The sequence below is a fragment of the Lipophrys pholis genome (assembly GCF_963383615.2).
Source record: "Lipophrys pholis genome assembly, chromosome: 11".
Lineage (NCBI taxonomy): Eukaryota > Metazoa > Chordata > Actinopteri > Blenniiformes > Blenniidae > Lipophrys > Lipophrys pholis.
The window spans coordinates 19,722,595-19,784,084 of record NC_137631.1 but is presented as its reverse complement, the minus strand read 5'-3'; the positions used below and the strand labels follow the sequence as shown (position 1 = coordinate 19,784,084).

At 40.3% G+C, this 61,490-nt stretch overlaps 4 protein-coding genes across 7 annotated transcripts; 3 read left to right on the top strand and 1 right to left on the bottom strand.

Moving 5' to 3' along the window:
• Positions 1-3,077: 3,077 nt before the first annotated feature.
• LOC308117342 (uncharacterized protein) lies at positions 3,078-18,386 on the top strand. The gene is made up of 16 exons (XM_080476163.1): positions 3,078-3,404; positions 4,884-5,087; positions 5,166-5,234; positions 5,401-5,443; positions 8,357-8,502; positions 9,497-9,691; positions 10,728-10,814; positions 10,906-11,104; positions 11,193-11,413; positions 11,543-11,785; positions 12,860-13,105; positions 15,604-15,799; positions 15,984-16,189; positions 16,351-16,451; positions 17,178-17,349; positions 17,433-18,386. Exons 1-16 carry the CDS (start codon positions 3,221-3,223, stop codon positions 17,813-17,815), a joined length of 2,895 nt encoding a protein of 964 aa, XP_080332289.1. The 5' UTR covers positions 3,078-3,220; the 3' UTR covers positions 17,816-18,386.
• A 302-nt stretch (positions 18,387-18,688) lies between these two features.
• gcnt3 (glucosaminyl (N-acetyl) transferase 3, mucin type) lies at positions 18,689-19,891 on the top strand (the record flags this gene model as incomplete). Its single annotated transcript, XM_080474801.1, has 1 exon — positions 18,689-19,891. One exon carries the CDS (start codon positions 18,689-18,691, stop codon positions 19,889-19,891), a length of 1,203 nt encoding a protein of 400 aa, XP_080330927.1.
• Positions 19,892-24,219: 4,328 nt separating this feature from the next.
• LOC308117040 (beta-1,3-galactosyl-O-glycosyl-glycoprotein beta-1,6-N-acetylglucosaminyltransferase 3-like) lies at positions 24,220-26,567 on the top strand. Its single transcript, XM_080475643.1, has 2 exons — positions 24,220-24,306; positions 24,749-26,567. Exon 2 carries the CDS (start codon positions 24,972-24,974, stop codon positions 26,274-26,276), a length of 1,305 nt encoding a protein of 434 aa, XP_080331769.1. The 5' UTR covers positions 24,220-24,306; positions 24,749-24,971; the 3' UTR covers positions 26,277-26,567.
• A 1,568-nt stretch (positions 26,568-28,135) lies between these two features.
• bnip2 (BCL2 interacting protein 2) lies at positions 28,136-39,276 on the bottom strand (the record flags this gene model as incomplete). 4 transcript variants are annotated; one of them, XM_080476182.1, is made up of 11 exons in its annotated part: positions 38,252-39,276; positions 34,984-35,079; positions 34,805-34,872; positions 34,280-34,456; positions 32,022-32,204; positions 31,689-31,791; positions 31,480-31,611; positions 31,174-31,260; positions 30,982-31,080; positions 30,328-30,384; positions 28,136-28,884 (listed from the first exon to the last, which is right to left on the bottom strand). In XM_080476182.1, the coding sequence occupies exons 1-11, from the start codon at positions 38,623-38,625 to the stop codon at positions 28,827-28,829; spliced, it is 1,434 nt and encodes a 477-aa protein (XP_080332308.1). In that variant the 5' UTR covers positions 38,626-39,276. The 4 variants fall into 4 exon arrangements, with proteins under 4 accessions (XP_080332308.1, XP_080332309.1, XP_080332310.1 ...); XM_080476183.1 differs by having other exon boundaries at positions 30,349-30,384; XM_080476184.1 differs by lacking the exon at positions 30,328-30,384.
• Positions 39,277-61,490: the final 22,214 nt, after the last annotated feature.

Genomic DNA, 61,490 nt, shown 5'->3' with positions numbered 1-61,490 from the left:
TACAGCAGCAAAAACAGGAGAAAACAGAGAATTCTCTATATAGAAAAAGATAATCACCCTACTATCAAAAAAGAAACTAAACAATATAGAATAAACCTGAGTTTTGTACAAATGAGTGTAAAAATATTTGCATCAGCAGGTATGGAGGTCAAGGCACTGGAAGTATAGCACAGTTATAGTGATTATTTAACGGTAAATGAATATACAATTTAGCACATGATGCAGGTTGGTGTGAAAAGCAATATCGGTAAATATGCAAATAAATAGATATATGGTAATTGGAGGCTATGCATGAGATATCGGCTAGTAATTGCATATTATAAAACTGATTTTGTCTGTGACTTCTGAAAAAAAGCTCCATCCTTCCCAGTGGGAAACTCCCTAGTTTGTTAACATGCATGTTTTCAAAGTGGAAGAGGTCCCTTTCCCACCACATGAAGGCATCATTGCAGCACAACACATGGACATTGATGGAATTACACCATCATGTATGTTTTGTTATTTTTAAGTTTCATATTAGATAATATTGCTTTCTGCATTTTTAAATATAATGCCATTTTGGGAGGGAATCTATCTATCTATCTATCTATCTATCTATCTATCTATCTATCTATCTATCTATCTATCTATCTATCTATCTATCTATCTATCTATCTATCTATCTATCTATCTATCCATCTGTTGGTCTGTCTGTCACTAAGCAATTAGGTCCCACTGATGGCTACAGAAATATATAGTTTGAATTAAAGGTGGAAGCAATGAATCATAAAAACTCATCTTCCTGTAAGTAAGTGATATTGTTGAGGTACTAAAACTGCTGCCATGTTGACTGATGGCAAAGATATGAGTTTGTTTGGATGTATGTTTGTGAGACTTTTCAACACAACACAACACAACACAACACAACACAGCACAGCACAGCACAGCACAGCACAGCACAGCACAGCACAGCACAACACAACACAGCACAGCACAGCACAACACAACACAACACAACACAACACAACACAGCACAGCACAGCACAGCACAGCACAGCACAGCACAACACAACACAACACAACACAGCACAGCACAACACAACACAGCACAGCACAGCACAGCACACACAACACAACACAGCACAGCACAACACAACACAACACAGCACAGCACAGCACAACACAGCACAGCACAACACAACACAACACAACACAGCACAGCACAGCACAGCACAGCACAGCACAGCACAACACAACACAACACAACACAACACAACACAACACAACACAACACAACACAGCACAGCACAGCACAGCACAGCACAACACAACACAACACAACACATAGACATCTAAGAGATGACATCAACACTAATATTATTTGTTGTTGTCTTTTTCTGAAATATTCTTAATACTTCTGTCTATCTGGTATTGCAGTACTTCCAGGAACAAATAAATGTGTAAATTTGTAAATCACAAATAATAGTCCACAATATGTATTGAATGACTTACAAAAAAAAGATTATTATTGCAATTACATGTCAAATAACTATAAATGTGGGATTTGTAAAATGGTCACATCTTTAAACCAAACTAGTTTTCAACAATGTTAAGATGTGAAGGTTGATCACTAATTGGTTACTTTTGCTCAACAGGGGTATTTTTCTGTAACACAAACCACTGCTGCTGATATCAATATATCCACTGCACACTGCAACAACTTCACTGATGAAGAGCAGAAACAGTACTTTAAGTTAAAGTGGTTTATTTAATTCATGCGCAAATATGCAATATTGCAATGTTTACAATTACCAATGTGTCAATTAAAATAAATAAATAATATTTTTTTATAAATAATAATAATAATAATAATAATAATAATAATAATAATAATAATAATAATAATAATAATAATAATAATAATTGTATTTTTTCTGCAACTCAGGCTATACAGAAATTTTAAATTACAAGTGTATCCGTAACAACACACAGGCAAACTAAGTAAGACATTCAGACACAGTATTTTTAACTCACCATTTTGAAATGTCCTGCTGCAGCGATAGAATCTGAACTTCTTTAGGCGCCTCTCCTTCTGCGTCAGATTCTTGTTCAAGCTTGTATGGTTGAAAAACATTTCAGTGTTCTACGTTTCTATGAGGCATAGCCATAAATCCATCGTAAACATTAACACATGCTACCAGGAAGCCTCCTCTTCTTCTACCCAAGAGTGGCATGAACAGACACAGCTCATTGTACAGACACAGAAACTGTCTGTTCTCAGTAGAGCTCAGTAGAGCGGCTTTTAAACCGGCTGAAATTCAGGACCAAGGCTGAATTTGGGGCAAAACACTTTCAATACAATACAATACAATACAATACACATACTCTGTGTAATGGTTGAAAACTGGTGTGTCATGGGACCTTTAACTCCCACTAAAACCCATGCAAGTGATATTGAGTGAATTGAGCAGCTTGGCTGGTAGAGCGAGCTGGTCGTCTCTCAATCGGAAGGTTCTGTCCACATGTTGAAGTGTCCTTAAGCAAGACCTTGAACTCCAAACTGCTCCTTAAGGATGGACTGAGCATCTTGCATGGCAGGTGCCTCCAGTGGTGGGTGAATGGCTGTGTGAATGGCTGAATGTGATTAACAACGCAAAGCACTTTGGGGACTGCTCAGAAGGTGGCAAAGTGCTCTACATGAAATCCATTTACCTGGGAGGACTCAGAAAGCTCCAACTTTCCCAGTTGGAAGTGGGAACATTCCTCACCTTGTCAACACACCATGAGAACACAAAACAACACAACATGTAACACACATCATCACTGTTGGTGATCTATCTATCAATCCATCTATCTATCCATCCATCCATCCATCCATCCATCCATCCATCCATCCATCCATCCATCCATCCATCCATCCATCCATCCATCCATCTATCTATCTATCTATCTATGTGACATCCATCCTGGGTGTTCTCCTGGTGTGTTGGGATCATTTTCTAAATGCTCCCTGCGCTTCTGCTCTCATTGTCCAGTGTTCCACTTGAGCGAACTGGTCCGACAAGTTATTTCTGGGCTGCTTTGTGTCTCAGAGCCTCACATCGATCCACCGGTGTAGCGCGCCGCCGCACGGACACTGCGTCTTCGGAGACCCTGCTGGATGTCTGTCTGCTGGTATTGTGTTTTTGGTTGGGTTTTTTTCCCCCCTCCTCACTTTCGCTGAAAGTCCTCGGGCGCAGCCATGAGGTCCGTCGCCGCGTCTCTCACCCCTCTCCTCGTCCTCTGCGTCGCATCAATCGCAGGCAAACCGTCTTCGCTTTGTCCGAGCGGACAGTTTCTGCTCCAGAGTCAGTGCGTCCTGTGTCATCCCACCTGCTCGGAGTGCGACGGACATGAGCTGTTCGAATGCACTACCTGTGGAGTTTGTGAGTATATTATCCACTTTACACGCTCATACTGTCAAATTGGTTAAATACCTGACGTGCCTCAGTTGGCTTGTTTGAAATGATGTATCTTTTCTTTTTTTTTCAAAGGACACAAAGTTTATCGGATAGTTTAATGTTTCTCACATTTTATCAAATGTGCAAAGATTGCTTGTGACTTGTGAGTGAAGCCCCTATTTCCTTTGTGTTTTGGCCTTGCAGATGCTAAATAATAACAAAAACCATGTCCCAGATTCATTAATCCACCTCAGAGGGTGGCCTCTTCCCTCAAAACAACGCTATTTGATGGTTACCAAAGCAAAGCTGTTTAAAGGCTTTGGTATTGTCCAGAAGCATTCTGCTCTGGTTTACCATTTACTCTTGTTAAACAGTGTGAGACTGGCTGCAATACTTGTTGATTTTTCTGTTAAGAATACCTTTGAAATGGGCTTGAAATGAAAGCTTGATCATTGTGCTTTCCCTGTGTTCACCCTGTAATCTGATCATGTCAGAATGGGCTCTTTGTTAATCACAAGAGGCAAAAAAAAAAAAAAAGGTCCCCTTGGGCTAGAAGTGTTGCAGTTCACTGAGCTTAATGTAGGAGTCTCTCTATTTTCCTCACACACACCTTTATTTGCATTATTGCCACAGTCGTGACTCCGTATTAATGGACTCTTTTCTAGTGCACATCGCTATAGATTGCTTTGTGTTGTAGACTTGTGGTTTGTTGTCAGATGGTTCATTCTCTGTGTGATTTGTGATTGAGACTCTGGGAAGTCGAAGGGTAAAAAAACAAAACGAAAAAAAGGCAGCAGCAGCTTGCTGAACTCTCTCCTCCCCTGTCTCACACATCTTCTGTGCAATGTCGAGCAGATGAGACAATGCTGTAACTCGACTGCGCCCAGCGATGCCTTCGGTGCCACAGTTCGACGAAGCGCGTAGCAGGTGGCACAGCATTAATCATCATTGCCATCACAAGACTCTGTGGCTGCCGATAGTCCTGACCTCCCGCTTCCCTCTGGATGCCCTTGTTTACATTACCTGGAACATCATCAGTCAGGAAGTGACCTCCCTTGGCAATCTGTTATTTGCTGTTAATTTGCTGAGCTGCAGCCATCAGTTCACTGTGATTTTTATGGCTTTCATTTGCTGTCAATGTTTTCAGTTTTTTTTTTTTTTTGTACTTGTAATGAAAAGCATGAATCCCAAGCTCCAGAAATTGCCATTTGCCAGTGATTCACTCTGGAAACCACATGACACCTCCAGCCTTTCAATCTGTTTTAATAGGCTGTGAACTTTCATACAGTTGATAACGTGCCCTCTCATCTCTTCTTTATGCCCTGTGCTGGTTGTGTTTCTGTATTTATTATGAGGAATGTTCTTTTATAGAGAGGTGCTACCTTCATTATAAGGAAATAGAATTGGTTCTATAATAACAACTGTTCTCCTCCTCCTCCTCCTCCTCCTCCTCCTCCTCCTCAGATGAAGATGGACAGGAACGTTTCCTCCACCAAGGTCGTTGTCGGACACACTGCCCCCGGGGACTCTATCCTGACAGGGGTCACTATGCCTGCCTGCCCTGCATCGCCAATTGTGAACTCTGCACAGATGGCAACATATGTGCCAAATGTCGGGAACACTACAAACTCCAGAACGGGGTCTGCCAAACTGCATCGTGCGACATAGGTAAATGTCAAACTGAGCTTCCGTGTGGACTATAACTTGAGAGAAAGACACCCACTATCCTGGGCCTTTGTGTTTCAGGGCAGGTGCAGGACCTTGATACAGGAGAGTGCATTGACTGTGAAGTGGGCTGCAAAACATGTTCTACAGGTAAACCTGCCATCTGTGTCAGGTCCTCAGCGTCATGTCGTTGTCTCCCCACTGTACATCGATGAGAATCAGTGACGTATATTAAAACCCTGATGATTATGGTGCACAATGCAGTTTGCCTCTCCCTATGAATTCTAATTAATCACCTTTTCTCCTTTGTACCCAGACGACTCAGATATCTGCAGCAGCTGTGTTGAAGGTTACTTTCTGTGAGTTTCGTTCTTGCTGCATCATTATCTTTTAATACATTTTCCGGCTATTGTTGTTTGGCTCATTCCATGCGACTGGAAATATTCAAATGCATTACTTTAGATTCAGTCGTCCACTTCAAACATTCTAAATATTTCAAACTCGTGAATAAAAACAAAACATTTCCAATTTCACAAAGCCCAGGTTGACATATTTAAATATCCTAATTAAAATAATCCACATATTACATGTAGAAATCAAAGAATTTTAGGAATTTGTTTCAGCCAGATAATTAAGTTTCTAGCTCTGTTTAATGCAGAAAATTGTCTCCTTATTGTATTTTCTGGCATAAAGCAGACATGGTTTTGCATAATGTGATTTATTCATGCGATCTTTGTCTGTGGTTTTCAAAATTAAAATCATTAAACATGCAGTCAAGAAATAATTAACCTCAAAATGACCTTTGTAATTGTATTTTATTTTATTTTCATTGGCATAGCTCTGAAAAGATTGGACTAAATCAATATGCGGGATGCGGGACAATTTGCCACGTCGTTCCTTGCATTGTTCTGCAGAATTTGTTCAGTTATTCTTCACGCTACAAGAAATTTCACCTGAATTTCTGTTTACACCAGCTTATCACTTGGGCCCAGTGTGTAATGCAGGCTATGGAGCTAGAACAGACCACCAATTGTGCGTTTCTCCCCCGAGTTTAGGCCTCCAGGTATTGTATGAGTCAGGTTACCTTCCATTCTGAGTGGTACACTGTTACCTGAGCTTTGGTTCGAGCACAGAGGAGACTTATGTGTGTTTTTATGTTATGTGTGTGAGAGAGAGTGAAGTGGAGAAGAGAAGAGTGAAAATATAAGTGGAAAGCACGGCCAGTAGCAGTTGTGTCTATATAGGGTCCATCATCATCACTTCAGTGACTGCTTGTGTGAATCACTGCATAGAAGAGCTCAAGGAAAATCCAACATTTCACTGCAGTCTTTTATGCGAAGCTACTTATATAGTTTTAATGGTTTGAAATGACGGGCCATCACATTAATTCATGTTGCCGTACTTGTTTTAGCATCCACCATGTTGCATCAAACACCAGCGAAAGAAAAACCAGTAAAGAAAAGGAAAATCATAAAGTGGACGGCGACCAACACTGTGACCAAACATGCCCATGTCGAGCATTTAAAGAACTTTCACTGTTTTGGATTTGGCTTGTGATAATGGAAAATTAAAAAGGTACTCAGCTTTGGCGTAACAAAGAATCGGTAGGGCCAACAAAACACAGAAACAGAACATGATTGATGCCTGGAATGTTTTGCCATTTACTGCCCTGTTCAAAGACCCGGGGATGTGCAGCGAAACCGAAAATTTGCTGTGATTCATCTTCAATATAAATTCACCCAGTCATTTCTTCAGACTTTCATAACTTTAGCAACTCCATCCAGCATATATATATATCGTGTTGAAGTCACATTGTTAAACACACCTAAACCTAAGTTGCATTGGAAATTCCACAGTGGAATGGATAGTTTAATATTTACACAGAGGGATTCTTAAACATTGTGGAGATTCTTCAGTCGTATGCGGTTTCCCGGCAAGAATTCGGGCCCTGGGCTCCGCTGCTCCACTGCTATTGTGGGCGACTTGATGGATGCAGTGTGGCGCCTCCAGCTGTTTCTCTTCAAACAACCGGCACATCTCAGCACCAAATCCACGGCAACACAGTAGGAAGTGCAGCTCGGACTGTCAGTGGTTTGGATCCTCTCATGTAGGAATGTGGCAGAAAAGGCAGCAGAGGATGTTGTATTGTGTAATTCAGCGGGGCTATTGCCGTTTAGCCTATTCAACTAAGAGTGGAAAGTCTTTAAAGTGCTCGAATGTTTTATGTGTGACATGTTGGCAACTCAGGCATTTTTTTTTAGGCCAGTCATCTCATATTTGATGACTAAATTAAGCCCCAAGGGGATGGAATAGGTTAATGATAGAAATCCTCCCGTACCTCCAGGCTACAAATAAAAACCAATTAATTTTATGCCTTAAAAATAGAGTCGAATAATAACGTGACTAAAGAATGGCAGTCTGTGTTATAGTTTCATTTTATTTGCCGTCCTCGCTGTTGTTTGATTGAGTGAACATTTTGAGCATTGTATTGATGGCAACAATAAGGCTGCAGGTGTGCTGTGGACTGACAGGGCATGTTGGGATTACCTCTTACATGTGGTACGGTTTGTGTTTTCCTTGGTTTCAGTGCATCTCACCTCAGACTCATCCGTGTGGACAGAAGCTGCCTGCAGCAAAATCCACCTTCTTTCGCAGCAAAGCTTTGAACATAAAATGAAATAACAGTACTTTTAATCAACTTTCTGATATCTATGTAGTTTCTTCTACTGCATGCTGGTTTTGCTTTATAGAACAAAACTCACCTCATGTGTTTAACCTTTATAAGTCGTGATTATTGGGTTTGGCCAACATTATTCTCAAAACACAACTTCTTGACTGTTTTTGATATCCAGAACATATATAAACAGCCAGAAAGCAGAGCTATAGTAGTTTGCAGTAATGTATTAGTCATTATTATGTCCCCAAGGACTTCAGCAGTAAAACTGTCCAATCACAAACAGGATTCGGCTGTCACACATTTATAAACCAAACCTCTTGTTACCGTGAAAAAACATGTGGGGGGGGGGGGCAGAAGCACTTACCCATCGCACATTTTTGTAAATTTTATAGCCATGAAATTGAAATAAACCCAAGCGTCCCACTCATAGGAAGGTTAATTGCTGTGACAGTCCATTTAGGTCTTCAATCTTTCAGACATACTGAGCGAGGTTACATCTATACACACGACTTGCTGACTGCCATAAATTGTAGTGATAATTGGTTTAAATTGTAAATTACATTCAATGTTTGAATCCACTTTTTATTTTTTATAGTTTCAGACACCAGTGTCGCAGACATTGCCCTCAGGGCACCTACGAGGACTGGAGCAGGGGCGTCTGCCTGTATTGTTCAGCACCGTGTGAAGACTGCAGGAGTAACACACACTGCCTCACTTGTCAGCCTGGTTACTTTCTCAACGGTATCACAGTGGCAAACATACTGGCTATGCATTGCTTACGTAGATTGAGATTATTGAGAGGGCCATTTTGTATTGTACCACATGGATTTGTCATCGATACTCTCATGTCAGTGTGTCAATGTGAGCGAGAGTCAGTCCGTCTTGCAGTAGACAAGCGATGGCACTCACAAGTCTTCATTTGTATTGCAAATCGTGTTTGTGTCAGCAAATCTGTAGCATTGGGTTTGCAAATGGAGGGTTTATGCAAACAAGGAATTAGGCCTTTGTTGTTCTCTATTGGCAGCTGAAAGAGAGCTTTGAACAACTGTAAACAATGCTTGATCATAAAGATAGAGACAATCCTGCTACCACAATATCTAAAACGCTTATTTACACAAGTATTTAAACTTTCATATGTGAGTCAGATTGGATCTATCATTAGTGCTCCGTCGTTCCTTATCTGACAACAAGTTGCACTTCCAAAAGATTGAGGTTATTGTGTTACGCTGGGGCTGTCAGATGCTATTTGGAGGGAATTGGTCGTGCAAGGGGCAACTGAGGAAAAATGATTTCTTTTCAAGAAATATTTATTATTAAATGCAGGAAGAAACCAGGGTGAAGCTTCAAGGGGGCAGATCTGGTCACTTCTTTTAACATGTGCATTAATGACAGTTGCCAAAACTGCTCACATACTTTACTTAAACAGAAGCACAGATAATAATAATAATAATAAAAAGACTTTGGTAAAATAGTTCAACTTTACTTAACTTTCTTTATTAGTAAAAGAAAAAAAATACAGGTTTAGAAACTATATTCAAATTGTATTCAAATGTGAAGGAACAAAAACGAAAAATTAAAAAAGAAGTACTCAGTGAGAGTAGCGATACCTTAGAAATCTTGGGGGGGATTACTTGTAGGGTAGAAATACAGTTGAAACATGTACACATATACAGTACTGTAATGCAAATAACTGCATGATAATAATGTACATTTTTGCACTTTTTTTCCTTATCAGGAGGTGAATGTGTTAAACAGTGTCCACAGCAAACCTTTAGTGACACCAGTGGGTGGCGCTGTCAGCCTTGCCACAGCTCGTGCCAGACCTGCCGTGGACCTCGTTCTGCAGACTGTGACCTTTGTCTGGGTGGAAATCCCTCTCTACACGGACAGTGTCCTCAGATTAACTGCCCACTGGGGCAGTACTTTGATGGTACGTGGAACAAGTTTGATCAACAATATAATGTCATTTATGTTGTGTGACTCACTGTGGGATGATCGGTGTTTGCTCTGTGATGCACCTGTTCAGGCCACACACCGCATCAAACAATGACCTTGAACTGAATAAAACAGGTATAATTTAGTCGAAGGAAGCAACACAAAGTAAACAGTGAAGCATAGCACGTTACAGTGTGCTCAGATCAGAATGGTTGTTCGATTCACCAATGGAAATATTTGCCTTCCTCCTTGGATGTAAGCAAAGGTCGGTACACTTTCCCAGGAAGGGTTCAGTAATTTTCCCAAGGACACTGTCGCAAAGGAGATGCTTGCTGCTGAGACTGTGGATTGAGCCCTACTGAGAGACCTCTAGGTTGAAGGACAGTCGCTTCAAGAGCCCTTTTGATGGTGCTTAAACTTTTCTGCCTCAATTCGCTGGCTCTGTTGCTCGTTTCCCTCCAGTTCCTGTGTGAACAGCGCTGAGATAATGGCTATCAGGCTCATTATTCCCATTTTAACTCACTGCTTTTGTTATCTACATCTTTACAAGGATGTATTGGTCTCATACTCCTTGTCATTAAATCTTGTCTTTTTTTTCCTGCTGATAGTTGTGAGGAAAGTTATGTGTCTCTGTAATGATTGAACATGAATGCTTAACTTGACATGTTAGCCATTATATGTCATCCCTGATTTGTCATGCTTCAGTAACCCCTTCTAAAATAGCAGTTTGGTTGAAGTGGCATCAGAAAGTTTACATCTTTTACATAGATGAACTTGTCACAATGGTTTAACACATGTCAGGCTCACCAAGATTCAGACAACAACTGGCAATCTGTTGCTGGTTGCATACACACTTGTACAGGGGTATACTAACTTTTAACAATGAGAGCCACACACAGAAATATAGACAAAGCTCCAGGCCACTCATTATTATCATATTTACCCCCTGTATATTAGGGCTAGCATTATCAATCAAATCATGCTTCCCTCTCCTGGTAAGAGGAAATAAACACAAACTCTTTCAATTTCAGGGAAATACAGCCAGTGCCACTCATGTGATGCATCGTGCAAGACGTGCTTTGGCCCACAGGCACTGGATTGTTCTTCATGTTTCAAAGGTATTAACCTGGGTTCTTGTCATTCAATTTACTGTTTAAACATAATTCCAGTCATAAATATGCAATTCTTATCTGCATTTCTGTTTCACAGGATATTTTCTGGACCAGGATGGTTCTTGTGTAGTGAGGTGTCCTTCCGGCTCCTACGCAAACCTTGCCACTCAGCTGTGTGAGGACTGCTCGCCAAACTGTGACCACTGTGTGGACACGAGTGATAACTGCATCAGCTGCTCCAAAGGCAGCTACACACTTTTCCTCCATCAGGGTCGATGTTGGTCCAACTGCCCAGAGTGAGAATGCACATATATGTTGCATACAAAGCTTTGAGATAATTAGATATACTCTGTCTTAACTCTCATCTGCTGATGTCTCTTCTAGAGGTTCCTTTGAAACGGCAGAAGGATCATGTGAAGCCTGCGACAGTTCCTGTCTGACATGTGAGATCAAGTCTCAGTGTCTGTCCTGTGCTGATGGCTACTACTTGGAGAGCGGTATGTGCAGACTCAACTGTTCACTGCGGACATACCCTGCTGATGATGGTACCTGCAGACGCTGCCCTCCTCACTGTGACATTTGCTCGGATGACAGGACCTGTTTCAGTGAGTTATTAGTTCGGCGCACGGCTCTCGAGAGGAAAATGGACCAACACTAATGACAATGAATGAACTGAAAAGCGCTGGGCCAACCTCTGGTGTCTCCATGTTTGAACTTTTCCACCTCTCTTTCAGGATGCAGTTTCCTCTACTTGATGCTGAATGGTGTATGCAAGGCCAGTTGTCCTTCGGGTTATTATGAAGACATGGATGAGGGCCGTTGTGGTCAGTGCCACCCTACCTGTGCTAGCTGTTCAGGGCCCTTATCAAATGACTGTGAGACCTGCTCAACCTTCAGCCCGAAGCTCTACAAAGGTTCCTGCTCCAAGGACTGCCCAACAGGAACTTATTACCAGACTGCAGCTATGGAGTGTCAAGGTGAGCGTCTGGTTTCATATAGTTGTCTTGGTAAGGTATTTAAATAGGACTTCTGACCCCATCTCACTGGGTTGCGAAAAAATGTGTACAGAATTCAAATTTCTGAAATATCTTGCAAACATGTTTAGAGCATTTTGCTCCTACTAGAGTGAGGTAGTGAAAGCAATAAACAGTTAAAGTTCATATCCCAAGTTTCAATAACTTTATAGATGTAATAACAGTTAAGTAAGTAATCATTAACTGTCCCAAAAAGGCCTTTCACAAGTTTGTTTGTTTTTTAAAATTTGTTTTGGTAGTTCCTTAACACAGGTCACTTGAACTTTGCATGTTCACATTTTTTAAGGGGAGGGGGGTCAAAATAGTCTCATGGTCGTCGCAGTCATCTCAAACCCATGGTGTACAATTCTTAAATTAGTTTTGGGTGAATTAGAAAGCGTGACAAATACGAAATGAGCGTTCGGCATATCAGTCTTGTCTTCGTTCCTTTTTGGGTCCTCAGTCACCCCAAACATGTACCTATTGAATGTGGCCACAAATGCACATTTCTGCAGCCCAGTGAGATAAAGAGTTACATCACTTAATGACCATGTTGTTGCTGTTGTCACATATAAAATGTGTTTCAGAACTGTATTAGAAATGGGACACAATTGTCATGGTAAGAAAAACCATAGAAAGAGAAACCAAAATGCCTTGGTCTTGCCTGATATGTCTTCCTCTATGGGTTAGTGATGATTGTCTAATATCATAAAATGAAAAATTACAAACTATCTATAGTTTGTGAAGACTAAAGTTTAGTATTATAAATCTGATGAGAATTTTAAATTTTTTCTTCTTTTTCTGCTTTTGTATGTTGCCCATTCATACTTTAATTCTTCTTCATTTAATTGTCTCATGTTCTAAAAACTCTCTCTGCACTCAGGATGGAAGGTAACTCTTCTAGGTCTCTATTGCTAAACTTCAAACCCCCCCCAAACTTCAGATGTCAGATTTTTGTGTACGCCAAATAAAGACAGTGTTTTCAAGATTCTTGCTTTGAATGTGGTGATTTTCTATGTGATGTTTGATTATGTGCAGAGTGTCACCAAACTTGTATGAGCTGCAGCGGCCCAGAAGCAAACCAGTGCACCCAGTGTGAGAGAGGACTCGTGTTGGATCCAAACACATTACTGTGTGGCGTGACAGGGGATACGGACTGCCCGCCGAGGACCTACCTGCACGACGACCAGTTTACCTGCATGGGCTGCCACCGCCACTGCTACTCCTGCCAGGGGCCTGGCAGTGATGAATGCCAGACCTGTGCAGTCCCCAAACACCTTCACAGTAAGACATTTTCCAGTAATGTTTACTGGAACAAAATAGAGTGCTCAAATGTGATTCTATATGAATAGAACGATTAAGCTCTTTCCTGCAGATTTCATAACTGTCCTATTCAACCCAGTGTTTTTCATAAAGCACTTTGGAACAACCAGAGAGGGGCAAAGTACACAAAATACATAAAAAAACAATATACTAAAATACCCCAAATTATAACGTGTTTTAAACATGAAGTACATAGGAACTGGAAATGAAGATATTCTCACTGTGACACAAGATGACCGACCACTAGAAAGCACCATGAGGCCCTGTGAGGGTTTTTGTATTGCTTGATAAAACCATCCATCCATCCATTTTCTCCCGCTTATCCGTCTCAGCGTCACGGGGGTGGCAGTCTGAACACTGTCACCCAGAACAAACTGCACCGTTGATAAAACCAGTACAATAAAAAAATATAAATAAATTGGACAGTCTGATGAATGTAAAGTATGTGTGAGGTTATGATCTCCTTTGTACACAGATCAATCAATCAAACTTTGGGCAATAAAAAGCAGCACCAAGTTCTTTACTGGGTAAAAACTAAATCGCAACAGAGTGATACCTGTCCATCTGCCCACCCACTTCCATTGTATATATACACGCATTAAAATCTAAAAAGCTAACTGGAACGCACTAAGAATCGAAAAACCAGCCTAAATATCATATCAAAACAAAAAAATTTCTATAACAGGCAAAAGGGGACATTAATTATCTTTGTAGCGATAGTCTTTATACTTGTTTTAAACTGTACAGATAATGTAACAACATAATAATTGAAAGTCACCTCAATAGTTTCTGATACGAGGAGAAAGAAAATAATAAACGCAGCAACTTGGATGAAGTTAATGATGATGTGCCAGTTTCAAACTGGTGGCAGTTTCAAACTGGCACATCATCAACTTCCTCCAAGTTGCTGCTATCGTGAATCACACACAAACAGGGCATGTTTCCATGTGATTCATGATAGTTGATTGATTATTGTCTTTGTATTTTCTTATCATAAGCACTAAAAACCTCTGATAGTGACTGTATGACATTATAAAAAAAATAAGCACATCTCTCAACAGGTTTTATATAAATGTTCAGTGTGTCACATGTTCTTTTTTGACCTAAGTCAGTGTCAATGATTGATCATTAAAGTGGTAAAAAAAAAAAAAACATGTTTTAAAATCTTTTTTTCTTTTTAAAATCCCCTTTTTCTTGGGGTTAAAAATATGAATGAGTTAAATCATCTCTTCCACTTTAAACCAAGAATTTTTTTTAAGTAAAGCGATCATATAGAGAACATGAGTGTAAGCAGCATCTCACAACTAATAGGGCAAATAGCAACAGTGCAGAAGATGGTAATTTTTTCATTTAAAGATGGCTGGCATTACAGTTTAAGTAAGACAATATTGTTGTTGCTGTATTTTTTTGAATTTGATGACATTTTATTCTTACATTTTAATGTGCAGTTTGTCTGCTCTTCTGAATGACACTCAGTCAGTTTGTATTCTCACATATGAGTAACTGGTGTAGAGACTGTTTTTTCATTTTCATTTTTTCATCAAATCAGTCCTATTTATGCTGGCCATCCTATTAACTGCTGGTCAGCATAATTTAATTTTCCATGTGTGACTATTGATGCTAAAATGGCTTTATAAATGCACCACACACACCGAAGCTCAAGATCGTGATGTCAGAGGTCGACATGTGTTCAGATGAAGGCTGACCACTTGCAGGAATACACAGTCGTGTTTTGGAGCTGAAATAAAGAATAAGAATAAAAGAGTATTTATTTCCTTGGTGTCTTTTTAATAGTAATAACGTGGAAGAAAATACGTGCAAAACCATCCTCTGACCACACAAGCTTAAAGTTACCCTTCATTTCATTACCCGTACACCGGATAACCAAAGATTTTTCACCACACAAACAGTGAGTGATTACAGTAGAACAATATAATCAGATAGCATGTCCAAAAAGGATTGGAACGAAGTCTAACTTCTTAATTCCCACCCCTTCTCCATAAATACTTTATAATTTTCTTTAGCTTCCACTCATTTAATATTCAATTCATTTAAACATGTTGAAACTATGCACAGTTTCTTTTCTAACACTTTTGAAAACACTCAAATTCACCAATTCACAGTTTGAACTACTGATATGTGATGCCACCGATCATTATTACCATCTGTCAAATAAAACCAATCCTACCAATACTTTATACAAATGTGCCTACGTGCTGTATAGTTCTACATGTGGGTATATGTGTAAATACATTTCTAAGATATCGATTGTATATATGGGTACTTACAATAATTTATGTGTGTATAATTGGATATGGTCAAACAACCTTACTATATTTATTCTATATTACGTTTTTTAAATGTAATTTATTGATCCCTTTTCATCAGATAATTTGTCTTAATATAAGAAGGACTAATATCAGAGCATGTGAAAGCTTTGTTACCTTGTTATTTGATAGACAGCACCTGTGTGAGTGAGTGTCCAGCTGGTACGTACGCCACGAAGCAGGAAGCAGACGGAGAGGAGCTGGGGTTTTGTTTGCCCTGTGACCATGTCTGTTCCACCTGCGCCGGGGCATCACCGAGAGACTGTCTGACGTGTTCTCCGGGACATCTGCGTCTTCTCCAGCTCTGTGTCACCCATTGTCCCACAGGGTAAGGGCTGTATACTATCCTTGGAAATTTTTATTTTTTTATTTTCTTAGAAATTTTTATTATGTTTTAGATCAAATGATTCTAATTGTGTTAGACTTTTTAATACATTTTAACTGGTGCCTGATTCACTTCACCGTTTCAATATGTGAATTGTTGATTTTGACATTTTTCCGACTCTCTCTAGGTATTACAGAGAGGGTTTCCATTGTCAGAGATGTGACCAGTCCTGTGAGCTGTGTACTGGACCAGGACCCGAGTCCTGCAGGGCCTGTCTGCCTCCCCTCCTGGAGTTGCAAGGCACCAAGCTCTGTGTTGAGCACTGCCCACGTCGCTTTTATCAGCTTAACGACCTTTGCAAACAATGTCACACCAGCTGTCAGACCTGCTCAGGTACGCATCTCAGATAAGACTGCAGTTAACTATTTCTCACCCTCTTTATAGAGTATTTCTTTCTTCCTCGGTATGATAAATTGCTTTAGTCCCAAGTTAGTGGATGCGTGCTTTCCTCTGTGATGCAAGGTATAACATTGTGCCTGTGGGTTTGTTTGCAGATGCCTCACCTCAGGGCTGTGTGACATGTGACCGGGGCAGCACTCTGAAGGACAAAGTCTGCTATCCGCGGTGTGAGGAGGGGCGATACTTTTCTGAAGAGGTTTACTAATGTTCATGTAACTTAATAAAGAGTGCAAACTGACAGGCCGCCGCTCCTTTAAATAAGATGGGTTAAAAGAGGAGAGAGAATTTCCCCACGAGTGATTAAAAAAAAGGAAAGTACAAAAATAGAATTGTCATATTCATTCTTAATTTGTAAACCATAGAAGCATGGTCAGAGATGGGCATTATATCTAATAGTGATGATTTTAGACTCATATTTCTTTCACTGCTTAAAACGAAAGCTTTATATTTTCTTAGTGAGGTTCTTACTTTTCTAGCTGTTTCTCTTTGTAAGCTTTTAGGTTGATCAGTATCAGAGGAGAGGTGAAACGTACTGCAATACTTGTAAATTCAATAGTTGAATTGAACCCCGTGACACTATTTTGAGTGAAGTTTCAGCTGTTTTCTGTTAGTTAGTAGTTTTTGTGTTGAAAGTTTAATTGGTTAAATGTAGCCGTGGCATGATTAAAATGGTCCCTGATTGTAGGCGATATACCAATATACACGGAATGGCCAAATTGGCAGTTTTGCCTTATTTATGGATATTTTCAAGTCAAGAGTCTATCGCATGAAATCTTCTCACTATAACATGGCTCATGAAGCAAACAACCAACAGCTACACTCACCAGAACTGTAAAATGATTCCCTCCCTGCTCCAAAAGTCTACAGTGGGGATGTCAGAATAATTGTTAGAATAATTCTTTTTGCCACTGTTTAATTATAGGAAACCTGTGAGCCTTGTGACGGTTCATGCAGACACTGCATCGGCCCTCGACCTGACCAGTGCCTGACCTGTCATGGCGGTTTTGCTCTTCATGCCGTGGAGAACCGTTGCGCCCGCTGCTGTCAGGATGGAGGGAATTACACAAACTGCTGCGTTTGCGACAGCCGCTCAGGTAGACCTTCTATCTGCCTCTCACGATCAACACTGAGTTGTTTACACACAACAATCTACTCAAAACTGTTGTGTTTGCTCTAGCTTTGTGTGTGGAGGCGCCTCACCCTAAGCCGGGAGACGGCCAGGAAACCGATATGAATATTTCCCCTAGAGCTCTGAAGCACACCTCAGCTGCCTTGCCGATCGGCTTGCTGCTGGCGGTGGGTCTGGCTCTGGCTGTGTTTACACTGGTCAAGGCCCACGCCAGGAAGAGGCTTTGCTGGAGCCAGAGCTATGAGAGGCTGAGTGGCAGCGCCAGCATGAACATGCCTCATGGGGTCCCTGAGCCTGACAGCGGAGACGAGGTCGACGTGGTGTACACCAGCAGAGGCGGCTCGGTATATCGACGGTACAGCTTCATCCATGAGCAGGACACAGAACCAGACCAGGATGCGGATGAGAAAACTCGTCTCAGCTACTCTTAGAGGCATCCAGAGAACACCTTATAGTAACTGAGGAATGTAATGTGGCGGCTGAGTGTAAAGAGCAACAGATGATTTGGAAGTAGTACAAGTGTTTAGAAAATGATGTGTTACCTTTTTGTTTTCATTTGTTTCTCTGTAAGGATGGGTGTATATTTTATTTGACAAAGTGCCTGTATCTCTATAATGCACATTCTTAGATAACTGAGCTGGAAAAGAAATGTCTGAGTATTTGTGTAAAAATGTATGAAAATTCTGTTTGGACTGACTATTAAAGAGGTGTTTGTGAAAAAGTTCATTGCACTTGTATAGTTAATTAAAATCTGCACGGTTTCCTGTAAAGGTTGAATGACCACATTTAAATCTTTTTCAGTGACTGTTGAACATTGAACTAGGTTGTTTGTCTGGCTTCGCATTACATACAAAGATAGTGAACCATTGCAAACACAGCAGTGATCTTATAACACTCAAGGATGTGGACTGAGTCAGATCCTATTAGGATATACTGGATTTCTTCCTGACTGAACTGTGCCCTCTTTGCTGACTCACAGGAAAAATAAACTTGCAGATCCTGATTCCTGTGTTGCTTCGTTCCTGGGTGCTTCAACCAAACTTAAGTCTGCTGCATGAGGACATACTGGAATCGGTTCCCATTCTGAGAAATGTCCTTCCACGCCTTCAATTGGACACACCTCTTCATGACTTGATTGACTGTGTGCTTTCATCAGGTGAAGCACTTCAGTCGCTCCCATTTGCTCAAGCTGAAGTCAACACATGGCCATCTGTGCGGTTTTCAGGTCAAGGAAGAAAATGACTTTTACGAGGTTTAGGAACAGCCTGATAATACTCGGGACCGTTTCTCTCATTCTCATGAGTATGGTTTTATATTTTTCTCTCTGGGAAACGGACTCTAGCAGACAGTCATTCTCTAATCTCAGAATACCGGAGCAGTACTCCATGGACCTTCCTGGCTGCTCGGCTATCATCCGTGGAGACATTGAGGATAAGAAAGGTGCATTAACAACACTTCTGACTTCTAAGAAAAGACGCAAGGTTTTGTCTGAGGATTTCTACCTGAATGCAACAGAGGACTGCCCAGCGTACATTGAAAACAGAGGTTTTATTACAGAGCCTCTTAGTGTGGAGGAGAATAATTTCCCCATTGCATACTCCATGGTGATCCACGAGAAGATTGAGATATTTGAGCGTCTTCTTCGAGCTGTTTATGCTCCTCAGAACATCTACTGTGTACACATGGACCAGAAATCCTCTGCACAGTTTCAAAAGGCTGTGAATGCAATTGTTTCCTGCTTCCCCAACGTGTTTGTGGCCACAGCATTAGAAAATGTGGTGTATGCCTCGTGGTCCCGAGTCCAGGCAGACCTGAACTGCATGAAGGATCTGCTACACTCCAGTGTCCAGTGGAGGTACCTGTTGAACACCTGTGGGGCAGATTTCCCCATTAAAACCAACAGGGAGATGGTGAGAACACTCAAATTCCTCAATGGGAGAAACAGCATGGAGACTGAAACCACTAGTGCCTACAAGAAAGGCCGCTGGCAGCATCATTACAATGTCACCAACAATGTGGTCAAGACAGATGTGAAGAAAAGCCCCCCACCCATCAGTGTCCCCATGTTCTCAGGAAGTGCGTACTTTGTGGTCACAAGAGCCTTTGTGAAGCATGTGATAGAGGACAAAGAAATCCAGAAGTTTCTGGAGTGGGAGAAGGACACCTACAGTCCCGATGAGCACCTGTGGGCCACTCTTAACAGAATGCCCTCTGTTCCTGGATCAGTGCCGGCGAACGTCAAGTACGACGTGTCGGACATGCAAGCCTTTGCTCGCGTGGTGAAGTGGAGCTATTTAGCGGGAGATATGAGACGGGGAGCCCCCTACAGCTCCTGCACCGGCACTTACAGAAGAGCTGTCTGTGTGTATGGAGCTGGTGACCTGCCGTGGCTGCTCACACAACAGCAGCTCTTTGCAAATAAGTTTGATCCTGATGTTGATGACATTGCCATCAGGTGTATGGAGTCAGTCCTGCGTTTCAAATCTTTGGATTTGCCACACAACTGAAAGAGCAGTGCTTACATTTTTTCTACTAAAACATGTGTTGTAAAAGTTTTACTAAACTTTGTGTTTTGAATACAAATGTTAATTTATTTTTCTCCTGCTAAGTTGGGTTTTTCTTGGGGCATAATCTGTTATCAAATGACAAGTTGAAAATTGCTCTGTTCTTTGCAAAGTTAATGTCGAGATGACTTGTATAGTTTCTGTTCTCAATCTCCAGTCATAATGACTTCAGTGAAATTTGTGTTTCTGCTGCTATGTAGTGGAGAAGAATTGAAAAGCTAAGAAAAAAGAAAGTTTGTGTGGCTGTGTGTGTGTGTGTGTGTGTGTGTGTGTGTGTGTGTGTGTGTGTGTGTGTGTGTGTGTGTGTGTGTGTGTGTGTGTGTGTGTGTGTGTGTGTGTGTGTGTGTGTGGTGGTGGTGGTGGGGGGGGGGGTATTTTTAAGTCTTGGTATTATGATTCAAGTGAGTTTCATTTCACCTGTGCTTTTCTAGATCTTATACTTGTCAATTTATATGATATTGATCATTTCATTGCCCCGTGTGTTATTTTAAACTACCTTTAATTGAGGGAGACATGTTTTTTAACCTGAGAGGACAATTAAGATGTAAAGTAATTGTTAGTGTTCTCTTTGTGTATTATGTAACAGGTCTTCTTAACCATAGCTCAATGGAAGCCACTGATGTCCTGATGTCAAGGGTCATTCGAGATGGCAGCAATGTTGAGAAACTCATTTTGCTCTCTTGTCCTGTGATTATAAACGGCCTCATATTTGAGGTGAATGACAACTGAACGCTTTGACTTTCATTTTTCAGCTTGAAGACCCAGATTTTGACAATGTATTTATTCTTACCGATGAAAAATAAAATGAAATAGATTATGGTTACACACCTATTCAAAATGGGCAGCTGCTATAACAACAACTTACAATAATTATTGCGCGCGTGTGTTTACTTGCTTGTACTGACTAATATGACAGATGTGTCTGTGAATGTACAGTTCTGCCCTGGTTGTGGAAAACTGATTGCACAAGTGGAAAACGAATAAAGTGCTTGGAAGCGGATGATCGCAGACACATTGTGTTTAATCTTGTGTTGGGTCGTGTGTGTGTGTGTGTGTGTGTGTGTGTGTGTGTGTGTGTGTGTGTGTGTGTGTGTGTGTGTGTGTGTGTGTGTGTGTGTGTGTGTGTGTGTGTGTGTGTGTGTGTGTGTGTGTGTGTGTGTGAACTCAGAACACAGGACACTACACCTTAGTTTACTAAATGTTAGGTCTCTGTTAGGCAAATAACTTTTAGTTAATGAGTACTGAGCAAAAAATGTATTTAATGTTCAACAGAAACCTGTTAAATGAAAACAATAGTGCCTCAGCACTTATTGAATCAGCTCCTCCACACTTCAGTCTTATCAGTGAGGTCAGGGCGTTTAGAAAAGGAGGAATAGTTTCTAAGTATAATGAGGATATATGTCAATGCACACAGCCGTCATATGAACAGTTAAACTGGTTTTGAACATTCTGCGTTTCAGCTGAACCCTACCTGTCGGCCAATATTAGTAACCAGCTACAGATGTATTGATTACGACTCTGTTGTTCTAAAGGGCGATGTTAATATTCACTGTGACGATCCCAGAGATAACTGAGTTGAGCAACTCGTAAACATCCTGACAATTGTGGACTTTTCCAGCATGTAACCGGTTCCACAAACAACAAGGACACATTTTATCCTCGGTTATTTCCAACAGTCTAAACATTTCTGAGCTTGTGTTGAAGGATGTTGCCATTTCTGATAATAGTTTTTATTTTTTTTTTATTTGAAGTCTCCATCTGTGCTGACTGCAGCAGAATTAAAACAGAGTCAATAAGAAAATGCTGCATTGATAAAAACACGTACAGTCTTTACCCGGGCCTTCACCCACACGCCAGCTCTGCCTTCAGCTCCTGCCAGCGACCCTGCAGATAACGTCTGCTCTCATGTTATAAACATCATCGATGCCACAGAGCCACCCAGGGCCAAGGTTCTCTGTTGGTGGGAGGAAAAACTCCATGGAGAAATGACATATTGCTAATAACTCAAAAAAAAAGAAGAAAAAAAAGTGAGCAGACAGGAAGGACGCAGGTGGTGAGAATCTAAACTCCACCTTCATCATGACATACAGTATGTGAAGAAAGTCTTTGACTACAGTATATAACCTAGAAGTAAAAAGGACCAGACAGTCCTTCTTCTCTGGGATTATCACCAAACACAGTAATAAGGCACTGAGGGCAGACTGACTAATCCCTCAGCATCAGTTCCTCTTGAACTGTCATCTCTTATACCATTGGAATGATTTTGCATCCTATTTCACCTAAAAAAATAACACACATAAGACTGAAAGTCAGCTAGTCTACGTCAGGCAGTCCGACTGTAACACCTGCTCCTCCACACAAAAAGGTTCGGTCTAATCTGGCACTTTTTCTCTTTTTAGACTGTGCAGCTCTGACTGACGTTGTTCAGCAGCTTAACTGATCTGTTACTAATTAACCTCAGTGGTTGCAAAGTGCTCCTAACTTTTCCAGTGCTTGTTGCCCTAGTTGAATTTTTATTTTTTAGATTTATTTTTAATTTCATTGCATTATATGTAGAAAAGTATCTCTACAGGGTCTTTATTGACATTGCATTAAAGTGCATACACTTTAACCCTCCTATTATCCTTGGGGACAATTGTACCGGATTCAATGTTTATCATTCAAAAAATAACTCACTTTTTTTTTTTTTTTTGCTTCATATTTCAGGACCTTTCCTAATTTAATGGGGACAACTGATTTAGCATTAAATTATTGTGAGGATATTTTTTCAATGTGCTGAACACATATTGCACACATTGGCGTTCCTCTGGGGTCAGTTTGATCCCAAGTAGTTTTAGCTGTGTAAAACGTGTTTTTCTGTGTGTGTATAACAGAACATTCCCACACTGCAGGTGCAGAGTTGGTACTTTTGAGTTGAAACATAACAGGGGGGGGGGGGGGGGGGGGAAGCAACAGCCATTCCCATGAGAACTTCAATACCACTCATGGTAGAACTGATGATTCCCACGCTGTGGAGGGCGAGGTAGTCCACCAATGACACTGGTAGTTCGTGCAAAAATAAATAAATAAGAGAGGAACAAACATATAAAAGCTGTGGTTCATACTCTTCTATTCATTAATGCCAGTAAACTTAAGAAGATTTGTGTGAAAATCTTTCGAGATGCATTAATGCCAATGAAAAGGTTTGCCCTGGTGGTGGCGCTAGAGGACAGGTCGACTCACTGAAAGGTTTCGTTGTAAAGGAACTATTCATGTATTCAACAAATAAACAAAGTGTCTCACACAAAAAATGTGGTCAACAATTTCATGTAAATCATTTTCAGGAGGCACATCTTATCATTGGGGTCAGATAAAATGTGTGAGTAATATTTGGGGATATTATGTATTTTGATACCCCTTTCACAGCTTTAACAGCTTCCACTCTTCTTGGGAGGAGATTCGGAGCGTTTGTGTGAGACTATGAGCTCATTCATGCTGCAGAGCAGTGATTCCCAAATGTAGGCGGCGACCCCTAGTGGTCCGCGGAGGTGTTGCAGGCGGGTCTTGCGATGTCATTTAAATAAAAAAAAAATGCATGTCACCAGATGAATTGTACAGATTAATGATTTTATTGAAAGATATGCAAGATGCATGATTATTATGCATGATGGAAGAACCAGAGCAGTTGATTGCTGCGAGAGCTGATCAGCATCATTGTGCATGCGCACAGCTCTGCTTTCTGCATTTGTCCTTCATTTCAGTCGTTTTTGTATTGATTGTAAGCCACTTTGTTAAGTTGTTGTTGAGGCAGTTTTTCCTTGCATTTGTAAAAGATGCTGTCCGCTGTTGGCAAGGGAGAGAAAAATAGATCATATTGCGTTCAACTTACGATCATCTGGTTTTCATGTTGCTCTTCAGGACTATTCTCATGGTTTCCTTATAAATTCTGGACCAGTAACTTTCTTTAACAGGCCTGTACATTTCACAGAATGTGTTCTCAAAAAAATGGGTTTATGGTGCCATCAAGTGGATTTACAAGAGCCAAGAAATACTCTCATTTGGCAGTGTTGTATGTTGCGTCAGTATTTGTGTGCAAATGTATGAACCTATTGTTCAAAGAGGTATCTGTGGAAAGGCTTTTGGGATCGTAAATGAAAATTTGCAGGAGTTGTGAATGTGAATGAACGCATTGAAATCCTTTTCTCCAGTAATTTGATTCTTGAACCTGACGACAGGTTTGTCTAGTTTAACAGCACATGATAGGAAAGAAAAAGCTCATCGGTAATTCCCTCATAAGTTTCAGGTGTGCTGAAGAAGGAAGACATTGAAAACACGCTGGGCAGTGGACTGAACTCCAACACCCCACTGAGTGGAGCTGAGTAAATATTTTATAGTGAAATATTTTTTTTATTTAGTTTTGTGAACGTTCTCAAAATTACTTTGCAATATTTTCTGCCTTGTGAGTTAATTTAACAGACTGCCTCAGTACTATTTAGTTTATATTGTTTATGTACAAAGTTCTTTAAATATTACTTTTGTTTACTGTTGTATTTGTAAGAACTTTAAAAGCAGAACACTGTACTTTTCAAAATCCAATTGGTTTAAAAAAATAGGATTTTGTTGATCTGTATTTTGTTTAATTTAATTGTATGATGACTGTACCGTGGAAGAAAGTACCAAGTGTTCTAACTGACACAGTTTACTAAAATTTTTGCACTTGGGTCTTGTACATATAAATGACTTGTGTGTGTGTGTGTGTCTGTGCGTGCGTGTGCGCGTGTGCGCGCGCGCTCTAACTGTGCCCTCTTTGCTGACTCACAGGAAAAATAAACGTGCAGATCCTGATTCCTGTGTTGCTTCGTTCCTGGGTGCTTCAACCAAACTTAAGTCTGCTGCATGAGGACATACTGGAATCGGTTCCCATCCTGAGAAATGTCCTTCCACGCCTTCAATTGGACACACCTCTTCATGACTTGATTGACTGTGTGCTTTCATCAGGTGAAGCACTTCAGTCGCTCCCATTTGCTCAAGCTGAAGTCAACACATGGCCATCTGTGCGGTTTTCAGGTCAAGGAAGAAAATGATTTTTACGAGGTTTAGGAACAGCCTGATAATACTCGGGACCGTTTCTCTCATTCTCATGAGTATGGTTTTATATTTTTCTCTCTGGGAAACGGACTCTAGCAGACAGTCATTCTCTAATCTCAGAATACCGGAGCAGTACTCCATGGACCTTCCTGGCTGCTCGGCTATCATCCGTGGAGACATTGAGGATAAGAAAGGTGCATTAACAACACTTCTGACTTCTAAGAAAAGACGCAAGGTTTTGTCTGAGGATTTCTACCTGAATGCAACAGAGGACTGCCCAGCGTACATTGAAAACAGAGGTTTTATTACAGAGCCTCTTAGTGTGGAGGAGAATAATTTCCCCATTGCATACTCCATGGTGATCCACGAGAAGATTGAGATATTTGAGCGTCTTCTTCGAGCTGTTTATGCTCCTCAGAACATCTACTGTGTACACATGGACCAGAAATCCTCTGCACAGTTTCAAAAGGCTGTGAATGCAATTGTTTCCTGCTTCCCCAACGTGTTTGTGGCCACAGCATTAGAAAATGTGGTGTATGCCTCGTGGTCCCGAGTCCAGGCAGACCTGAACTGCATGAAGGATCTGCTACACTCCAGTGTCCAGTGGAGGTACCTGTTGAACACCTGTGGGGCAGATTTCCCCATTAAAACCAACAGGGAGATGGTGAGAACACTCAAATTCCTCAATGGGAGAAACAGCATGGAGACTGAAACCACTAGTGCCTACAAGAAAGGCCGCTGGCAGCATCATTACAATGTCACCAACAATGTGGTCAAGACAGATGTGAAGAAAAGCCCCCCACCCATCAGTGTCCCCATGTTCTCAGGAAGTGCGTACTTTGTGGTCACAAGAGCCTTTGTGAAGCATGTGATAGAGGACAAAGAAATCCAGAAGTTTCTGGAGTGGGAGAAGGACACCTACAGTCCCGATGAGCACCTGTGGGCCACTCTTAACAGAATGCCCTCTGTTCCTGGATCAGTGCCGGCGAACGTCAAGTACGACGTGTCGGACATGCAAGCCTTTGCTCGCGTGGTGAAGTGGAGCTATTTAGCGGGAGATATGAGACGGGGAGCCCCCTACAGCTCCTGCACCGGCACTTACAGAAGAGCTGTCTGTGTGTATGGAGCTGGTGACCTGCCGTGGCTGCTCACACAACAGCAGCTCTTTGCAAATAAGTTTGATCCTGATGTTGATGACATTGTCATCAGGTGTATGGAGTCAGTCCTGCGTTTCAAATCTTTGGATTTGCCACACAACTGAAAGAGCAGTGCTTACATTTTGTTCTACCACAACATGTAATGATATTAACTGCAGTGCCTATAAAATGTTAATCGTATTTTGAATGAATGTGTAAATGTAATGTGTAAACTGTTTTTTCGGGGGAGTGGGGGTGTTCAGTAATGAAATTACATTTTGGAAATTGTTTTGTTGTTTTGAAAGTTACTGTGGAGACATCACTGGAAGAGATGGGGATGATAGATGTATGGAGAATCCTGCACCCCTCAGAGAAGGATTATACACACTACTCAGCTGCATATAAAGTTCATTCGCAGATTGACTATATTTTTTTGAACCAGAGTGACAGTCATCGAGTGAAAGAATGGGAGATTGGTGGGGCAGATGTGTCGGACCACCCCCTTTAAGAATCAATATAAATAATAGAAAAAAACAAACACTATGGAGACTCCGTGTGGGATTATTCAATAATGAACAAAGAAAAGACGAGGTAAAAACAAATTAAAAGATATATAGAAGAAAACTGGGGTAGATCCAATAATAATATGAGACGCCCTGAATGCAGTTATGAGAGGAAAATTGATAGCTCAAAGTGCTTATCAAAAAAAAGTTCAATCGGAATCGTATAAATACACCGCAAAATTGAGAATTGGAACAAGAATATCGCACTACAAACAATTCAAAGACCTATCAACAAATCAAGATACTAAAAGAGAAGATAAATGATTAATTATTAGATGAAGTTGAAAAGACAAGACAATTCTTAAAGCAGAACTACTACGAAACCGGCCAGAGGGCTACTAAACTGCTCGCAAAACAAATACAAAAACAAGTGAGGAATAATATATGTAAAATCAGAGACCCATCTACAGGCGATCTAATATACAACCCAGGAGACGTCGAGAACATTTTTCAGAAATACTACGAGGAACTATACGCACAGCCTGAATCCGCAGAAGAAGAGGAAATGAGACGATTTCTAAATTCATTGGACCTGCTTCGCATTGGCCGCCTTCAAAACAATAAATTAACGGCAGATATCACCATGAAAGAGGTGACTGAGGCGATCAATACATTAAAAAACATAAGTCTCCAGGTAGCGATGGATACCCCGCAGCGTGGTACAACATGTTCAAAGAAGATCGAACACATCAGGTGACATATAAATGCCGAAAGACGGTCTCGGTCGGAGCCCTGTAAGTAGCGAGGACCCGTTCAAGGCTGCTTGCGGCTTTAATTCATCTTATTTTTTCGTCTCAGGTTTAAGATTGGGGAGCTGGGGTGATGATTTTGTGATTTTTCTGTGCCTTTCCTGACTTTGGGAATCGCTGCTGTATGCCGTTCATCCAGTCAGACACTGAGGTGGGATGAGACGGCCTGGCCAGCAATCTCTGCTCACCCCAAAAGGTGAGGAGTTGAGGTTTGAGGCATGTAGAATTCCTCATTTAAAAGGTGTGGCCTTACCGTCTAGTAAACACAAACACAGGGGCTATTTAGTCACAATCAATCGCCAGTTCTTTGTGCTTTTGAAAACTCTTGTCATGGTCTGTGACAAGTATGAGTCTCTTGTTCTGAAACAGGCCGGTATGTTTATAGCGCCATCAAGTGGACTCAAAGTAGAACTTACAAGAGCCAGGTAATACTCTGTTGAGTTCGTATTTTGGCATATTTGTCTAGTATTGGATACGAAATACATGTCAATGTAATTCATTCCTTTTCAACAAACCAGCTTCATAAATTAAAAATCTCAAGCAGAAGTAAACAGTATTATCTAAAACATCTAGTTAACACTGGATGAAAACCCGTGGACAGTCCTACCGTAGCTTTCCAAGCAGTCATGGCATGTTGGCGCCAAATGCAATAAAAAAACAGTAACGGCTCGTCGGTGTGTATCCATGGCTTTACTTGGAGAAAACGGCAAGAGTAAATACATACATTGATTCCGACTGTGGCTTGAACAAAAGCTCACCCTCCATAAGTCAGGTGGTACATTCAAGTGAGGGGCAAAAAAAAATAAAACTTTATTCTCCCCAGGCAGGATGTGTAAAGGACATCAGCAGTGAACAGTGATGAGTCGCAGTCAAAACTGGTTCTATGAAATGCCGCTCGGAGAGTCAACGACCTAAAATGCAGTTTAAGATCAGATCAGACATAAAAATATATTAATTTCTCTCCATTGACACCTCTTGAATATAAATATATAGATTTAAATGTGAGAAAGCAGAACATGCATCAACCACTTGTAACAGAGTGCCTTAAATAAAGTGTAGATACAACAGTGAGCAGGAAACGTCAAGAGTTTGATATAATAGCCAAGTCGGACATAATATACAAGAGTACTTAAAAAGGATTAAAAACATTTGAGACAGCATGTGGACTAAACGCCGAGGATCAAGCTGCTTGGCACAAACATACAGCTCAACGATGTGACCTAACAGGCAGCATAGTTTCAAAAAGGCACTTTACTGATGCACAGACGTCTCCGCTCACACTTCCCACAAGAGGAACACACGAGCGGCAGCAGCTCCAAACATTCGTCGTCGCCCTCCGGCACGCGGGGCCGTGCGAGGAGCGTCACTCTGGAACGGCGGCCGCCGCGATCTCCACTTTACCGTGCACGTCCTGGTCGATTCTGCAGACACATTCAGAGGCCGTCAGAACTTCTGCGTCAACGTGCTGGCGCGTTGAAACAGTGGAGCACACTGCTTTTATACGTTCACAACTGTGGGACGCAAACAATTCTGCACCACCGACCAGGTTTGAGAAGAAAATACCAGTGAAGCGTGAAACTTTACACTCAACAAACCTGCAGGTGCGTCTTATCAAACGTTTTCACATGTTGTCACTTCTTAGAGGACTGCGAGGGCGACATACTATTCTGAGCTGGTCTACTACATGAACATTTAGAAATCACAGCGAGTAAATTCATGAGCATTTTCTTTTTTCAATATATGAACATATTACTTTTTGGGAAATTCATGTATTCATGATGTGTGCCATTATGTTTATACTTTGTTGGCAAAAGGCCAAAATCTCTCACTTTAACAGTCTGACATTCTTATCTTCTCAATGTAAATGATAATACCGGTAGTAAAAGGTAGTAAACTTGAACATTTATGCTTCATTACGTATTGTCAGAGGGACGGCAGCGGGGGAAGCTTGAAGCAGATTTGACGTTGGCGTGCCGGGAGCTGCTTAAACTGAAAAGTACCTGTGACAAAAGTTTTACTCCCAAGAAAAACACTGAAACGTCTCAAAATGTCAGGACTGCTCCACCTTAACAACCAGCTGTGTAGCTGCAGAGTCGTCACCTCTGGAAAGTGAACACGGTTCTTTATTCCTTCTCAGGAAACCAGTGGAATATTTCCGGGTGCACGACCAGCGCTGACAAGGCTGGATTACCAAACATGAGCAGGGAAGCGGGTATGCAGTGAATCATGCAAAGAGCAGTTAGAGTGAACAAACCGTGTGTTCAGTGAGAGCCAGAGAACCATGTGAGGACATGGGTACTGTGCCACCACGCACACACAGACACACGCACCACAGTGACTAAGACGAAGTACTTCCCTGTAATTCTACTCCATCCACTCGCACAAACATGAAACTTCACATCAAAGCAGGTTTTTGTTTAGAACATTTGACTCGGTGCAGCTCAAAACCCAAACTCTCACATCACAAAGCAGAACCACAATCAACTCTTTCCAAACTATTCTGTCGGCTTCTAACGTAACGGTTTGCACCATCTTACAGTCAAATCTGCACATCGCCGATATGACCATGTAATAGAAAACTATTTCAAAGGTCCTGGCTTTGCGAGGAACTTCACAGAGCTGGCTCAGAAAAGAAATTTAGTTGGTTAAACAGTCACCAAGCCACCTATTTTTGGAAATCATACTGCCGCTGAATTTTTTTTAATGAAAACAATAAAATAAATCAAGAAGAGGAAAATTGTATTTGCTATTTTAATCATTCAACTACCAAACTGCAAGAAAATTAGGTGTCTTGGTGCATTTCTGAAAGCCAACTGATCATTTCTTTGTTAGTTTCATGAAATGCAAAGGATGCGGAGACTGACCCTCGGTGAAAGTGCGTATACCTGTTACGGCTTTTCTTATTTTTTTCGTCGTCAAACCTTAAGGAGGGGCAGGGAAACGTGGTTAAAGGAAAAGAAAACACACAGCCAACAGCAACCACACATCCAAAACATCATTACAGAGGCAGAGTTCAGTATTTAAGCTGCCTTTTAAAATAAAATTAAAAAAAAAAGAAATCCTAACGATCCTCCAGATGTTGGGCCACACGCTGAAAGAAACTCAGCAGTTCTGCATATCGGCCGAGGCTGACGCTGCAAGCTGTGTCATAGCCATTTAAAAGACACATAAATCCAGATTACAATATTTCCAGCTATAATGTACTCAGCCTATGATGTACTGTTGACAATTAAAGTGAAAAAAGATGTAGCTGCTTCGCCTGCACTTCAAATCATCAGTAGATTATTTTTTATAAACATTAAAAGCATTAAATACTATTGATGGGAGGTGGGAGGACAGACTCTAGGATTCAGGAAGGTTTCCAGGGAATGTTCAAGCTTTTATTAAAAAAAAAAAAAAAAAAGTAAGTAAGTTCAACAACCCTGACTCGTCTACACAGGCCACATCCGAAAAACATCTGGAATCACCAGGAATTCATCACTACAGCTGGCAGAGGCCCGTGTGGTTCCAATACTTACTGTTTGATACAGTCTGGTATCGACACGTACTCCATGGGAACCAGTTCGGCGAGGTCAGCCAAGCTGTACACGTACTTGATTTTCTGAGTAAATTTGGAGCTACGAGGAGAAAGGAGTGGAAAAGTCACCATCTAAAGAGTCACACACAAAATATGTTAATTGGAGTGTTTTGATGATGTAAATATTAGTTACCTTATGAACGGTTTAGTTAGAGCCAGCAGGGTGCGGATAAACCAGGAGGGATGGACAATTATCAAAGACTTTAGGTTCTTCCGTAACCTGTGTGGAAATGGGCGAGGTGAGGGCAAACAACTATACACACTATGTACTGATAAGCCATTTCTGTTGACCTGTACACAAAAAAAAACCACTGATGTCCTGTGTATTCACACATTTTTCTATCAGAAGCAGCAGTAAACTCTGCTGCGGTTTAACTCACGGTAGCTGGATTGTTGGCACGGGTGGTCATAATGTTCTGGCTGATGGCGGCAGACTCACCTCCTGTCAATCTGCTGGTAACATCTTCTGAGCCAGCCGACAGTTGGCATCTTTTTCCGTGAGGTCGCCCCGTTTAAATACACAATCATATAGTTTTCAGCCACCAAAAGCTCCAAAGTGCCGATAACGTACCTGCGGCAGAAACATCCCGTCAGCAACGTCTCGAGAACACGAGCTCAAAGGGCCAAAGGCGTTCAAATAGCACTCACTTGAATAAATTGTCCATGATGTATCTGTAATTTGGTTGATTGCTCTCGGGCATAAAGCACACAGCAAACACGATTATGGCGTTCAAACCGTCTCCATAGTAACCTGCAGTGAAAAGTCAAATAGAAATAAGGATTTCTGTATCAAATCACAATTTTTATTCATATTTATTTTTCAGCATCTTATTAAAAAATAAAAAAATAAAAGGTTTAAACTTTTTAGCTTATATTGTTTGTGAGTGTGAAAATAAAGATTCTGCTTTGTTCCGCGAACGTCACGAGGAAGCCAATAAGTGTGTGCGTTTGAGTATTTGTGTGTAGAAGCCAGCTGCCGACCTCCATGGCTGATGACTCTCTTGTAAGGATCAATGGCTTTCATGTCCACTCTGTGCTCCTGGTCTCCGATGCGAAACACCCTCCAGCGCCGGCCCTCCTCCCTCTCCTCCATGGCCGAGAGCTCCTGCACCGACTCCACACCCTTCTGCAGGAGGTCTGTGGTCTTTGGCTTCGGAAGATCATCTGAAACAGCGGAGTGGCATCTTGAGGGATGCGACTGGGTGCGATTCAAATCAGATTCATTTTTGATCAAAAATGCCATAAAATTTTCAGATCATTTAATTATTCATGTTTGAACTTTAGAGTCACATGCACTGAATATTTTTGGGGTTTAATCTTCAGTTGTTCTTGACGGCATGCTTTTCAAAAAAATTCTAAATCAACACCAACAGTCACATTGTCGATTCCCCCGTCAACACTTTTATTCTTTAGTGATGAATATATGAACTTTTCTTGGAACATCACTAATGCAGAGCTCTGCATTGACTGCTTGTCATGTCACCATAACAAAAGGAAACATTCCCAGCAAAGCACCACTGCCGGTGTACCCGAGGACTCCTGGAAAGAATGCATGGCTGCACGTTGTGCAGAACATCAAGATGTGATGGGAGACGTGAGGGAAAGTGTGCAAAGGATGGCGTGTATCCAGCATGCAACAAGCAGGGTCGAAATAAATAAACAAGTGTGCAACCAAATCACACAGAGAAGCCTGCTTCTGAAACGGCTACAAGGTCAGACAAGTTTAACCATAACTGTGTTCCAGACGTCGGCTAACTTTGATCATTGCAGTCGAGTCTGATGTGTAAAGATGGAAAGATATCAAACCACAATTCATTGTGATGTGATGTCTTCTAATACATGATTTAATAATCTGACAGCACACATATTGAGGTCATTAGCATCTTGCAGAATTACATTCCCCCGAGTGACAAGCTGCTGTAATTTCCCTCAAACAAAAAGGAAATTCAGTGAAAAATGAAAGGGTGTGATAAAAAAAATTAAAAAAAGATGATTTGTTTGAACGGCTGAAGACATGATCTGAAAGATAGGGAGTGATTGATTCATTCATGGTTTATTAAAAAAATAAATAAAAAACGAAGGCTGTCCAATGAGACCTTACCACAAGGCAGAGAGAAACCTGCTGTTGGCCTGCAGCCAGGCAGAGATTGGAAACAATTCTTCCAAGAGAAAAAGAGGAAGGCAGCAGTGTGGAAACACAAGAACAACACAACATGTTTTAACCACATTTTAGACCGTCAGCTGCCCGTAGAACCTGGAAAATGTACAAAAAACAAGCACCTTCCATCTTCTCCGCATACCGGCCATTACTCCTCAGGGAAAATGTCATTATAGAAAAGCAACGGGGACATCGGCTGGCTGCCAGCTTAACATTTTATACTTATTATATCAGAGGGCTGGGCAACATGGAAAAATACTAATCACCAGACGATTTCAACTTATCGATCGATATTTATCACACTTTAGTATTTTGCATCATGGAGTCGGTTTAAAGACCACGTTGGCTACATTCTGAAAATGAACTGGCTGTTTTAATTTTTTTTATACACAAAATAAAGCAATATATTAATATTTAACAATAAAATCTTAATAACCAAATTAAGATTCGACACACACTCGAAAAGTTGTCTGTGGCCATTTAAAGACCATATTTGTGTTTCCACCAGAAACACCTCGGCATGTTTCAGTCACGCCCCAGAAGCAACGCAGGACGAGCCTGTTATGAAGGAAGCTGTGTGAAGCTGCACAGGCGACTACAGGACAGGAAGTTCCCACACAAATGCACAGGGAAGCATTTTGTATTGACGGTGGGTCGTATATTACATTAGTTTTCTGTATAATTTAACAGCCCGATATCGATGTGAAACACAACATTTCATCATTCATTTGCCATTGGTGTGGACTAATAGATTTTATAAATGCAAGTGTTTGTGGTTACCTGTAGTTCTAACGTTTCATTTAACTGTCACTTGAAAAATCCTGAGGTGAAGATAGTATAATATGTCTTTGCAATCTTTTCTTCCCCTGCCTGCATCCTGCTTTCAAACAACTGAGACACTCCCAGTAGAAAGTGGGCGTATCCTATTAGCAGGCCCGAAGAAACAGACCCTGACAGACTGTTTAAGATTGTTTAATGGCCCAACCCTACTTTAACGTCTTCATTCAAACTTCAGTTGGTGACATTTTGCGAAACAACGGGCCGTACCAACAGAAACTTGGCTGAAAGTGAAGACTCTTACCTTCCCATTCAAACTCATTGCTGTTGTCAGACGGCGTCTCTATGTCGTCCAAGTCCAGCTCGGTACTTTCATCCAGCTCATCCGAAAGGATTGAACCATCGCTGCGGTCCAATGTGAGGCTGATGTCTGGAGCGGGCAGTTTTTTCTTGGTCTTTTTGCCGTGGTTCATTGCAAAGCCTGAAGAAGACACCAAATTAATAGGCGTTATCCACAGGCAAACAACTTCAGTGAAAATGCATATGAAACATGCAATGATTAGAGTTAGAACATATCTAGTTTAGTGTGAGCGCCAGAGTGTGCCGAGTTATACACAATACATTCTGAATCAACACCTTGGATTTCTTCCAGCATTTATTAGCCTCATCTAAACATCCGGATGCACACTGAAGAATGGACAGGAAAGACGACAGGAAACAACAACTTTTAAGTCGTCTCAAGGGACAATATTTTTACCAATAACTTTACACCACGGTAACATCCTTCATCGCTGTAGCAAAGTGTGATGTAGTGATATAATGTCATTACCAGGGTCTCCTTCTTCAGAGGTTCCTGCAAACAGCTCGTCTTCAAGCTCCTCTTCCTCTGGGAGGGGTCTATTATTCAATCACAAGGTAATGCTGCTATGAATATCTCTTCTTCGTGTGGCTATCAAAACACATAGATGTAATATAAAGTCACGACGTTAAGAGTGATTGAGGCCATACCGTGGAAAGTCCTCGTCCTGCCACTCTTCCTTAAGCTCGACTCCCTCCATTCTTAGACGGGCTTCTGTTGTGGCGACTGACTCCTGGCGCTCGAGGCTGCAAAAAGTAAACACCGATTTGTAATGGTTAATGGTCTATTGTTCAATGTCTTCTTGTGCTGCTGATTTACAAGAATTAAGCAGAAAGAGTAGAGATTATCTGTGAAATCAAAACACAGCACTTGTCATATAGGAGAGTGACTTGTAAAATCCCCACGGGATTATGTTGGAAATGTTGAAATTACACTGATCTGCCAGGAGTCAAAGCAGGTTTTTGTTCTTGAGTTAATACCACAGTGACTAAAACCTTCACAAAGTTTGAGGCTACTCTAATTTGTCCCGACTATACAAACTCTGAAAACCAAAGTGAAAAGTATTTTGTCTCATAGGATGATGAGAATTCTTGCTATATAACTAAATCCATCATATCTTCTAGTAGGTTGAGTTTACAAATGAACATATTCTATAATTCCTAATGTTGGAACTGAATGTAATGAAGACAAAATGAAAAGAAAACAAGCTGTTATCAACAACTAGATGAAAATTGCATGAAAATATTAAGTCCAACACTATTAACGGAAGAGTGTCGAGCTACCACGCCTGTTTTCAGAACTGTCATTGCCTATCGACAACAAATTCCTTTAGTGTGAAATTCAATAACATTTAAACAACCGGTAAAGCTCTTACTTCACATGAGACATGCAGCGTGTGAGTTCTGTTATCATATGCAAATGAAGTAAATAATCTAAACAGATTTGTTGGAAAAGAGCAAACAGCAGCAAACAGGATCAACAATTAGTTAATCAGCTGGATGGAGAGGAGGGTGTTCTTGACTTGCTACCATGAGGCCATGCAACGCATTATTAAACTAACTCGGCGAACAAAACAAGCCAGTAATCATTGTGCAAATTACATTTAATTGGTAACTGGTTTAACTACGTTTAAATTGTCCATGTGCAGAACTGTCAACATGTCAACAAGTGGTTAAATAGTAAGATGCCCTTATCACACAACACTTGACTGATGGCATTTGTGTCCTTCTGACTTTAGACGCCACACCTACAAGCACCAAAACTCCCAAAGGCTCCCGGGAACAGATAATAACACCTGCAGGAGGCAAACGCACACAAGCAAAGGCTTTAGTGAGAAGTACTAAGCTATGGGAATTTATCTTGTTCATTGTTGAAATGTCTATATACTGTAGCTGATAAGTTTGCAGATCTTTCTCCACTTAATACCGAGGCCCAAAAACTTGTTACGCCCCTGTTTGAATTACTCACTATGACAACCTCAAAGCACACGACAAAGCATTTAGGCAAGGCATCAATTATGAACTCCTACCTCTCTCCGGTTTAAATATGTGGCATCAACTGCAGAGTACGTTGTACCATGCTTTCATGTACTTGTATCCCACCTGCCACTTACTACCAAAGCATTTCATCAAGTCACAATTATGTTTCGACACCATACCATCACAGAAACCCTGAAAACCCGTTGGTTTGGTTCGAGTCGTGGATGTACGTGGATTTATTCATCATATGTTGTGCAGCACTTTCCGATTAAAAAAAACAATTCAGGTCTCATGTTTAAGAATCACCTGAAGAGTTTCAACTTGCAACTGGCCACATAATCAGATCACTGGCTCCTTGGAAAGCTTACGAGCTAGTGTTAAGGGCTTAGTTTATAATGCTGACCACTGCATCTGTATCTTAGCTGTACAGAGCTCCCTTTGATGCACTAATCGTATACATGACTGCATATGTGCCCCGAGACACAAAAACATTCTGAGCATTTCACAACGTATCAGTTTAGCCGACTAGTAACGCACGGTGCTAATCTCCACGCTGCATCCAACTGCCACCAGAATGCACGTGGATGAAATTAGTTCCAGCAGGAAGGAAAGGCTGAAAACTATTTACAACCAACAATAATAAAGCTCTGAATGAAGATAAATCGATAGTGATCACATATGGATGGTTTGGCTCAAGTTCACTTTACACAAACAGATTCTGTACTCACCAGTTTAAAAGGAAACAAAGGAAAATCGACATAAATATGTCTGCAAGAGTGAATTCAGTTTCCACAGAGCTACTCTGTGTTGTTGATATGTTTCACCAACACGTGTTTTGCTGTGTCGTCACATTGTTGTGATCCATTACCATGCTTAATTTAATTTGGGTTTATTTATAGTAGTGTTGTGTAATCTGGTTGAACCCGCTCCATGAGAGAGAGAGAAATAGTGTGAATTCCCAAAACATCGTAGTCGGAGTGACAAAATCTGCCTGTGGGACAGCAAGTGTTGTTTTTTGGGATTGTACCACACATTCACTAGTACATTTTTTTTATACTTTAATGAACTGGAACAACGCGAGTTGTTTTCTTTTTTTGATTCTCATAATTTAAGCTTAAAAGTTAACCAATTTGTGTTGAAATTTTGACATTTCGCAAGATTAGATCTTTTTCCAACTTTAAAAAAAAAAAAAAAACTTGCTCAAAACCGGTTTGGTTTACACGAGTATATAAATTACTGACTAGTGTATTTTTAATATGTTCCCTGATCAGACTTACAACAACAGGTTAGGGCACCACTAGGTCAACTGGTCAGTTTGATGTTGGGTGTTACGTTGCTGTCCACATGCTTTACAGACACCGACACTAATACAGGTGGAATACCATGTTGTCTAAATACAGTAAGCTTAGAATTTTCACATCATTCTTATAAGTCTTTGTTGTTTCAGTACCCATCATGTGGAAGACATGTTTGTTTAAACAATGTGTATTTGTTTGTTATAAGCTATTGAGCGATGTGGTTACACATTTCCACTGCATTGTGATCCTGTTATACTGTTTGCTCAAATACATAATACCCTCTAATACCAGCAATTTCACTTCTCTGTTGAGGCTACAGATGGAATAACCTCTTCCGTTTTGGAAAGTACATTTCCTCATCTCTTAAGAGCACCTGCTTGCAGCCGATTCAGAAATGTGTCAACCCTGGCTTGTAGAGGTCTGGCATGCATGTTTTAAAGCAGGCATGGGGTCCAGTAATCATATTTCTTGACGTGACACAGTTAGGTTCAGCCAGTGAAAGAAGGCCAGAAATTCTGGCAAAGAATAGAGGATCACGGGCCTGGCACTGAAACACACTGCAACACTTGAATGAAGGGCAGTGAATGGACTCCGTGGAGATGAAACAAAACATTTTACACACAAAAAGTAGAAATACAGACCTTGAAATGGGGCCAGGTGGCGATCGTGGCTGCGGGAGGCTCACCGGGGTAGAGCTCTTTTCTCTGGGAGGTTTCTGCACATTGTCTGGCGTTGCTGTCCTACCCGGTGGCGTGCCTCTTGTTTTGGTTAGGCTGTCTTGGAGTGCCTCTTCGCCATTTTCAACAACAGTAGAAGCGGTGCTGTTCTGCAAATCGTTCGAGTCCTCGTCATCGCCTTCCCCCGACACCCCGGAAGATGAGGGACTGGATGTGCGTCCGTGTCCCAGATCCTCATCAGTCCTCCGGGGTGTGACAAACTCCGGGCTGCTATTGTTCAAGCTCATATCACTGACACCCTTCAGCACGGCCTCGCTCTCAATCACGTCCGATGCCATGAGTCCAAGTACAAGCGGGTGAAACGAGCCCGGCCGTATATAACTTTCAAAACACTACTTTGGCAACTAGTTATCCAAATCCGTACACGACTTTCTTCGGAAGTTCGTGGCTAGCAGGCTAGCTGGGGTCTGCTAACCGACAGACGCGTTAACAACAACCAGCCCCGCCGACCCGTCGCGTGTCTCGTTAACTCGACAGTGTCAAATGTCACGCGGGATGCACAGATAGTCACCTTTTCTAAATGCGTCACGGTGTGAACTCCGGAGTGCCGATGTGTGCTAGCTTTGCTCAGAAATCCCACTTTATCGGTTGGTTTCCTTCCTTCCTTTCTTTCTTCCTCCCTCCGGTGCACAGCGCTCCGCTCCGGACCGGACACAGATGCGAGTCACGCCGCTAGCTCCCGGCTAGCCAGCTTAGCCTGGAGTAGCCGGAGCGCGAGACAAGATATGTAACTTCACAGCCGGTCGTCTACTACAAAGTGAAGCTTTTACGGAGCCATGTTATGCAGATAAAGTCAGAATCCGAGAACGAAGTTTGCAGAGTTTTCCCAGACATCAGTCTCAGCAGGTTTCCGCGGAGGGAGGGTGGGATGTTTGCTATCGACGTCAGCGACTGTTCGCCGCCTTGCGGGACCAGCACTTCTGCAATGCGCTCGAAGCAGCCCGCACCGGGTTTTACGGTACAGCTATACTTCGGTCATTACGGTAACAGGTAGTGAATAAACGCATGGAAGTTTTGAAGGGACACTGCTTCCATGGAGGACAGCAACATCCACGTTGTTTTTACACGCTAAAGTAAGTACATCCCAAGAATAAAAGCTAGGGTCTTTTGACACTTCCGGACAAAAAACACTTGAATATCTTAAATAGATACCTTCTTAAATATAAATTATCTTATATTAAGTATAATTTTCTCTCCACTGAGTATGCCCACGAATTTATTCAGCATTCAAACCTCGTTTTTTCATTTAAATAAGTGTATTAATTCTTTATTATTATCATCATTATTATTATCATCATTATTATTATCATCATTATTATTATCATCATTATTATGATGATCATCATTCTTATTATTCTTATTATTCTTCTTCTTATTGTTGTTGTTGTTGTTGTTGTTATTAACATATTTTAAAATATTTGTAGGTCTTTTTTGTAGAGCTATTGTACAGAGAATTATATACAAAATATACTTATTGTGAGTGGGGGCTTTATTTTTTTCCAATATATTATACATCTTGCACACTTTAATTGTTAGTGCCTCTTTATTATTAGAATATACATAGGTGAGTACTGAGAAGAGTGCAATCAAGTCTCCCATCAGTCTAAACGTCCAGCAGTTTAATTAGAAAGTGGTCCAGGGAGGCCTTAACCAGCATCCAACTGTTAGTTTTATGAACTAGTAAAGTTTTAAGCCTAACCTTAAAAGTAAAAACTGTGTTAGAATCTCTAATTAAAACTGTGAGTTGGTTCCACGTGAGAGGAGCCTGACGCTGTGAAAGCTCTGCCTCCTGTTCTACTTTCAGAAAACTTATAGGAACCTCCAATAAGCCAGCACTCTGAGAGCGAAGTGTTCTTATCTTTAAGATATGATTAAATTCAATTCAGTTTAACTTTATTTATATAACACCAGTCATTTCTGGGTGGCTTTTACTGAGAGAAATTCATCCAACTATGCATGAGCAAGCATAAGCGAAAAATTCCCTGGAGCCTGGTTGTTAAGAACTTTATAAGTTAAAAGATTAAAAACAATTCTATATTTCCTATAAACCCAATTATGAAAAACCAGTATGGGAGTAATGCTATTTCTTCTGTTCTCCCCAGTACTCTCACTGCAGACGTCTTTTAAAGTTATTTATAGACTCTAATAATAAGAAATGACAGGCTCAAAGTGCCAAATACTTGGATTCATTTCTCAGCTTCACACTAACATGTTCCTGATTTAATAACTGTTGTGATGATTCTTGCAAGTGGGGTAGATTTCTATGAGCTGCTTCTTTGTCCAGAACTGACCGCAGCTGTAAATTGAACTCATTCAAGCAGCAATCCTTTCGGAGCATCACAAATCTTCAGGAGCCACCACACGTCATCAGATGAGCAGTTTACCCCCTCACAGCTGTCAAAGTGCATGCTCTTTTAATCACAATGGAATGGCACTACTGTGATGAAGAAACTATAAAATTGAATCTGAGTGAAGACAAGCACATATTACAACTGGAATACATAGGTGTAACGTGTACAAAAAATGTGTACTCATCAGGTACAACTACTGTCACATTGCTTGATGTGGACTCAATTACAAGTAAACTACAGTTGTTATAAAAAAAATCTACTCAAACTTTAACTCACTTTCTAACTCTAAGCAATTGCAGGCATTTTTGTTTCAGTTCAGCCGTATTAAATATTTACATTCAAAGCTCGTTTTAAAGTCAAACCATGACATCTAAACAACTACACATTTAAATATCAAGTAAGAATTTTCTATTTTAAAAGAGTAAACCTATTGACTACAGACATAATGGTTTTTAATCAAAGTAAAATTTTAGGCTTCTGTTGAAAAGCGAACATGGGGCATTTTCTGAGAATGTAGCAAATGGGTTATTAAAATATTGCTGCATGGATTTGTGTTCCAGCATGTTGAAATGGCATATATAGTCTTTCATATTTCATATTTCTACGAGGGTTAACACATGTTTTTCCTTCCAACTGTCAACCAAGTTCACTGGAATGAATTTATAGTGAGCCTTTCTTTTTTTTTTGTCCAGTAAAGGTCAAATGATTGATGGTCCAAACATCTTAATCCAATTCAGCAGTTTATTATTGCCTGTGGAATTATATCCAAGTATGATTATGAAACTCTTGGCTTGTGAATTTCAATAGATAAAATGGCTGACAGACAGACAGACAGACAGACAGACAGACAGACAGACAGACAGATACTAATTCTTTAAAATATGACCACATCTGCTCTGACCTTCAGTGACCAGGATCTGCCACTAGGTGGAGCCACATGCCTGCTAAAGCCCTGCACTCTGTGCGAAGGGAGGTAAAACCCTGCCAGTAACCCTGTGCAAAACAAATTCCAGGTCCAAAATAAAATGGTAAGATCCAAATTAGAGCTGATTGAAAGAAATCTGATTTTTATAAACGTGACAAGATTTTCCAATAATTTAAGAATGATATGAATATCTGTCTACTTTTTAATTCAGGGAGTCTATAAGGGTCTTTGTAATGATTGTTTCAAGAGATACATTTATCCCCGGTGTGGTTTTCCGGAAAATAAATATTTTTTGAGCATATCTATCAGCTGTAAAATAAAAAGGAAAGGCGGCTACCTCTTCTGATGTTATGATCATGGCTTATTGAGGCTCCTTCTGTGTGCAGTGGATCATTCAGTGTAATTTCTAATTAACACATTGCTATTTACTCTGTTGGATCATTAGGCCTAATCACAAAAGGATAATCCAGGCAAATTGAGGGTTTATGCGCCCCTTCCTCTTTCCACCATGTAGCTGTATGCTAATGAGTCATGTGGAAATCTGTCTAATGAATTGGGACAAATGTTGCCTGTTTAACCCAAAGAAAAAAAAGCAATTCACATGGTTGAATAGTTGATACATGAAATACTTCATCCACAACAATTTATCCTAAATATTTACACCACTTTCCTTTTACACTTGAAAAAGACTGAAATTTAGCCTTAATTTTAGTATTTATTTGTCTTTTCAGTGTCTTTTTCACTTGTTATCTTATATTTTGTTAGAAATAAATCCCACTGGAATTAGTTTTTCGATGAAATCGGCAATAGATGTTAGTTTGCAATGCTGTGTTGCATTACATTCTTTTGTAATGTAAACCTGCTGTGTATTATTAAGTGGTAGCTATTGTTGTCTGTACAGGAGACCAGCCATCGCTCAGTAGTTAAAACAATGAAAACTAAAGCACTGGTTTTGATTCAGGACGTATCAGGATGATTAATTCTTCTAAAAGTAAATCAGAATTCTTCATGTGGAGCAGACTCTTTCTCTTTTATCACAAAGGAGGAATGAAGGTTAGGATCAGAGATGGAGGCTGTATCCTATTTGTGCAGCAGAATCATTAGGAAGGTTCTCCTACCAATTTCCATAAGTGGGGTAGCGGGAAGTATTTAGGCTACTCGAAGTATATCACTAATGAGAAAAGACAAAAAGGATTCTTGTGCATGTTTTATGCGATCTCTTTTTGGGTGTAGATGAATAATTATTTATGATTGGAAAGCCTAAAAGGGAGGCAAGAAGATAGCAACCGCAAAGAGACTGGTAAAAAATTTAAAGAGGAAGTTAAATGAATATTTAAGGGAAGATGAAATATTTAATGGAAACAAATGAGCAAAACATTTAAAACAGCATGATAAATAGTAGTGAGTGCCATTAAAATGGCCCTCATAATTTGTGCTATTTGCTGCAGTAGCCGCAAGGTCTCACTCACATACTTGTAATAGTGTGAACCGAGGACTCCGACAATTGTTTTCACCACGCCAGTCACAATACGAGGACGTTGTGTCTGTAACCCAGAGCTGACCTCCCATCTGAGAAATATTAGCCTTTGATTCAGTGTAGTTTGTATTGATGCCACAAGGCAGAAACAATTCATGTTTTATTGGCTGCCGGGGTTGAAGTTCAGGTGGGGGGGAGAAAAAAAACACATAATGACATAAATTCTGTATTTGGTTGCAATAAATTTCTCAGGAGACGTTCAACAAAATGGAGCTATGATAACAGCAGCGCATCAGCCTGAGATTCTACGTCTCCACCTGGATCCATCAAAGGGAAAGAAATCCAGAGTATGCTGCTGCACAGGTTCATTTGTTTTCCAAATGTGAAAATAATTAAATCAGCAAACAAATAATTATTCAAGTCAATGAGAACAATTATCTCAAAGATGCCTCTGAGACTTGGACGTGCATACTGAATTGATTAATTATCATGCCGAAGATAATTGAGTGGAGCCAGATCTTTGACTGCCTCCTCTCAACACACTCCCGTCTGCATTGTAGTCATGAACGATATTAACGCCAGCATCATTTGCTGGATGTGATCAATGTGAGCTCTCAGTGCGGACCGCGTTGTCATGACATATAGGTCACCGCATATACATCAGATAAGAAGCTCTGTAGCTGTTTTAAACAACTTCGTCTCAAAAAATTATAATGCAGCGGTGAAGTTTAGTGACGTTTTTTTTTTTTTTAAACACAAGATTTGTACCAAATGTTTTTAAGGCCTTTTTGTTTTGATCTTTATCAGATTAACGCTTCGGTGTCATAAAGTATCTCAACACATTAAAAATATGTCGAAAAACATAATCACCCAAATCAATCTTTAAAAAAACTGCTCACAACTTTTTAAATTAATCTAGTGTGTACACGACTAAAAAAGTGAACTTTTCCATTATATATATATCTCTATATTTTTAGAGTCGTCTGTAATAATCCTGGATCATATGAAAAGGATCTATGAGTAGAAATAAAGGGCCGTCCAATTTACACTTCATGTCCTTTTGGTTTTACAACATATTCTAATCCTTATCAAATTGCCTATTAAATTTACTACAAATGTAGCAACACCCCGACCCGTCCTCGTCTGTCCAAGTTTGACTCCGTGCCGTGCCCTTTACTAACCTGTGGGCAGACTATTACTTACTTGTGAGCCAGACAGAGATCATTACCTCTGTGAATGATGGCGAGGCAGCCAGGGCCCAACAGCTTTATTTCCCAGCTCAACTCTGTGAACGCGAGCCATCACATCCTGTTAACAATGCCATGGCTCCACCATAAAGATAAGCTTCCTCAATCAGCTCCGTCTGTCTCGATCGCCACTGAGGGGCCATCAGTCATCACCATCCAGGAGCCCAGCCCCGCTCGCTCGCTCGTGATTGACAACCATTTAGATGAATCGGCCCCGAATCGCTCGGCTGTTTGTTCTCTCTGTGGGCCGGCATTCTGTTTTTCTGATGGAGGCTGTTCATTAAATATGTATTTTTGACATCAGCATATATTCACATTTGTGTAATCAGTCCTTTCCGTCTGAACAAATATTGGGCCATTTCATGTGGAATCTTTACCAAAAATGAATTAAGTCAGAGGCTCTGACATTTAAATCAGACAGAACGTAAGTGGCCAATTGTCACTGTCAAACCACATGAAGGTCACTTTAGTGGTTAACAATCTGCTGGCCATAACATTTAATTCGTATGTCCTAATGAGTCGTTTACATGTGAGATCCGGTTGATATTTTATGTATACGCACACGATCCAGTCAAGGCCTTTTATTCTATTAACCTGTGCTGTCTTTATTAGATCCTTTCTAAGATAATTCCCATATGGCTTAGCCTTTGATAAATATGCTTTTAGGTCTACCTAATTAATGCATTCTGCTGTGATTTTCTTCACTTGTCACCCACTCTTTAACCTCACAGCGAAGGAACAGACTTTCCCCACTCAAATTAAAGGTCCTCTGAGACGCTGTACATGTGTGAGCTAATGATGTAGTGCACTGCACAACCTGATATCTTAAGGGCCTTGTTGGAATGTCTTGAGTAAAAATGAATTGTGTGACCTCAGCAGCACACAGTGTGGATATATTTCAAGCAAATATGTGTTAGTTTATTGTGTCTAAAACGAGTAATATTTGTGACATTTTCAGCTTAATTACCCAGTGAATCTCTTATTTACGGTCTGCCCACTGTGAGAAAATGCATGTCTATTGTCACTGATGTATTTGCTTCCAAATTGCAGTTGACTGATTACCTATATTTTGTTTTAACTGGGAGCATATATTTCCCCTCCATTTGAATACTAGTAAGACATACATTATATTCATGTGGGCACGGACCACGACTGTGTTGAGACAGCATTTTCTGAAGGGACACAGGAGAGTAGACCTCCACTACTACGTGTACTATTTCCAAATTAATTAAAGCAACTCAGCATTTTTAAATATACCACTCATTTTTTTTTACCCATTTTACTGCCTGCAAAAGTGGAGTTTCAGGCCATGTGACCAAGGGACCATTCACTGATATAATGAATGAGATAAGCCGGCAATCAGCATTTCAACTCTTGGCCCTATTCCATGACTAAAACTGCTTGAAAAGGAAAAAGGCGGTTGTACTCCTATAAGCATATATACAATATGTTGCCTTTCAGATGTTTTATTGTGGTGTTAGATCCAAGGTGGTTTGATTTATACTTGACATTTTAAGAACAACATGTGGCTCTCTATGTAGAGATACACAGTTTTGTGTATCTAGTTTTGGAATAGTTTTGAGAACGTATTAACCATAGAGACAATTCCTAGGAAATAAAAACAACCTTGTGTCACGTCATTTATCTGGTGAACCACCAGGATAAGTTTGTTCTGGTTGGTCTATTTGATTAACAATTAGATTGGTTTATGTTGTTACTGTTGTTGTAATAGTTGTAATAGCGAATTCACACGTCTCACATCGTACATAAGCACACATTCCAGTGACACGAGAGTGAAAATGCCCCCAAACGAAGTTCACCGAGGACACACGTCCTTAAGATTCACACCACACTTATAACTCAGTAAAGAATTCTTTCTTTCTTTCTTTCTGCAATACATAATTTCCGCTCTTGACTGAGGTATTAAAGAAGTTCTCGTACATCTATTGTCAAGGTGCCAAGAATGTCTCAAAACCAAAGATTGATCCTGTCCTCAGCCAACACGGAACTCTTTGAAGCGCACTTTTAATTTAACGTTTCACAAAAGCCTTTCGGTAACTGTCAGCGCGCACACACCTCACATCCAGTGAGTGATGAGAAAAAAACAAAACTTATAATTACTCGTTCTGTCACTTTTACTTTCCCCTCTTACAATAAATGTTTAAGTTACCATCCACACAAAACAATAAATACTGTGCACAAAAGCCTCTATTTTCCCTCCCTGGCTTCAAGCCCTCTGAAGAATTTATTCACCATTACAGCCAAACAGTGTAACTACAAAAATACTTTTCCTTGTCTTTTAAAAAAAGATGAAATATTTTCTCTGCTGTGTAATTCTCGTCTCCGTATTTCGAGAGATACTGACCTAAAAAGGTTGATCAAAGACTGTTGGAACTCCACAGCCTGCAGCAACCAATAAATTGGTCCATTCGATGTTTTGCACTGACAAATTATTCTCCAGAGTACTAACATTCTTGGTAGCAACTCAATTAGCAAGAGACAGATGTAGCAAGAATTCACATTTATGTTTCATAGACGTTTCAATATTTTATTATTTCAGCGCGTGTTGGCACGGACTCTTTTATGTCCCGGAAATGATAACTGTTTGCTAATTCTCGCACAAAGTGGTGGTTGTTTTGGTTGCGTTTTGCACATTTGTTGGGGAGCAGCAAAACTGAATAAAAGCCTTCAGGAATTTGTACAGCGTTCGACGGGCCTCGAGCAGCCACACGTTTTAATTTAACTGTTCAAAACCCAATATGGCGCGTTGTCGCCGAGGGGAGGCTGATCCCACTCCCCGTCAATGTAAAGAGAAGCGTCGGCAAAGGAAAAGTGTGAAAAATATACACGCCGCTTTGTAGTGCATCTGTGGTGTTTATATGTTTAAACCACATGGCTGAACTCGGTGTCTCTCGGTCTCACGCGTGACGCCAATGAGTGATTGAAAAAATTGCCCCCATTTTTGTCTGATTACGTAAAACAAAGTTCTCACTCACTAATAACGGAGGCTGAAAAGGCATCTTCGCGGTTGTCTGCAGAAGAAAAACACAGGTTTGCCATGTATCTGCTCCTCTTTGCACAAGGGAATAAGTACTGTCATTAATATGCATGGGTCCCTCTTGTCTCTGTTTGGGCATTTGATATTAACCCTCAGATACACGGATGACCTTTTGCCATAACCATATGGTTAACAATGAGCGATCTTCCTGCTGTTCAAGCATCATTTACCTCGGCGAGGCATGAAAATAGAAAGCTTCACAGCACTGAAGATGAGCGAGAGCATCGAGGGATTCTGTTCAGTTCATTGACTGTACCGATTTAGATGAGCCGTAACCTGTTTTTATTTTTATTCCTTTCTACATGGGCCATTTAAACGTTAAAATAGCTCCTCTACTTAGCGTGCTTGTGGATTAAAGCACATCAACAACATAAATATATGATTATACTTACGTTTTGAAAATCAAACACGGGGGATTACTACCTTATGTCACAGGAATTGCATCCAGTGAGTTGATGATGCGCCGCTATTAGAACGTTTTCCAAACAAAGCTTTGGCGTTGCATGTGGTGGGAGCTGTAAAACACATGGTGTGCTTTCTGTTATGCAAATATGAATTAGAATCAGAGCACAGAACAGATTTATAGTCTCGTCGTACATTTGCCGAGAACATTTGAGAGTACCAGACTGCATAATTAACTTCCAATGAACTGTTCCCTTGAGTCAGCACTCTGCTTTATTAACAGAATAATTAAGTTATTTTTAATTGGCCTTTTTATTGTAAACAAACTAATATAAAAAAGACATGGGCAGCGTTGCAGAAATAATCAGCTTCACTTTTATATTTCTAATCATGTCTAGTCATCATGAAAATATTTTTTTAATCAAGATTTATTTAAATGTAAGTTCATTTCTCCATCATCTCTTTCAAACAGTCATCGTTTTCAAGTTAATTCAAACTCAAATATTTTCAACCTTTTTTTCCCCTTGTAATCTTTCTCATTTTAGCTTATAAGCAATGACAATTTAAAATAAAATCTCCAAATATTAGATTTGGAAATTTTCAATACAATCAATTTCAATGCATTGTTTTTCTATCATTCGCCAATTGACAGTGTATCTTTAGTTTGAAATGACATCATTTTAGCTATTTGATAAAACTGTAACGTCAATGTTCTGTCTATGTGTAATTTATATGGTCCGGGTGGTGGTTTTTAAACATGATGCAGGGCTATAACCGCTGCAGACACACAGCTGCATCACGGTCTGAGACGGAGTTGGAACTGTTTAATAATTCACATCAAAGTAAAAGTTAGGGGAAAAACTGAAAGCAAAAAGGCATTTTTGTTGCACGGCGTGAACATTTCTTGTAGCATAGCTTAAAGAAGATATCTAAAGGGTTGACAAGCACATCAAACAGCAACTGAAAAAATACAAGAGATTTTTTTCTTCTTTTTTTGGGGAGGGGGGGTGAGTCTGTCTTTTGCTGGCAGAGATTTCCAAATTGGTGTTACACCTAACAGTGGGGAGGCAGTCAGTGAAGAACAACCAGGACAGCCCTTTCGAACTGCAGACCTCGCCCACAATGGATCATTAGGATTGTGCCAAAGATGGATGGCAAATTTCTGCACGACTTGCTGGCCACCAGTGGAGGAGTAAGGTGCGGGCTCTCCTCCGGTCCCTTGGCCTGCATGCTGACCTGCTCCTGGGTCTTAGTTAACGTTCAGGGAGCCCTGACCTGAAAAGCAGGCTTGGCAGCAGAACCAAGGTCCCACCCTCCCCAAAGAAATTAGAGGTGGTAATCTTTCAGGAACAACTTGCTAACCTTCCCAGGCCATGTAAATGTAATAGATGCAGCTGATTGCCCAGCTTCTGTTCTGCAGCCCCTCTGCGTCTTTCTGTCACCGGCCGTGGCGGCTTGTGTCCAATTTGTGTGTATTCGACAGCTCCGAAGTGACAAATGACGGCTCGGGCTAAAAGAAGGTTACATTTAAACACAGCACAGGTCAATGGGGTAGATGGCTGAATGCTAAATCATTGTCAGGAAAACTAATGATACAACATTATAAGACAACAGGCCACAGTGAAAGATAAAGTGTAGGATGTCATATTGATACTATAATCAACCACTGTCTGTTTCATCCGCACATTCATCTTGATTTTGCATAGACATTCATATATTCTGGTCACTGCTGAATGGAAACAACAGAAATCCAATACAAGCTGTTATTCATACTGCTGCATCCTTTTGTGTGTCACAAGAGTATCGGGATATTATAGCTGTTTCAGAATTTAGAGAACATTTGAGAATTTCTCCTTTTTGGTACTAAAGGCACTATTATAGATTCATGATGGATAAAAGAATAAATTAAACTTGTGTTAGAAACAAATATTTATTTCATGTCTAATTTGTGTTACAGCTGCTGTAGCAATTTCAAAAACACACAGGAAGCCTGAATAACCAACACAGAAAGAGCCTGGGAACTGAAGCACAAGTTGTGGCATCTTGACAAGTCTTTAAGTAATTCTTACAAGAACAAACACCCTTAGGCTTACTTGCTTCATTGCAAGTCAAAACAGAGAGTACATTCAGCCAGTAGGCTGCCACAGACATCACACAATAGTGACCACCATTTAAATTACAGGTCTGAGTTTATTTTACGGCCATCACCGGGCAGGTTAGCTGTTATTTTTTGATAAACACAATGCGGTCTATTTAAATTTGGTCACATTGAGACCATGGTATTTTCCCATTTGTCAGATTTGTTTATTTATTTTTTATTCCAGGAAAAAAAAAAAAAAGCATTGCGGTACCTAATAATAGCCATTAGTACAACCCAACCCAAGTCCGTGTAGCTGGAGGTTATGTGGACATGGAGTGTCCAGGAAACTCAAGGACGGCTCACACCCCCAGATTAAACAACATTCACTCTCTGTCAAATGCTCAGCTCCCAAAACTGCCAAGCCAGAGGAAAATGAGCCCCCACACGACCCTCGCCGTGGATGACAGGATAAAACACAAGACAGTTGTGCCTGAAGGAGACCCGGGATAACGAAATAATCTTTAATCTCTGTCCCTTCAAGGCACTTTCAACACCTGTTATTCTTGATGGCATTGTGAGGGAGGGCAGCTCACAGATTCGTTTTAAGCCTGGTAATTATTGCACTAATTATTCACTTCGGTGTGGGGTGATTACCAGTCCTCGTTCAGGTGAACGCTCGTCCGCGTGCACACCAGCTGTGGCCAGAGCAGCTTGGTGGAACAGTTGTTCCACTCCTTTTTCCCTCGCAGATATTTGACCTCTTGTCATGTTTGCAATCTGTACTTTGGGGGGGGGGGGGGGGGGGGGGGATGAGAGAAAAACAGCCAAAAACTTTTAATTGCTCAATAGGAACACTAGTTAAAGGCACAGGTTTGGCCATCTGTTCAGTCTACACCATCTCTTTAGTAAAGAAACTTCCTATTTAAACAGGTTGCCTGTTTTCCTACATGCTGTACGATGTATCCGTGGGATTTGGTATTTTTTAATAGGAGTGTTGTTGCTATGCTGTCCTGTGTAACAATGAGATATTATTTCTCTTAAATTAATGAGTACTCATAGTATTTCCCCCCTCTGTTTAATAATTGATGAATCAAGATATATTCTTTTTATTTAATGGGATGCATTTATAATCACCGCTTAGGGGTCTGAAAGCCTTTAAGACAAATATTTCTGCTCTTTGACTAGATTTAATTCAATTAGTAGAAATACAACATCAAATACTATGCCTCCATTAACAGATCTTTCATGTTTAAAATGAGTATCATGAATATTTCATCTGTGGTCATATGAAAACAGCTATTCTTGTGATGGTGTGAAGTTGGAAAAAGGATAAATAATTTCCCTTTGTGGCAAAGGTAAGTTTAAAATCAGTAATAAATAACTTATTGTGTCACTTAAAAATGACATTTATTTTTACAAAAAATATTGTATAAGAAAATGCCAAAGTTATCATGCCGCTCGATTGTGTGATTTTAAAATAACTTCCATGCTGTTGAGATATGAAATTCTTCATGTCTCGACCATCTTCTGTCTTCTATGTTTTTTGGAATTTTTATACTTAAAGTACAAACAAGGTATTTGCTTTATCTTATTAGGACAAGGCAAAACCAATAATCCATTTGTCTGTTTTTCAATGTTTTGTGTCGCCTCTATGCCCACATGCGCCTCAGCTTCAAGCCCATTCATGTCTCCTGAATACATGTGACTGTTAAAATTGGTCACATTCAACTTCTCAAGAAAGATATTTTTGTGTTTATGTCTCCTGGCTGCACGGAAATACCCATTTATTGTGGCCTATGTTCTTCGGCAGATTTGTGAGGAATAAGTGACATCTCAGCACCAATTTTAAATAAACTACACGCTCATCAAATTTGAAGATCATGCAAACTGTTTCTATAGCAAGTTTCATGGATGTGTTTGGGTTTAGTATCAACAATATATCAGACTTTAGAGACACAAACAGCAGGCTTACTTATTAGGATGAAAATCTCAGTTCCTTTGAGCCTTTTCACCATTTATGACAAATTAAAAACAGCAGAGTAGCGTGAAGCCAGACGTTAAACATACAACAAGCTTTAAGAATTTCAGTAAACATTTGGATTGACAATACTGTTAGGAATAAACATAGAAAGGATTCAAACCAAAAGTCACATGGGAGGAAGTGAGCCAGTAACAGTGTCTGTGCTTGTGGCAATTTTCTTTGTGAAACACAGAAAAAACTGACTTTAATCAGAACAACTGATGATCTGGTTTATTTTAGACACAATTGAATGTGTTTAAAAGGCTTTATTTGTACGCACTTGTATACAATCCAAATGAATTAAATACATTTTTATTTGCTGTGATACTTCCAACAGCCCCTACAATTACGTTCAAAAAAAGTGTACTACCAATCATTTTAGTAAACATACAACATATTCAGTCTCAGACGTATCTCACATTTTAAGAAATAATTTACTCACCAACTGCTAACCTTCAAGAAACTCAAAATAAAACAATGTATTTTGAAGTAAGAAAAAAAACAGAAAAAAGAAATTACTTTTTTTTTTTTTTTTTTAATCTCACCTAAAGGTCATGTTTCACTGTCTCTGGAAGCACTGCTGAAATATAAATGCTCAGTAACACCCGATCTGCTGATTGCTATACTCTCTAGGCAATGTCAATTTTGTGGAAGTACTTGCAGATTAAGTCGGCAGAACGTCAAGGGCCCTTGTAGAAGCTGCTGTCTTGTCTTAGCGAAGGGTCCGAAAGCCCTTGTCTATTACTGGAGACACCCCAAGGACAGATGTTTTAGGCTTAGGGGGGTGATAGAGAATAATAGCACATTAGATTCCTAATGTATCTTGGATGCAGGACTCGGGGGAGACAGAACTCCTGGGTAATCCAAATTCATCTCTCTCTCTCTCTCTCTCTCTCTCTCTCTCTCTCTCCCATTTCCTCCTTTTCTTTCTTGTCTATCTTCGCTCGATCCAGAGTTGCGTCCTCTCGGCCTCTTGTGGTGCTGAAGCTTAGCCTGAAGCTACATGCCACACAATCCATTCATCAAAAGCATGACCCTCTCCAGTCTGGGACAGGATGCTATGGACTAATGAACTCCTGGTAAGAACGTATGTTTGTCATATCTTGTACACATGGGAGGGAATCTTTACCCATTACAGGCCACCATAACACGTCGGACACACCAAACATAGGGGCTTATCAATATTCTCGGTACAGATATAAAGTTTTACCACTATAAACACTAATAAAAAGCCAACACATCTGTGAAATCCACCAGGTGTAATATTCAGTTGCCCGTCCACCGGTGTACACAGGTAACAGATGTGTGCTTTTGAAAAAGTACCTGCAGGGAAAGAAGTTTAGTCACTCAATCTTTTGCCAACTTTTTCCTACAGGCCTCTTTGTCTGGTAAATATATTGTCATAAAGCTAATATGTAATGAACAGCCCCCCTCTGGAGTTTTATTTTATTGTCGTACATCATACGCAAATTGGGGACTTTCTTTTCTCTCTCTCTCTTTTTTTTTTTTTTTTGGTCCCAGCATGAATCTATGATGTACTAAACACATGCTCATATCGCAAAAATCCCTATCCCCCAACCCCCCTCACCACCAGTGTGTCCCCCCCCCCCCCCCACCCCACCCCCACCTCCAACCCCAGGCCAAGGGTACACCTTGATGAGTGAAGAGGGAGGCTAATTCAGTCCTCAGGCTTAATTAATCCAGTGTCTTATTTGATGAATGGCTCCCAAATTGTGCTGTAATAGTGGTATTTCTTTTTCTTTTTTTTTTTTTTTTTTTTTTTTGTGGAGGGGGCTGCAGAGTGGCGAGTTGACACGAAGCATAGGAGAAAGTCAAAGTCGGGACTTCCGATCGGCTTGACTTAGGGCTTTGTTTGCAAAGTTGTTGTCCTCTGTGGACAGTCTGAGCCCCGTCCTCTGACGTCAGGCCGCTGAGGAGAGTGATGGTACGCTGTAGGGAACGTGTGTTTATGGATTTCTCCTCAGTCGCATCTCGATAGGAGTCCACAGGCTTTGTCACATGCTGGGTTTGTCACTTTTTCCCAAACATGATTTGTTGTCTGTAAATACTCAGTATGGCCCGTGATGTTCTTTCTGTTTTACATGAATATCTGCCTCAGGGGGACAACACATTACAATGATAAATCCCATGTTTGACTTTCAAATGGCAGATGCTTAAACTACTGAAAAAAAACCAACATTTATTTTCTTTGTGGTGAATCTAAATGTCACGCTAAATTGTTCTTTTACGTCACCAAGGTTGTAGCTGCATACATGCGACGCCTGAAATATGTCACACATCTGCCTATAAAGTAAACACGTTTTTTTATTGAACGTTTTTATTATGATAGGCAGAATCCCTGCACAACTGTTGTATTACACGATTGCTCGACCATTTATTTTTTTCCTGTGTAGTAAATGCAGATCCTATGATGTCGTTACTGCCCACAGAGGCAAGAGTCTTGCTTTTGCCCTGTTTAATATGAATCCTTTTGTCAGAAAGCCTTCTGTTTTAAGTATGCATTGTCCTAACAGAGGTAGCACTTAAAACTAACGATGCCATAAATTTTTCTGGCTAATGTGGCAGGCGTAAATGGGGCTTTGGTGGGGTGGGGTGAGGGTCTTGTGATTTGAGAGCAACGATGATGAGATTCGGTGGCCTAGCCCAAGCAATGAACTTGATTAAACTAATCTCATCTCTATCAAAGCATCACTCAGATTCCCCCCACCCTCGTCCCATTATTCATGGCAATGGGATAATTACACTTAGAAGCATGGGGACCAGACAGATAGTACAATGACACGGGCCCCCAGACCCTTGGCTATGCTTCCACTACAATGCAGCCCGTTCATTTTAAACACAGATTAATTATGGTCAATGGGATGGTTCACATCTGTCACTCTTTGTGAGAAAAAATGGAAATTATGGGCCTCAATATGATAAAGGATATATAGTGAGTCATCTTGCAGTTGAACGTTCAATCGGGATGAATACGATCAGCATTTTAATACTTCGGTCAGCACCAGTGTCAGAATAATCATATAATATCATCAATGTTGATGATTTTTGTCACAAATAAAATCATAACTCCATCTTCAAATAAAAAGTGAATGTCAGCTAATACTGTCACATGTACGTCTATAGGTGTATGTTTGATTGAATGACTAAAGCAACAACGACAGTTTGTGATTATTTTTAACTCTAAAGCCTCACATTCGGTGATAAATCATGACATTCATTTATGAAAATGTTGAAAAGCTTTTAGTGAAACATTCCAAACATATTGAAATTATTTTATTGTATTTGTTGTTGTTTTTTATTATTATTATTATTATTTTTTTTTTTTATTAATTTTACCAGGAAGTCTTGTTGAGATTAGGAATTATTTTTCAGGGAAGTCAATGTCCAAGGCAGCAGTCATTACAAATGAACAATCAGAGATAAAGGAAAGCCTACAGGGCATGAGAAGTCTGAGAAATTATTCTTTCAACATATTCAAAAATGACCCCTCAATGCATGAAATAACTTCTTACATATAAGATTAACAATCGTGATTAAAAACTCTCTAGCCCTACTAAATGTAAGGCTATTTGTTGAGAAATGTTCACCTCAAGCCTGTAGAATGGTATCATCTGCGTTTATGTTGCTAAAGAAAGTGTCAGTTTAGTAAACAGAAATCTTGCAGGTCTACTTGCAAATATTTTCCTTTTCAAGTATTTTTAAATTAACAAACACATAAATAATTAAGTAATGCAATATTTATGTAATCAACCCAAAAGTGTTTGTGCTGCAGCCTCAACGCCTCCACAAGTCATGAACTCATATCGTGTATATTTTCATTTGAATGCCTTTTTAAAAATTATTATTTAGTGTGTGATGAAAGAAATAACAAGTTAGGCTGTTTTTTGTGAGTTCAAAACAAATATAACCCTCGGCAGCTTGATTGTTCGCGATGCATGTTAATGGGTTTAGGGTCTTTGTTTTAGTTTTGTTTGAACGGCTGCGTCGAACCCGTGAACGCCTGTATCAGCAAAGAAGTGAGAGGTTTGTGGGGATCACCTGACACGCACACACACACACACACACACACACACACACACACACACACACACACACACACACACACACACACACACACACACACACACACACACACACACCCCAGGGGATTCCTGAGGGACATGGAGTGATGAACAGGCACAAGTAACAGACACCCAGTCTGTGTAATTATCTCCTGAAGTGGTGTATGCAGTCAGTGAGCTCTGCCCTGCCACAGTCAGAGCTGTGTGGCCCTCACTGCTTATCTGCAGGTTTTTTTTTTTTTACCACCACAGTGATTTGGTTTCTCCCTTCTCAAGCCCCAAGGATGTTTTTCTGCAGCTCAGCCTTTCAACTCTGTCCCGGAGGACTAAAACCTAGTAACTGATAACTGACCATACCACTTGGATCTAACAAGATTATTTGCTTGTACACGGCACTGCCTTTCTTATTTTCGCTCCTTCTTTTCATCAAAGTTGCCGATAGGTTACAAAGATATAGATTTCTTGTTAGCATACAGATCACAAAACTATTCCACAAGTGTATGTGACTCTAAATCTAGATTTATTCTAATAAACGGGCCATGCCAGATGTGTGCAGTCATGTTTATTTTCATCTTTAAGGGTTTATGTATTGGAATAATAGTGTATATCAATTAAGCCCCCTCTCTTTGTGCAGTAACTCCTCATATTTGGATGTGATCCAGCTCGGTAAAAATGCTCTCAGACACAAATGTTTATAGCTGTCCTGTCTGTAATAGCCACCTTTCATTGAACCTGCACTTTATATGCTATGACACAACACAGAAAGATCACAATGTAATATGCTAACTTGCTCTGCAAAAAATAAAATTTGAACTATTTTTAGTACACCGGTTGACTTTATTTGGCTGACAGCTGGACATTAAAGATATTGTCAAAGCCTGGAGAAAACATGACACAATTAGACTTGCCTCAAACATTTTAAACAGATTTGTGTGTATTAATATTTCTTTCAAATATAGTACTGGACATTATAATGTGCACGCCATCCGTTTGTTCTCCTCTACATTCGTCTAGCTTTTCTTAATAGTTCTCGCTTGACTTTGCATGTTCTCCCAGTGCATGTTTGGGTTTTGTCCAGGTGGTCTGGTTCCTCCCATAGTCCATGAATATGTTTTTGAGGTTATTCGATGCCTCTAAAATTGAGCAGGGGTGTGAAAGTATGTGTGTGGTTGTTTAGGGCATTCCTGGTCATCGAAGGCCGCGGTCCGGCACGTTTTCAACTCTCAACTCAACCGGAGCTGAAACAAAGTGCTGTACATAAATAGACATAAAAACCACACGCGTGAATTTAATGAATGTTGACTCATGATGAAGCTCGACAGACAGAAGGATAAGGAGCCAATAATTACTTTTAAGTGTGTTGAAGTGAGGGCACACTGAAACTGTGCAGGAATGCGGCCTTCGAGGAGCAGGACTGCCCACCCCTGCTCTAGGGCGTGCCTCGCTTTCACCAACAGTCAACTGGGACTGTCTTCAGCCCCATGAATCTTCTACACTGCCTTTCTCCCAGGAGGACATGGACACAGTAACCTGCTGAAGATGTCAATAAGTGCAGAGGCAGCTTTACAGTCAACAGCTCAAATAGGCCAATAAAATACAATTGGAAATCGCTTATAAACAACTTCATTTCAATGAAACAGTTTGAACGATGTTTTCGAATTAATGTGTTTAGAAAATGATTTGTATAGCAGAGGTCCTCCTGCGTTGGAAAGAATATAAAACAGTGAAATGAGACTTGGCAGTGAGAGCCAAATAAATTGAGATATAATATGTTGGCAAATGAAAAACATTTTTTTGTTTCAGGCTGCCCGGACACAATTTCCTGCTGTGAAATGTCATAATATTATCAGATATCTTATTTGATATTGAATAAAATGTCATGTCACGTGTTTTAATCAGACATTCTACATTTTCATAATAATGTTAGCTCATATTGAAGATGATGGCAACAATACATCTCAAAAAAATATGACAGAGAGGCAAGAAAAGGTGGGGAGAAACAAGTGGTCATTTTCAAAAGCTGTGTAAATTATCATGATCTCCCCATGATAGCAATACATATCTTAGAGGATTAACTTTGTGCACAATTAACCAAGCTAAAGGTCAGTATTAGATGCTCATGACCTTCAGTCCCCCAGGATGCACTGCAACAATTACAGGTATGATTCTTAAATGGAAACTATAGTCAAAGATAAAACCTTCCAGAGGTTGTTGCCTGTTAACATAGTGTGCTGTGCAGTACACACACTGCTTATTAAGGCTGTATCATGTGAAAAAGAGGTCAGAAAAGAATATGATCCGGGAAAGTATTTTCTATTGTCACTTTTCTGTGATTACATTAATTTCATTGTCCGACAAAGTAAAGAGGAGTAAGGCTTTCTCATATGTTTTCCATGCATGTTAGTGGCTTTGGTACTAGGTTCCATTAGTGCCTGGGGCGTGTTCCCGTGACTCACCTGGAAGCACCATCAAAGCTGAAAAATATGTAGGATATAGATGTTTTATCCTCTTTCAGAGAAAGATTTACATTTAACTATGATCCTGCACATGCACATGTAAACATGGTCCTCTCCCAACTTCATCAAGATGTTTTGCACTTAGTTGTCGTCTAAAAGTATCTAAAGGCACACTGTGGGAAGTTTGTTTATCTAAGCTTATAAGGCGACATTTACATGTACTTAAACGGTGATATTTCTCTGCGTTTGAAGTGACTCAGTGCTGCCACCCAATGCATCAATGGGGAATTACTTATGTTTCACACGTTGCGCCTTTAAATATTACAATTTAATCAACATGTCTTAAGTCAGTGTCCACAGTGAAGTGAGGTAACTCACTTTTCTTCAGGCTAAAGAGTTAGATATAACCACTAACATTTTACAAATTTAACGAGCTCAATGTCCTGGGCCATTTGTCAGAGACAAAAACAAAAAATAAGTATTCACAGTTTTATTGTCAAGAAGTCATAAATTACAGTCAATAGGCAGGGATTCAGTTAACCCAATGGGCTAACTGAATTACGTAAAATACCCATTTAACAGTTTGTGTTTTGGCTGCTCCAATCAGAGGTCATCCGCCGTATTTCACCCAATGCCTGACCGGATTACACCCGAGAGGTTGGGGCTTAAGAACCTTGATCTGGGACTCACGGTGATGGCCTCTCAGCTGTGGGATTAGAACCTGTAAACTTCTGGTTATAAGCTCTCTTCCCCAACCTCTAGGCCTTTACTTCTCCTTTTACCCACAGTGAGTCTGTTGTAATTACAGCTAAACAGCACAGGTGCGGCCAAAGAGAACAAAACCTCTGTATTTGTGAGTATCGCTTTAAGTTGCTGATAATTTTACACATTCCGCCGCCATTTACACAACAACATTTGGCTGAAAACAACATTGTGTTTGCATTTTTATTCCAAAAAGGTTTTGTGTTTGGACTGCAGTGTTTTGAAAACACACGGAAACATCAGACAGTGAGAGCGATGTAGTTTGTATGTAATGCCACCAGTAGGTGCTGTGTTTTTCATAATGCAGTCACGCACACAGAGAACAGTACTTTGTAAACATTTAGGCTCCCATCTTTCCTTGTGGTGTAGGTCCACTCAGTAGCTGGCATATGAAAAAATGTGTCTTCACATGTGATCCAGAAGACGGTGTGGTAAAAGTTCACTTGATTGGAGAAGCACTGTTAAATTTAGAATAAAGAGTGAACGGCACACCATGCACCTGGATTCAACCATTGTGATCCTTGATCCCATGTGCAGAACATATTACAGAAGTGTAAATGTGCAGTAGCGAGCATTTTAGAAAGGTTCTACTTTCCTTGTTACCATGCGGTAAGTGAAGCGTTTCGAAAACTTTTGTACTCTGGAAGCCATTTTGGAAACAGTTCAGGTTTCATGCCCTCCGATTTATGGACAAAGCTTGGCCTCAGATGTGAAATCAAAAGCATAACACACCGTTATAATTTTCCACATTTCTGTATTCATATCATACACTTAAAAAGCACATTTGTAATGCTCCAAATGTTCCCTCATATACAAAAACAACAAACTCCTCTTTACTTTTTTTTTTTTTTAGATTGTTAAGTGCACTTTAGTTAGATCATATCTTAAGTAAATCAATATGTCTCTCAAGCATGGCTATTAACAGTGGTGTCCTTTCATTCCCTTTTCTCCATCAAACCACACTAATCCTGATTTACACAGTTTAAAACCTTGGCCATATCCCTTACCTTCCAAGGAGATAGGGTAATTAAATTGGTACTTTTTACAAGTCGTTCTCAATAAATCTGAATAAATTAACAAGGCATTACTAAGACTGCTACATTAAATTTGCATAGTGTGTTTAATGAATATGCAACTGCAAGTGAAAAGGTCTGCTACTGTGAACTCTTGAAATTAGCATAACTACTTCCAGCATGTTTCTTAAATAATGCTCTCATTTGCACATCACTGAGTTGGCTAATTCTAACTTCAGTCAGTGTGGCCTCATAATTAAGACTCTTGCTTTAATTTTTAATGAAGTTTACGTTACATCAATCCTGACAGTAATGAGAGGGACGTGGAAACAAAAAGCCTGCTAATAATTAAATTCACCAACCAGTTTGAGGCATAGTAATTCCTGAGGAGAAATTACATGACTAATTATTAATTTGATATTCATACCATTCCATGGATAGACACACATAACGGCTTGTCCTGGTGCCAGTTATGCTGAAATGCAAAATGCCTTTTTCACTGCCCTCATGACTGGCGAGGGCTCACATGGATTTTAGTGCACAATTAATCATGTTGACACTCGCGATTAAATGCTTTTTATTGGTCCGGATTTATTGGGCCATATTACCTGAGTTGGTTTAAGGCCTGTTGAAGTCCGTCAGTGAGATGCACACATAAATAGAGTAATGATTGAATAACAGTGTTGTGGAGGTGTTTTGACTTGGCTCGGTGCTGGCGCTGAATTTCACCTCTTCTCTTGAACCAAAGGAAATAATAAATATATCTTAACTGAGTCTTCCTCTCAGCCATGGCTGTTAACTTTCAGTTTTGGGGAGCCTACGTAAATACTGCAACTCAACTTACAACTTTAAATTAAAATTTCAGCGTAACAAAATGTCAATAATAATAAAAAAATTTTTTTAAAGTGATTGCAGACATAACTTGTCAAGTTTTTTTATTCACCATGCTTTTATTCATTAAGCCATCAAGCAGTTGTCTACACGACAATAGGATTAACCTGGAATAATACTTGTTCTCGGTCTGTTTCTGAAAACACTTGAGGCCAACTTCCCAAACACGTTTTCCTTTTCACTGCAAGAAAGGAGATGTTTTGATCAAAATTAATCCACATGTACGTCTTCTGATCCTAGTTGTCACGACAACTGGCTGCCCGGCTGAAAGTTAATTATTTGGGATTGTAATAGCTTTGGTTTAGGCAGGGGAACTGAACATCTCCTCAGCTGATAAGCCTGTTAACACTCTGTCTGTGCCTACAGTAGCTGTGACCAA

What these genes read in the sequence shown, in the direction of transcription:
- LOC308117342 (XM_080476163.1), top strand. Translation starts at nt 3,221, where the DNA reads ATGAGGTCCGTCGCCGCGTCTCTCACCCCTCTCCTCGTCCTCTGCGTC. An exon ending in GGATGACAGGACCTGTTTCA is followed by an intron (nt 11,414 to 11,542) that starts GTGAGTTATTAG and finishes CCTCTCTTTCAG; the next exon opens with GATGCAGTTTCCTCTACTTG. An exon ending in AGTCCCCAAACACCTTCACA is followed by an intron (nt 13,106 to 15,603) that starts GTAAGACATTTT and finishes GTTATTTGATAG; the next exon opens with ACAGCACCTGTGTGAGTGAG.
- LOC308117040 (XM_080475643.1), top strand. Translation starts at nt 24,972, where the DNA reads ATGGCCATCTGTGCGGTTTTCAGGTCAAGGAAGAAAATGATTTTTACG.